The sequence below is a fragment of the Triticum aestivum genome, chromosome 7D, assembly GCF_018294505.1.
Source record: "Triticum aestivum cultivar Chinese Spring chromosome 7D, IWGSC CS RefSeq v2.1, whole genome shotgun sequence".
NCBI classification, from domain to species: Eukaryota; Viridiplantae; Streptophyta; class Magnoliopsida; order Poales; family Poaceae; genus Triticum; species Triticum aestivum.
The window spans coordinates 23,376,150-23,428,099 of record NC_057814.1 but is presented as its reverse complement, the minus strand read 5'-3'; the positions used below and the strand labels follow the sequence as shown (position 1 = coordinate 23,428,099).

The 51,950-nt window shown below is 46.9% G+C and overlaps 5 protein-coding genes, 1 long non-coding RNA gene and 1 pseudogene across 8 annotated transcripts; 5 read left to right on the top strand and 2 right to left on the bottom strand.

The window, feature by feature from the left end:
- Window positions 1–16,017: 16,017 nt before the first annotated feature.
- Window positions 16,018–19,147, bottom strand: LOC123167195 (ankyrin repeat-containing protein At5g02620-like). The gene is made up of 3 exons (XM_044585026.1): window positions 18,891–19,147; window positions 17,624–18,109; window positions 16,018–17,299 (listed from the first exon to the last, which is right to left on the bottom strand). Exons 1-3 carry the CDS (start codon window positions 19,081–19,083, stop codon window positions 16,038–16,040), a joined length of 1,941 nt encoding a protein of 646 aa, XP_044440961.1. The 5' UTR covers window positions 19,084–19,147; the 3' UTR covers window positions 16,018–16,037.
- Window positions 19,148–19,733: 586 nt separating this feature from the next.
- Window positions 19,734–20,461, top strand: LOC123170660 (uncharacterized; annotated as a pseudogene).
- A 2,205-nt stretch (window positions 20,462–22,666) lies between these two features.
- Window positions 22,667–25,044, top strand: LOC123167193 (uncharacterized). Of its 2 annotated transcripts, none has more exons than XR_006483839.1 (4): window positions 22,667–23,014; window positions 24,239–24,338; window positions 24,426–24,590; window positions 24,688–25,044. It is a non-coding gene; the product is annotated as an uncharacterized lncRNA (long non-coding RNA). The 2 variants fall into 2 exon arrangements; XR_006483838.1 differs by having other exon boundaries at window positions 24,423–24,590.
- Window positions 25,045–28,727: 3,683 nt separating this feature from the next.
- On the bottom strand, window positions 28,728–29,463 carry LOC123167192 (uncharacterized). The gene is made up of 2 exons (XM_044585025.1): window positions 29,032–29,463; window positions 28,728–28,955 (listed from the first exon to the last, which is right to left on the bottom strand). The coding sequence occupies exons 1-2, from the start codon at window positions 29,461–29,463 to the stop codon at window positions 28,728–28,730; spliced, it is 660 nt and encodes a 219-aa protein (XP_044440960.1).
- A 1,204-nt stretch (window positions 29,464–30,667) lies between these two features.
- LOC123167190 (uncharacterized) lies at window positions 30,668–33,850 on the top strand. The gene is made up of 4 exons (XM_044585022.1): window positions 30,668–30,817; window positions 31,805–31,949; window positions 32,034–32,360; window positions 32,982–33,850. The coding sequence occupies exons 2-4, from the start codon at window positions 31,806–31,808 to the stop codon at window positions 33,624–33,626; spliced, it is 1,116 nt and encodes a 371-aa protein (XP_044440957.1). The 5' UTR covers window positions 30,668–30,817; window position 31,805; the 3' UTR covers window positions 33,627–33,850.
- Window positions 33,851–34,591: 741 nt separating this feature from the next.
- Window positions 34,592–37,286, top strand: LOC123167191 (protein FAR1-RELATED SEQUENCE 6). 2 transcript variants are annotated; one of them, XM_044585023.1, is made up of 5 exons: window positions 34,592–34,747; window positions 35,013–35,088; window positions 35,690–36,061; window positions 36,165–36,452; window positions 36,544–37,286. In XM_044585023.1, the coding sequence occupies exons 3-5, from the start codon at window positions 35,978–35,980 to the stop codon at window positions 37,144–37,146; spliced, it is 975 nt and encodes a 324-aa protein (XP_044440958.1). In that variant the 5' UTR covers window positions 34,592–34,747; window positions 35,013–35,088; window positions 35,690–35,977; the 3' UTR covers window positions 37,147–37,286. The 2 variants fall into 2 exon arrangements, with proteins under 2 accessions (XP_044440958.1, XP_044440959.1); XM_044585024.1 differs by lacking the exons at window positions 34,592–34,747; window positions 35,013–35,088 and having other exon boundaries at window positions 35,101–36,061.
- A 1,548-nt stretch (window positions 37,287–38,834) lies between these two features.
- Window positions 38,835–39,949, top strand: LOC123167189 (60S ribosomal protein L22). Its single transcript, XM_044585021.1, has one exon. The coding sequence runs from the start codon at window positions 38,966–38,968 to the stop codon at window positions 39,728–39,730; it is 765 nt and encodes a 254-aa protein (XP_044440956.1). The 5' UTR covers window positions 38,835–38,965; the 3' UTR covers window positions 39,731–39,949.
- The last annotated feature ends 12,001 nt before the right edge of the window (window positions 39,950–51,950 follow it).

Below are 51,950 nucleotides of genomic sequence, written 5' to 3'. Positions count from 1 at the left end.
ATTAATTAGATGCTCTGGAGAGCTATATATATGTTGTTAGATGAGAACTATGTATGTACTTTGGTTTTAATGTGATGATGAACTTCTATTAATTTGGTCACTTAATTATCTATTCATGATGTTCTGTAATGGTTTTTGACACACTTAATTATATATAATGCACGCAGATGAACCGGCAATGGATGTACGGTGACAGACACACCTCCGAGTACATTAAGGGCGTGCATGATTTTCTCGAAGTGGCTGAGGCAAACAAGCAGAATGGTTTTATGTGTTGTCCATGCCCTATATGTGGGAATACGAAGTCTTACTCTGACCGGAAAATCCTTCACACCCACCCGCTTTACAAGGGTTTCATGCCACACTATAATGTTTGAACGAGGCACGGAGAAATAGGGGTTATGATGGAAGACGGCGAAGAAGAAGAGGACGATGACAACTATGTGCCCCCTGAATACGGTGATGCTGCAACGGGGGAAGCTGCTGAAGATCAAGAGGAACCAGACGATGTGCCCAATGATGCTGCAAGGGGGGAAGCTGCTGAAGATGAAGAGGAACCAGTGCCCGATGATGATGATCTCCGCCGGGTCATTGTCGATGCAAGGGCGCAATGCGAAAGTCAAAAGGAGAAGCTGAAGTTCGATCACATGTTAGAGGATCACAAAAAAGGGTTGTACCCCAATTACGAAGATGGCAACACAAAGCTCGGTACCGTACTGGAATTGCTGCAGTGGAAGGCAGAGAATGCTGTGCCTGACAAAGGATTTGAGAAGCTATTGAAAATATTGAAGAAGAAGCTTCCAAAGGATAACGAATTGCCCGACAGTACACACGCAGCAAAGAAGGTCGTATGCCCTCTAGGATTGAAGGTGCAGAAGATACATGCATGCCCTAATGACTGCATCCTCTACCGCGGTGCGTACAAGGATCTGAACGCATGCCCGGTATGCGGTGCATTGCGGTATAAGATCAGACGAGATGACCCTGGTGATGTTGACGGCCAGCCCCCCAGGAAGAGGGTTCCTGCGAAGGTGATGTGGTATGCTCCTATAATACCCCGGTTGAAACGTCTGTTCAGAAACGAAGAACATGCCAAGTTGATGCGATGGCACAGTGAGGACCGTAAGAAAGGCGGGAAGTTGAGAGCACCCGCTGACGGGTCGCAGTGGAGAAAAATCGAGAGAAAGTACTGGGCTGAGTTTGCAGCTGACCCAAGGAACGTATGGTTTGGTTTAAGCGCGGATGGCATTAATCCTTTCGGGGAGCAGAGCAGCAATCACAGCACCTGGCCCGTGACTCTATGTATGTATAACCTTCCTCCTTGGATGTGCATGAAGCGGAAGTTCATTATGATGCCAGTTCTCATCCAAGGCCCTAAGCAACCCGGCAACGACATTGATGTGTACCTAAGGCCATTAGTTGAAGAACTTTTACAGCTGTGGAATGGAAACGGTGTACGTACGTGGGATGAGCACAAACAGGAGGAATTTAACCTGCACGCGTTGCTGTTTGTAACCATCAACGATTGGCCTGCTCTCAGTAACCTTTCAGGACAGACAAACAAGGGATACCACGCATGCACGCACTGTTTAGATGACAATGAAAGTATATACCTGGACAAATGCAGGAAGAATGTGTACCTGGGCCATCGTCGATTTCTTCCGACCAACCATCAATGTCGAAAGAAAGGCAAGCATTTTAAAGGCGAGGCAGATCACCGGAAGAAGCCCGCCATGCGTACCGGTGATCACGTACTTGCTATGGTCAATGATTTACACGTAATCTTTGGAAAGGGTCCCGGCGGACTAGCTGTTCCGAATGACGCTGAGGGACACGCACCCATGTGGAAGAAGAAATCTATATTTTGGGACCTACCCTACTGGAAAGAGCTAGAGGTCCGCTCTTCAATCGACGTGATGCACGTGACGAAGAACCTTTGCGTGAACCTGCTAGGCTTCTTGGGCGTGTATGGGAAGACAAAAAATACACCTGAGGCACGGGAGGACCTGCAACGTTTGCACGAAAAAGACGGCATGCCTCCAAAGCAGTATGAAGGTCCTGCCAGCTACGCTCTTACGAAAGAAGAGAAAGAAATCTTCTTTGAATGCCTGCTTAGTATGAAGGTCCCGACTGGCTTCTCGTCGAATATAAAGGGAATAATAAATATGCCAGAGAAAAAGTTCCAAAACCTAAAGTCTCATGACTGCCACGTGATTATGACGCAACTGCTTCCGGTTGCTTTGAGGGGGCTTCTACCGGAAAACGTCCGATTAGCCATTGTGAAGCTATGTGCATTCCTCAATGCAATCTCTTAGAAGGTGATCGATCCAGAAATCATACCAAGGCTAAGGAGTGATGTGGCGCAATGTCTTGTCAGTTTCGAGCTGGTGTTCCCACCATCCTTCTTCAATATCATGACGCACGTCCTAGTTCATCTAGTCGACGAGATTGTCATTCTGGGGCCCGTATTTCTACACAATATGTTCCCCTTTGAGAGGTTCATGGGAGTCCTAAAGAAATATGTCCGTAACCGCGCTAGGCCAGAAGGAAGCATCTCCATGGGCCATCAAACAGAGGATGTCATTGGGTTTTGTGTTGACTTCATTCCTGGCCTTAAGAAGATAGGTCTCCCTAAATCGCGGTATGAGGGGAGACTGACTGGAAATGGCACGCTTGGAGGGGACTCAATAATATGCAGGGACGGATATTCTTGGTCTCAAGCACACTACACAATTCTACAGAACTCTACCTTGGTGACCCCGTATGTCGATGAACACAAGAACAGTCTGCGCTCCAAACACCCGGAGCAGTGTGACGACTGGATTACATGTGAACACATCAGGACTTTCAGCAGTTGGTTGGAAACACGTCTCAGAGGTGACACCACTGTTTGTGATGAGTTGTACTCGTTGTCCAGGGGACCATCTTCGACTGTATTGACTTACAAAGGATACGAGATAAATGGGAATACATTTTACACGATCGCCCAAGATCAAAAGAGCACCAACCAAAACAGCGGTGTCCGCTTTGATGCAGCAACCGAGAAGGGAAAGGACACATATTATGGTTACATAATGGACATATGGGAACTTGACTACGGACATGATTTTAAGGTCCCTTTGTTTAAGTGCAAATGGGTCAATCTGTCAGGAGGCGGGGTACAGGTAGACCCACAGTACGGAATGACAACAGTGGATCTGAACAATCTTGGGTACACTGACGAACCGTTCGTCCTAGCCAATGATGTGGCACAGGTTATTTATGTGAAGGACATGTCTACCAGACCGAGAAAAAGAAAAGATAAGGAAGCGAATACATCATACGATGAGCCAAAGCGGCACATAGTTCTTTCAGGAAAAAGGGACATTGTGGGAGTGGAGGGCAAGACAGACATGTCTGAAGATTATGAAAAGTTTCATGAAATTCCTCCCTTCAAAGTCAAGGCTGGCCCAAGCATCCTGATAAACGATGAAGATTATCCATGGTTACGGCGCAATAAGAAAATGACACAAGCGAAGAAAAAGTGAAGACTTTCTCCCGCAACTATTATGATGATACCATGCCAACTTTGTAACAGACGAGTATGATACCATTGTCCGTTTTGTACACGAAGTGCATCTAGTTTTTGCTGTAACCCTCTCAACTTTCTTGCACATGCTATGTGGATGAAATGATGATACCATGCCAACTTTCAACCTTTTCAGAGTTCATTTGAAATGCTTTTTAATTTTATGGTCTTATAGCTCAAAATAATTAGTAAATGCATGAAAAATAACAGGCCAAAAATTAAAAATTATGCCACCTACTGGGCCACCACGGCCTGAATACGATTAGAAACCCATCCATGGGCCAGGATTCAGGCCCGCAGAAGGCCCAGTAGGCCCACAGGCTTGTACAGAGAGGTTAGGCCCGTAAGCCTGCTTTAGAGAGGAGCTCGACAGCTCAGGCGCACCGCACCTTATAAACAGGTGCGGCTCTCTCTCAGCTAGCGAGGTGGGACTAAACTCCCACCACCACGCCGCTGTGCAAGGCCATTGGTCCCGGTTGTTGGCACGAACCGGGACCAATTCCACCCTTTGGTCCCGGTTGGTGCCACGAACCGGTACTAATGAGGCTGTGGCCCCACGAGCACCTTTAGTACCGGTTCGTGGCACGAACCGGTACTAGAGTTTCTTACTAAGCAGTTTTTTAGTCCCACCTCGCTAGCTGAGAGGCACTAGGAGCGGTGCGCCTCTTTTTTATTTTTAATAACTTATTACAACTCCGGACTTCTTGTGTTCCGACAAAATAAAATAAACTTTAATAAAATTTATGAAACTAAAATTAACAAAGTATTTTCTGTTCAAAACATTATAAGAAACCTCTAGTATTATTGAAACTAAAATCATATAAAATTGATGCAACTAAAATTATCGAAGTTTTTCTGTTCAAAATCATTAAAAGCAAAAAGAATTTTCATAAAGAACTTTTTTTGATAGAAACTTTAATAGCAAAAAGAATTATCATAAAGTAAAATAAATAAGTAATTAGAAACAAAATAAAATAAAATAAATAAGTTTTTTTGTTGTAAGTAGAAACAAAACAAAATAAATAAAGCAAAAAAGAAAACAAAAAAACTAAATACAGCAAAAAGAATTTTCATAAAGAACTTTTTTGATAGAAACTTTAATAGCAAAAAGAATTATCATAAATTAAAATAAATAAGTAATTAGAAACAAAACAAAATAAAATAAATAAGTTTTTTGTTGTAAGTAGAAGCAAAACAAAATAAATAAAGCAAAAAAGAAAACAAAAAAACTAAATATAGCAAAAAAATTGTTGGGGCGCTGCCCGCTGGGGCCTCCAACCCTCGGGTTTGCAAATACAGGCCCAGAAGGGCTAGAGGGCTCAACGGGCAGCGCGCCAAAGTTAGGCCCAGAAGCCTGCTATAGAGAGGAGTTCGAGACAGCAGCCGCAGCGGGGCTTATAAACCACTCCGAGCCCCTCTCAACTAGCGAGGTGGGACTAAACTTTTGGCCGCGACGCGGGCAGCAAGAGGCCTTTGGTCCCGGTTGGTGCCACCAACCGGGACTAAAGGGGGCATGCGTACCGGTTCGTGGCACCAATCGGGACCAATGCCCCCCCTTTAGTCCCGGTTGGTGCCACCAACCGGGACCAAAGGCCGCCGCTTCCCGCCCTTTGGGCTGCTGAAAAGAGGCCTTTGGTCCCGGTTGGTGGCACCAACCGGGACCAAAGGCCGCCGCTTCCCGCCCTTTGGGCTGCTGAAAAGAGGCCTTTGGTCCCGGTTGGTGGCACCAACCGGGACTAAAGGGGGCATTGGTCCCGGTTGGTGCCACGAACCGGGACCAATGTTCTCAGTATATAAGAAAACACTTAGCGTTTTTCAGATTCATCTCTGCATCAGTTCCCCCGCCCGACGACACCGCCAGGCTGCCCGAGCTCGCCCCGTCGACGCCGTCGCCGCCCTCTGCTGCCTCGTCGACGCGCAGCCGCCCCTTCCCCGAGCACGCCGCCAGCGGCCCGCCCCGACCACGCCGCGCGCCCCTGCCCCGACCACGTCGTCGCCGCCCCAGCTGCCCCGACCACGCCGCCGTCGCCTCTGCCCCTGCCCCGACCACGCCGCCGTCGCCTCTGCCCCTGCCCCGACGCGCCGCCGTCGCCTTGGTCAGGGCCGGCACTGCCCCCTTCCTCCCTGTCTTTTTTTTGCATTTTTATAAAAATGTATATATGTTCTCTGTGTATATATATGTTCATGTATATATGCAAAAGATAGATTTTTAGAAAAGTTAGGATTTTTTTTCTGTTCATAGATTTTTTTGGTGACATTAATTATTGTAGAATATGCAAATGTTTGTATATTCATATGAACAATGCATTAGGCAAAACCTTTACTTTTTTTCGAAATTTTCTATTTGAGCATTTTTTTATGAATGAGAGGAAAAAGGAAAATAAGAAGAGGAAGAAAGGAGAAGAAGAGGAGAGGAAGAAGAGGAGAAATAAATAAGAAGAGGAAAAAAGAAGAGAAAGAAGAGGAGAAGAAGAAAGGAATAGAAGAGAAGAAGAAAAAATAGAAAAAATTCTATTTTTTCTTCTTCTCTCCTCTATTCCTTTCTTCTTCTCCTCTTTTTGTTTCTTCTTCGTTTTCTTATGTTTTATCGGGTCTGTCGTCGTCGATATACCCCTCTCCCGATAACTTCAACACGAGGGGGGGGGGTCGATATACCCCCTCCCCGATAATATTATTTTCCCATGTACGTTCATTGTCGTTGTCAATATAACCCCCTCCCGATAACTTCAACACGTGGGGGGGGGGTCAGTATACCCCCTCCCCGATAACATTATTTTCCCATGTATGTATGTCGTCGTTGTCGATATATATAACTCCCTCCCAGATAACTTCGACATGATGGACGGTCGATATTTATACCCCTCTCGACCGTGATAACTTATACCACGGGAGCACCCCCGGCCCTCTCGCTCGACCAAAACTCTCGACGACACCCAAACCCTAGAAAAAACGATGTCGGTCTCCTACCCCCTCCCGCCGCGCCCCTACCCTTGAAGCGTTGCCGAGGCCACCCCAAACCCGGAATAAGCTAGGTCTACGTTTGCACTAATATATCCACCTGCTGTCATGTTTGTGTAATAATTACCATGTTGTAATATTTGCAGAAACAATGGAGCACGGATGAGACGAGCAAGCAGAAGAGGTGTTGGGGGACATAATCTTAGCCGGAGGTGATATCTTGTCGTATCTTAACGACAATGATGGTCTGGAAGAACAGGGTGAAGAAGCAGGCTACGGTGATCGAAGAGTGGAGGAGGAAAGACATGATTATGATGGCTCCGGTGACCCAATGCTGGTGCAAGAAGGAGCCCGTGGTGACGGCTCCGGTGACCGAACAGAGTCCGGCCAGGTAAATATATTAGTTAAGCCTGTGCTGACTAGCTAATTGATGCATTCATTGTTTTGGTATGTACACATATTAATTAACACTCGTCTTTCTTCTTTTTTCTAGCCCTCCGGATCGAGCACAACTTCGGTAAAGAGACGAGGCCCGAAGAGAAAGTTGCGCTCGGATGAAAGGTTTGAGATCACAGCAATCGCGCGCGACGGCCAACCGATTGAACCCATCCGGACAAAGGATGCATTTGCTGCTCAGTGCGGGGTTCTAGTTAGGGACAAGATCCCGATCAGCATCCAGTAATGGTATAAGCCTAAGAAGGAAGACCCTGAGGTGTCTTATGTCAATGATATGCAGAAAGATGATCTTTGGACTGAGCTGAAGGCAAATTTCACCCTACCGCCATAGGAGGATCCGGAGAAGCCAGTTAAACAGCAATTAATCAAGTCTCATGCTCTTAAGAAGATGGCAGACCTATTCAGGAGGTGGAAGAATGAGCTGAAAACGTTTGTCGACAAAGAAGAGACACCAGAATTCATCGGCCGGTATGAGAAGATCAGAGATCACTGGCCCGCATTTGTGGCCCACAAGACATCGGAAAAGAGTAAGAAGATGTCAGCGACAAACAAGAAGAATGCTGCGAAGAAGAAGCTTCACCATCGCACGGGGTCAGGTGGCTACCTCAAAGCCCGACCTAAGTGGGCCAAGGCTGAGAATGATCTGCTTGAAAAAGGGATCGAACCACAGACAATGAACTGGACGGACCGTTGCCGGACTTGGTTCTTCGGGGCTGGCGGAACCTTGGACCCTGTATCAGGGAGGTGCGTTTGGACGAACGAGCTTTTGAGAATACCAGTCAAGAAGATTCAGCAATATATCGATGCAGCGCAGGAAGGGACGTTCGTTCTAGACAGAGAGAACGACGAGCTCACAATGGCCCTCGGGAATCCTGAGCACCCTGGACGGACACGAGGCACGCCAGGCTCCGTCCCGTGGAAGGCTGGTTTTCCAGACGCGGGCGGTTACAAAAGCCAGGAGAGGAGGAAAAAAGTGGAGCACATCCAAATTCAGAAGCTGCACGAAAGGGTTCAAGCGCTAGAGGAACGAGACGGCAATCGACATGCCGAAACTACCCCCGAAGCTACACCGCCATCTCAGCGGAGAAGCTGCGTGGCTTCCACCGAGCTGCTTCAGCTGGAGCATGTCTTGACGGCTCCTGCTATCTACCCCGTGGATGCTATCACGGAGTCTCAACATTGCCACCTTATGGCGGAATGGCAGAACTTCAAAGTCAAGGCGGCTGTTGGCTCTATTTTACCTCCTGAACCCAGCGCAACCTACCACTGCCGGCCGATTCCAGAAGGATATGCTAGGGTGATGGTGGATGAAATAACGGAGGGATTTGAGGAGCTCCAGCTTGACCACCCTACCGGTGAAGGGGAGACTCGGCTGGGTTCTGCTCTGAAGACTCCATGCCTATGGCGGAAGGAGCTCATCAACCTTCCGAACTAGACGGCTCCGGTGAGTAAGGGCACTCCGCCTCCTCCTCCGCCTCCTCCTCCGGCGAGTGATCAGGGCACTCAGCCTCCTTCTCCGGCGCGTGGTGGCACTCCGCCTCCTCCTCCGCCGAGTGATCAGGGCACTCATCAGCCTCCTTCTCCGGCGCGTGGTGACACTCCGCCTCCTTCTCCGCCTCGTCAGCAAGGGCGGAAGAGACCCGCGGCCGCTCCGGCTGCTCCGGCGCGTCGTAGTCCTTCTCCTCCGCCTCGTAAGCAAGGAAAGAAGACAGCCGCAGCCGCTCCGTCTGCTCTGCCGGCGTCTAGCAGTACAGCTGCCAGAGGCGGGAGGCAATACAGATTCGGTCCTTCTCTAAAGACTCCAGAGAAGTTACCATACGAGAGGACCGAGGAGGAAACCAGGAAGATCGTGCAAGCCGAAGTGAAGAACTTCTTTGAAGGGGTGAAAGCAAAGAAACATCCACCTCCGGAGGAGAAGGTAGATCCGGTGAAAGCAAAGCGCACTCTGGCTGCCCTGACAAAACCACCAAAGTCTCCACCGAGAGGCAACTATGAGCGCATTCTTGCAAAGACATATGCCGAAGCGGAGCGGTCGGGAAGTACTGTCAGTGATCAAAGGTTAAAAGAACGACGAGCTGGGAAAAAAATTCCCAGCTCGGCGAACAAGCGAACCAATCGTGCCCCCCGCTCAAGGAGTCTAGCGACATCGTCGCTAATGATCCGAGGATGGTGGCCGGTTATAGCAATCTTGGATATTACCTGCCCGACGATGTACATTATGAAATCATGGAGGTCGACGAACACAAATACCATTACGGGAAGCCTCTCGTCAAAGATGAAAGATCTCTATCAACGATGATGCGAAGATTACATGATTGGTACATGAAAACCTGCAGAGAGCCTGATGGGATGAATACTTTGATGCTGAGAGTTAAACCGGAGCATGACCTCGTTGGAATTGATCTGCTGAATGTTCCATTTGAGGATTTCTTCCAGTTTTACAATCAAAAGGCCCTCGATAAAACAACGATCACTTGCTACTGTCTGTAAGTAGTACTACTTCTGTCATTAAGTCTCTCTATATAGGTCAGCTCTTTCATTGCATATATTATAATTATCCTCGCTATATTATGCAGATTGAAGATCGCCGAATTGAAGAAAAGACAAATCGGTGATATTGGGTTCATTAACACAAATCTCATATATGCATATACGGTTGAAAAACATGCCAAAGAAGCCGAGGCCAACTTGCTACGATCGTTGGTATTAAATCAAAACAAAGATATAATACTCTTTCCTTACAACTTCAAGTGAGTGTTACTGTCTTGTGCATATTCAGTTTCCCTTATTAGTCCAGGTTATGGTAATGTAATTGATGACTTATGCATGCATGCGCAGCTTCCACTATATTCTCCTAGAGATTAAGCTTGAGCAGGGAGTAGTAATCGTCTTAGACTCGAGACGAAAAGATCCCCAGGACTATGCGAACATGACTCAAATGCTCGAGAAGTAAGTTGAATCGATCATTATCCACCATATCAGCAACTTTGTTCATTTTCTGATATCAAGTAATTGTTTTCTTTGTCTGGCAGGGTTTGGAGAAAATTCACCACAAAAGCTCCGGGACTGCCGAAGAAGCTGCAATTTAAACACCCGAAAGTAAGTACTATAGTAGCATGTTCCGCGCATCTCCTAGTGATTCAAGCGCTAGTTTCATCAATACCATTTAGCATGCTTGCTTATCAGTTTGATTGACCTCTATTTCTTGTAAAGTGGTTGTGGCAGGAAGCCGGGAATAATTACTGTGGATACTACGTTTGTGAGTCCATCCGCTACACGGCCTGTGAGCGGGGCTACTCTGACGAACAATATGAAGTGCGTAAGCAATAATATTCACAATTTTATTTTATTACCATCATTTCTGTTGAGTTTCATTTATTCATATATATATGTATTGACCCCCTTCTTCAAATTAGATGTTTCGGAAGCGGGATGAACTCCTAGCACCAGATCGTATGCGAGCAATTCAAGAGGAATTGGCGGCATTCTTCCTTGACCACGTGATCGCTGAAAACGGAGAATACTATGTGGACCCTGTGTTCTTACAATTTAATTAGGAGATTGTATTGTAAGAGATAATTATTGTATATATGTAGCCGGTAGTGTCGGATAGATATACGAGAACTTGTTGTTCGACCAATCTCTCGTAGAAGGAGAGGTGGTCGATATCACTTCTCTCTGTATGCATATGTTCATGACGATCTTCTGTTTCCTTCATTTGATTACTAGCTAGCGTGTCTAGTCCTCTCCATACGTATATAGTACGTAGCGTCGACCAAGCACGGAGATAAGAGAGGACACTTCTCTCTATTAATTAGCTAGCTAACACAATATATGAAACACCTAAATTAACCCCCCAAAACCCCCCAACCCCCCCCCCCCCCCCTTCAAAAAAAACAAAAACCCCAGCCCCTGAAAAGCTGACGCGTGGATGCCTATTGGTCCCGGTTGGTGACACCAACCAGGACAAAAGGCCCTGCCTATTGGTACCGGTTGGTGGCACCAACCGGGACCAAAGGCCCCCCTGCCTGGGCTGGTAGCAGCGGCCACGTGGAGGACCTTCTGTCCCGGTTCGTGTAAGAACCGGGACTAAAGGGTTAGGGCTTTAGTAACGACCCTTTAGTCCCGGTTCGAAAACCGGGACAAAAGGCCCTTACAAACCGGGGTAAAAGCCCCATTTCCTACTAGTGGCCCTCCTCCGCCCGGGAACACCTGCAAGCGAGAGCATAAAGCTCTGCCACAGTGTGCACCCGATGAGCTGCCAGTGCTACGCGCACGGACGTTCAGGTAAAATCCCTTGATGATGGAGGCGAATGGGCAAGCCGCGAACCCCGTCCTGCATCTGGCGAATATGCCGGGCGTACTCCCAAAGTGGTTCGCATGGCTTCTGTTTGAGGTAGCACAGCGAAATGTAAGTGGGGCGAACCATCGCGAAATCTTCTTCCGGACGAAGGGCCCCCGTGACGGTTGTTGGGGGCACCATGGGTGGTGCCCCATCTTATCACCCCGAGGCCTGAATCGCCCACCCTTGGTCTGTCTGGGTGTGTGGTTCTCCCGGAGTGGCGGCAGGGTCCCTTCTACCGCTGGGCGTGGCGATGCCTCAACCGGTGCGTCAGGCGGTTGGCAGCAGGCTTCGGGAGCCGGAATCAGGCCATCCTTGTTGGAAGGCGAAGAGGTTGGTGAAGACAACGATGGCTTCGCAGAGGATGCGGCGGCCTTGCTGGTGTAGATCCACACGAGTGCCCCTACCCGGCGCGCCAAATGTTGTCGCCTGTGTGCAGAACACACGCGAGACACCTAGGACTAAAAACCTTGCCGATTCGTAGATGGGGAACAAGGTGAGGATCTATTTCAAAAGAATGCACGAGATGACACAACAATTTACCAAGGTTCAGGCCGCATGGTTGCGTAATACCCTACTCCAGCTTTGTGTGTGGTTTATCTGGTGGTCAGAGAGCTACAAGTCTTCTCCGAGAATGGAGAAAGTAGTCTTGATCCTAGGGGCGTTCTACCAAGTGTCCAACCCTATCCTAGAGTAAATCATGTCTAATCTATGTGGGGAAGTTCTCCTCCCGTTTAATCTATACGGGAAAGTCCCCCTAGTTTAATCTATGTGGGAAAGTCCCCCTTTTCTTAGTAGCCAGGTCCTCCTTTTATAGTCCAAGGGGTAACACAATGGCTTCTCTACCAAGGGAAGTACTTGTCCTAACTAGGTAGGTATGTGCATTGAATGCTTGATGAAGTGGCAACGTATCCTCGCCCCCGGAATGAATGCCTGTCTTGCCACCACCTCCCATGGTGCCACTTGTGCTGGGCATGACACGCCCCTGTACATGTGTGCACCATGCGGTGTTTATCATTCTTGATGTCGAGTAGGGTGCATCACACTCAGCTATTTCTTTGTAAGAACTATTGTTTGAACTTGCATCTATGCTTGAAAGGACAGCCATCCCTAATGAATGTTTTGGTGTTAATGGCCATAGTCATTAGTTGACTAACCTTGTTTCAAGCATCTTTTAGTATATAAATCTCTGGAGTTAAACATTTGGTTGGTCGGCAAACCCCTAAGCAAAGAGGATAAAGAAGACATCACGTCCTTATTCACCGACGATTTCTTATTTTCGAGTCATATGTATGTGATGCTATCAAGGGAGGATCCGCGATGGATCTCGTGTAGAGTTGAACATAAAGTCAAATACCATCCACAACTCATGTGAGAAAGATTACCCATGGCCTATCTGTTTTTGCTCCTGATCCAGGGTTGGACAATGGGTCGGAATGTCCGACCCAGTATCCAACTTGTCGGAGGATCTATCAGATATACGGAAGTAGTATCCGACCTTTGTCCGGTAGCCACTGGTCAGCCTCAGAGGTTGCCTCGAAATCTATGTCACATCATCCGACTTGGTCGGAGCATCTAACTTACTAGGAGGGCAATAACGGGAAGATATCTAGTTTGACTATAAAAGCCCCCTTCTTCCTCCTTTGGAAGGGGATGAACTCAACACTGCTCACACCATTGATCCAAAAGCTTACAACTTCGATTTCTCTCTCTCTACCCACTGAAGCCACTCCATATTTTTAGAGAGAGAGAGAGAGAGAGAGAGAGAGAGAGAGAGTAAGAGGAGCACCCAATCTACACTTGCATGAAGGCACAATGGTGTTTTCCCGTGCCAGTTAACGCCATCGAATGGAAAATTGGATGGAAATGTCTTATGAAAACAAAATTTAGATAGAGAACCAAATAGAGACGCAATTATTTTTCAGGATCAAATATGTTAGAAGGGATATCATAATAGTCAACAAGATACGGGAGTACATTTTTCAAATAGGGCCAAACAAGGAAATCTCCCTTATACTATAAAATACATAGGTCATATGAATATTCAAAATATTCTTCTTACATAAAATGCTTCGTCTCCCATCTTGCCGCACGGTCACCGAAGTGCTAAGACCGTGGTAACACCCACAAGCACTACAACATAATTTGCAACCCTGAAGAGAATCAGGTTGCGCACGAAAGCGCCAACGAGTGGATATTGCTGCACGACGACACTGCGACGCCCTCTAGAGCCACATTGCCACAGGTACTTGGACAGCGTGCGGGGCGACACCCGAGGGCTGACAAAGTGCGAGACCCGACGCCCTCTATTTTTTGGATGAATTTTGTCAAATTCGTTGCACATAGTTGACCGTTTGGACGCTAGCTGCGGTGTTGACGAGCGCTTCGGTGCCACTCAGCCCCTGCTCATCCTCCAACCCATGCAATTGACGTTCTCAGGTAGCAGACGAAGCTGGAGAAAGCGGCGCGGCGGCTCGGCACGGTTGGGAGCTTGTGCTGTGCGCTACTATTAAACAAGAGAACATTTTCTTTCCTAAACATATCTCGTTTAATGTACACACAACAATTTGAAGCAATTAGAGCAATGATCAGATCCATCGATTTAAATCTAACCGTCAATATAGCAACTAATCTCACCGAATGTATGTTTAGCAGTTTTTAGGAGCGGACGAAAACTCTGCCGTCCGCCGAATCACGTCTCCTATAAAAAAAAGGAGAGCGAGCGTTTCGTCCTGCCCCGCCTCCATCGTTCCCCACTCGATCCCCTGCCTCCCTCCGTCCTCTCTGCTCCTCGCCGCCGCCAGAGAACGCCGCCCGAGTCTCTCTCCTCCCTCAAGCAGCGGCGGCGCGATACGGAGCGGGCTCGGCCTTGTTCGGCGGCGGGGTTCCTCTCCTTCGTCTAGCAGCGGCCGCGGCGCGAACGGCCTGTGTCGTCTGCGTCGGAGTCCCTCTCCTCCCTCAAGCGGAGGCGGCCGCGTGGGACAGAGCGGGCTCGGCCACGCCGAGCACATGCTCACTTTTACGTGGTAATCGTATGCCGAAAAAATAGATTCAGGCATCACTGTGGGCAACTTATCTATATACGCCTCAGGTTCTATCCTCGAACAATCAACTATGTTCGTGTTATCTGGTAGGTCGGTGGAGTTGATTCTGTCACGGCAGATTGGAGAGGATTGAGATCTTGATCTCATGCAGGGAGGTGAGGCCACACTCTTAGAAGTTAGAACAATAGATGTGTACATAGATAAGTTGCCCACAGTGATCCATATTTATTTCGTGAGTTGATTGAATGGATCTTACATAAAATAGGTCGTCATATGAATATTCAAAAAAAAAATTCTTACCTAAAATGCTTTGTCTCCCTTCTTGCCACACGGTCACCTAAGTGCTAAGACCGTGGTAACGTCCACAAGCACTGCAACATAATTTGCAACCCTGAACAGAATCAGGTTGCGCACGAAAGCACCGACGAGTGGATATTGCTGTTCGACGACACTGCGACGCCCTCTAGAGCCACATTGCCACAGGTACTTGGACAACGTGCGGGACGACACCCGAGGGCTGACCAGGTGCGACACCATGGCTAACAACGCGAAAAGGGCATTGCGTATGGCGTTGTAGGCAATGCTGCGGACTACCTTCGTGCTCGTGATGGCGGCCAGAGCCGCGTAGAATGCCAGGACCATGCTTACCATGGACAGCCACATGTCTTCGCCTGCAAAGCTACAATCCATGACGTGATGGTGGGTTCGGGAATGACCTCTGTCCTGCGCGCCCGTTGTCTTGGTTTTCTTTCACTGATCGGGCAACCTTTGGGGGTTGTTTTGGGAACTGGACTGCTGGTTTGCTCCCTTAGCACCAAAATGGAAAATCCTCTTCATCCACACCGGTTGGCAGGGCGCGTGCCGTCTTTCGTCACTGCACGTGTCACCCACATGGTGGGCACAAGGTCGCGCGACCAAGTCTGAACTACCCTTGACTTGCCCGCTGCAGGGAGGTGCCTCGGGAGGCCGTTGTGTCTTGGCCATTCGCCAGCTCTCTGGAGAGGGGGCCTCGGGAGGCGAGGACCTGACAAGGGGTTTGGCTCGTGGCGCCCGCCCACTCGTCTTCTCCCACTGAGCGGACATCACCGGAAGGCCTGAAATAAATCCAGTAAAATGCGAGCTCCAATGTCAAATCTGAGACTTGAACTCTGGTGGGTAGGGGATACCACTGTCCTTCTAACCATCGAACCACAGGTTGGTCTTCATGTTCACATGCCTTCGGTTTTACTATATTTATGCAAGTTCCGTCAAACTGAATCTTTTGACATATGCGTAGTAAAATTTTGCCACACTTGCAGACAGATAGATAGACAGAGATCAAATCCTAAATCAGCTCAATTAAAATCTTAGATTCATCTTGGAGGAAGTAGAAGGGATGGTCGCAGGTCAAGCAGTTTTGGCTTTTCTGAACATGAGGGCACAATGGTCTTTTCCAGTGCCGGTTAATGCCGTCAAATGAAAAAATGGATGGAAATGTCATATAAAGAACAAAATTTAGATAGATGACCAAATAGAGAAGAAACTGATTTTTAGGAGGAAATACGAGAGTAGATTCTTTTCAAATAGGGCCAAACAAGGAAATCTCTGTTATATAAAGTACATATGCCATATGAATATTCAAAATATTCTTGTTACATAAAATGCTTTCATCGTCTCCCTTGCCGCACGGTCACACAAGCCCTGAGACCGTGCTAAGGCCCACAACCACTACAACATAATTTGCGACCATGAAGAGAATGAGGTTCCGCACGAACGCACCGACGAGTGGATACTGCTGCATGACGACGCTGCGCCGTCCTCCATCGCCACATCGCCACAGGTACTTGGACAGCGTGCGGAACGGCACCTGAGGGCTGACCAAGTGCGAGACCACTGCTAGCAGCACGAAAAGCGCATTTTCTGTGATCCAGTAGGCGATGCTGCGGACCGCCACTGTGCTCGTGACGGCGGCCAGGGCCGCGTAGAACGCCAGGACCATGCTCACCAGGGACAGCCACAGGCAGTGCAGCGCCGCCGCGAAGTTCTTCCACGACCCGGCGGAGTGCGACGCCTTGCCGTAGAGGAGCAGGACCACCGCGAGCACGGAGGTCACCAGGGCGAAGCTGTCGAGGATGAGGAAGCACTTGAAGATGGGCTCGTGCTGGAGGACCGCCATGCCTTTGATCACCTCCTTCCCCACGGGATCGGCGCCGCCGCTCTGCTCGTACGACCCGGGCAGGTTGTTGGCGGCGGTGAAGGCGACGCTGGCGACAAGGACGGCGATCACCGCGAGGCTGTCGGACGTCTTCTCTATCGCCTTGGTTATCTCGTGGCCGTCCCACTGCTGCACGCGGTCCCATCTCTCGGGACGGGACCGCGCTCCGAACGCGGCCAGCGTCGCCACCAGGCTGACCATGGAAAAGAAGCTGGTCGATCTCACGGCGAGGTCCAGCGGCGTCTGGCCGTCGTTGTTCATGACGTCGTCCCGCACTTTGCCCTTCCCCATCAGGGCCTCCGCCACGGCCGGCGCGCCCGCGGCCACCGCCAGGTGGAGGGGCGTGTTGCCGTCCCCGTCCTGCGCGTTCAGGAGGCCGCGCAGCGTCCGTTTCTTGATGGCCAGCCGCACCACCTTGAGGTGGCCTCCCCTGGCCGCGGCGTGCAGGAAGGTCCCGCCGTGGTCGTCCCGGAGCTCGGCGGCGTCGGGGCAGGCCTTGATCAGCGCCTCGGCGACGAGGTCGTGGCCCATCCCCGCCGCGACATGGAGAGCGGAGAGGCCGCCGGAATCCCGCATGCGCACCACACACGGCGGCACGGCGCGTAGGATGGCGCCTACGACGGAGAGGTTGTCGCCGGTGGATGAGGCGAAATGAAGCGGAGTGCTGCCGGTGCCGTCGGCTTGGCTAGCCAGGGATGGGCCACATGGCGTCCACTCCAGTAGTAGCCTCACCATTTCTGACAATGTTCAGATCAATGGTATAAGAGCAAGTATAATACAATAAGCTTACGTAAGCGGGCTATAAAATTTAAAATATTATATTTCTGCTGACATGCATGGAAGGGAAGCACTATGTGAGAGTAGAACGTGGGTCATGCATTAATAAAGTAGCACACCTTTACATCTAACTATTGTACGTGTCGGCTATAACCTTGGCTATAAATGACATGGCAATATCATATAGCCATCAGCTGGCTATACTATTAACCATGCTTTAACAAATCTGCATGCACTTTCAGAGCCCACGGATCAAGAAGGAGCTCCCTAGCTAGCTAGCTCACCTGAGCCCTGGAAGACGGCGGCGTGCAAAGCATTCTGTGAGCTCAGGCCGGCAGCCGACGCGTTGCCGCACCTGGTCGTTATCGATCTGACGGTTGGCAAAGATCCGCTCATCACCGCCAAGTACAGCGCCGACACGCCGGTGTTGTTAACCTCAGAGGCTAGCCCCGGCGCCACGGAAACGATAGCCTCAACTGATGCGCCATGGCCGAGCCTCGCCGCCAGATGAAGGGCCGTGTTCCCTGCCTCGTTCTTGCACCACAAGGTGCTATCATCTCCGCCCTCGCACGAGAGCTGGACGAGGAGGGACACGGCCTTGCCATGCCCTGCCCTCGCCGCGCAGTGCAGAGGTGTGTCCAGAGTCGAGTTCCGGGAAGAGAGCAAGCTCCTGTCCCCGAAGCTCATGAGACAGTGGATGAGCTTGTCGTGCCCGTGCTCTGCGGCCAAATGAAGAACGTTGTTCCCCTCTGCGCTGACTTGCTGTATGCCTGAAACAATTCAAACATAATATGGGTTCATGCTCTACCATGTTTTCCTAATTAGTGTGGTTAGATCTTAGTCGACTGGGACTTAATCAAGTCTATGTCATGTGTCATAACATGTAAGAAAGAGATGACAAAAACGAGAAAAAATTACACGGATCTCGACATAAGATCTCACAAATATGAATATACTTAGACCGAGACTTAGCAATCCCGTTGAATAAAATGCTGGTATGCATGTTCGGCTACCATTCAAACATCTGGGCTCCCTCCCTAAAAAACGCTTGTTCCTTGTTTGAATGAAACTTCACATGAGATTAGTAAATCTCAGTTAGGTACGAAAACATATAAGAGCATCTCCAGCCGCGCCCCCAAGAGCCCTCTCAGGGTCACTTTTTGTGTGCCGGCAATGTAAAAAGGGCAAAAAACGGCCTAGTCGTGCCCCCAAGCGCCCCCAAGACCTTAAAATAGCGCCGGCAAATCCAGGCGAAACCCAGGGCGTTGGGGGGCTGTTGGGGGCGCCGGCGAAAGCAACAACCAATCATATTCCCTCACGCGTCCTTTTTCTTGGCCCACTCAATCAAACGTACTCGCGTTTCATCCGGTGAAAATGTTTTGCCCCCGAGGACGTGCTATTTTTGGCGCGGCGATTGTCCTGGGGGCCTCCAACGGCTGGAGATGCTGTAAGTGACAATTATGTGTACACAAAGATGACCGGAGATCCAGCTAGTAGCAGACTATATGCGCAAAAAAAAAAGTAGCAGACTAGAAGTTAGGCAGACATTACCGGCAACCTGATTAGCGGCGGCGGCACCGTGCTGTTGCCGAAGCAGCGCCATGGCTTCCTTCTTTCTCCCCCGGCACAGGGCAAGGTACAGCTCGGGGCTCATCGTGCCGCCGTCGCCCGGCTGCGGCGCCGTCGCGGCAGCCGGCGAGCCAGGGCCCGCACTGAGCTGGATGGAGTGATGCCCGAGGTCCATCGACTGATGACTATTCCGGTCTGATCACGCGGTCCGCGCGACGCGAATATATGGCGATGGGCTGTGAAAGTGTCTGGCAACGGGCTCGTGGTTCACAGAGGAGCTGCCATGGAGGAGCTGCCATGGATGCATGGCAAGTCCTCGCCAAGTCATCATTTCCACAGTCAGCTGTGCGTCGCGTTTGCGGCCGCAGTGACAGCGGCCGGTCAGGTCCTGCGCGTCCTGAGGACAGCAATGAAACTTAATGTCGGCCAAGTACAAACCACACACACGGCTCTAGTATCTATTTGCACCGTAGGTTCTAGCAACGCGGCGCGTAGAAATTTGACCACGAACGAGTGGGATACTGGAGTCGTCGCGTACGTCCTTATGTCGACGAATTGAGTGCCTTTTTTGAGGGGTAAAGCAACCCTCTATTCATGGAAAGCCACAGTCTGTGGGATAACATTGGTTCATGGGGTTGCATAAGCCACACGTAGTGACCCCAAAAGCATCTCCAACAACCGCGTCAAAAGACATCGTGCGCGGTAAAAAGCTCATTTAGCACGCGCGGGAAGTTTTCGCGCGCTTCTGCGGCGGCGGGAAACAAGCACGCGCGGTAAACATTTGCGCGCGCGCGGGAGAAAGCTGTCGGTCGCGCGGTAGATTTGATGCACCGCTTCCGGTGTGCTTATAAATTGCGGCGCTCGCCACGTGGTGCTCCACACTGCCACGTGCGCATTTCCCACGCCTCCTCGCCGCTTTCACTGCTTTCTCGCCGCTTCCTCTGCTTCCTCGCTGCTTCAGCGCCCCGCCACCACCGCGCCACCATGTCGCCTCGCCGGTCATTTTCGGGCTGCCGCGGCGTCCGCGAGCGCCCCTCCGGCGCGTACTACGCTGAGATCCGGTCCGGCGACGTCTGCCGCGGCCTCGGCACGTTCGAGACCCCGCACAAGGCCGCCCGCGCGTACGACAAGGCGGCGTGGCGCCTAGAGAGGCCTCAGTCGCAGATGAACTTCCGCGACGTCCACACGCGCGAGCAGGCGTAGGCCGTCGCCCCTCCTCCTCGTCTTATCACGGACCTGGACCGTGCGGAGCACCGTCGGCGGCAGCGCCGCCTCCTCGTCGCCGAGGAGGACAAGCGAGCCATGGCGGAGTATCGCCGGCGCCACCCGGAGGACGTCGCCAACGAGCGCGCCTTCTGGGCGGAGAGGACGGCAAGGCGCCGCCGGAGCGGGCGGACCGGCGTCGGCGGAAGGCACTGGCCATATCGCAGTGCGATATCGTTGAAGCAGGTGGGAAGTCGATCTTCACGTCAGACGATGAACGTTGGGACGACATATGGATCTCTACCTCAGACAACACCACCGAGGGTGATGATGAGGACGACTCGGAGTAGTTCTAGCTGCACCGTAGTTTATCTAGTTGCACCGTAGTTTAATTTTATGTAGTTGTGTTGTAGTTCTGTTTATCTATCTATGCTATTAACTATGTAAAATATCTGTGTATCATTTTTTATCTATGCTATGATGAACTATGTATGGTTAATAAATCTATGCACCGTAGTGTTTGTGCGAGAGCGCGCGCTGCATTTTAGCGCGCCTGCTGGAGCTACGCGCGCGTGCAGCATTTTACCGCGGCTGCTGGAGCCAGCGCTGCCCGTCGCGCCAAACCAGGCGATGGGCACGCTGCAAACTGGTTTTTAGCGCGCCGCGTGTTGGGCGGCTGTTGAAGATGCTCTTAACAAAAGAGAAAATCTAGCTAACTAGCTTCCTCATTAACTAATCGGCCTTCAAAAGAAAATTCATTACATGTAAAACTAGTTGCTCTGGATTTGATTTCGTCGATGATTGCACCATACCGGCCTCGGCTGCCATTCATTAGATCACTGACCACCTGTCTAGCCTCTGAGGCTATAATAAAAGTTTGGAGTCCCAGGTCTTCGGCCAACACTGGAGCTTCGCGGCAAGCAATTGGCTCAAGGATGGTGGGGTCGTGCATTCCGAATATGACTGAGAAGAGCTACCCTAATAATTCCTGTGATGGTCATGACAAACAGTTGCTGCGGTCCCTCTTGATCTTGATACGCCAACATCACATTTTTAGCATATCCCATCGGTGGCGCCCTAGGATGAGTTCTTGGTCCGGATGGTGCAGTCATAGCCCTGGTACCAGTTGCTAGTTGTTTTAATATGTCCAGCTCGATGATGAACCGGATGATAAAAGCATGCGTTGTGCGAGGACTTTTGAAATATCCCTTCATGGGTTGCTTTCCTACCAAGTCACCCACGGCGTGGTGGTGATCAGCTTCACAAACGCCTCATGTGATAACGTGCTCTGTATGCCCCCGCTCCCGTGCCGCTCCCTCGCGCTGCTCTTGGCGGCGGTTCTGGTGGCTGGAGCGGCGACTCCAGATCCGGTCGCGTCGGCGCTCTGGGCGGCGCATCGGTGGGCTGGCGGTGGTCTTCGCCGGTTGCGCGGGCGGCGACGAGGTTGCTGGTGTACTAGGCCTCCTGCGGCGGCGGTGAGAGAGGTGCTGCCCTCGCTCTTCCGGCTGGGGCGGCCTGATGGTGCAGGATGGCAGGCGCGCCCAGGTTCCGGCAGCGCTATGGCTGCTGGCCTGGTGGTCGCGCTGGACGGCCTCAGCGGGTGCGGGCGCGGACGGGAGGCTCTCCCCTCGGTGCTCTGCAGTGATTTGTGGGCGGTGGTTTGTGGCCGGCCGGTACGGGTAGTTGGTGGTCGTGCTTCACCGGGAGAAATCCTTTCTCCGGCCTTTGCCGGATGCAGCGTCGGCGGCGCTTGTGGGCGTCACACACTACCTTGAAGCGTCGTTATTGTGTGGTGCTCCTCCGCTCTCCCCATGGCCATGGCTCCGGAGCAAAACCTCAGATCCGCGGGATCGGGCGTCCTCACGTCTTCTTCCTCCTTGGGGACATCGTCTCGGAGCCAGTTGCAATCTCGAGATCGGTGGATGGCGGCATCTTTGTCGCATGGTTTCACCGAGGCGGCCGTTTCAGGGGCGCGGATATTTGTTTGGCAACGATGCTGGTGTTGAGAGGAGCCCGAGTCGCGGCTCGGGCTTCGTTAGTAGGATCTTCCCGACGTGTCTGAGGTGCTCTTCCGTGGTTGCCTCGTTTGTCTGAAGTTGGAGCTGCGGTGGAGCGGGTCCAGATGGTGACGATGACAGGCTCTCGGTGGTCAGTTGCGGAGGGCACGCTCGGCACAAGTCCTGCATATTTTCCTTGCAATGCTTGTCATTAAAGTTGGAGCTCTCGTTGTTCGACGTCATGGCAATGTGGGAGAGTGAAAAGACGACATTTTGAGTCGAGCTGTCCCGATGATTGACGGCACGAAACAGAGGGCCGACAGGGACGACGACGGGGATATCTCTACTCCTAATGGAGCAGTTGGTAGTCTCGCTTCCAGGTATTTTTTTAGTCCCACCTCCCATGGTTTTTTTTTGTGTGTACCTCCTCCCACCTCTGACTTACCCATCACAAACCGAAAAAACCTCGTCCTGAGGCCCCAACCCGCACCCATCCACGTACCAAAAAAATAGACCTACGAAGGTTAACCAACGAAAAAAGACCTACAAAGGACAAAAAAAACCTATCGCCCTCGAGCGAGGTCTCCCTTCGTCGCCGCCCTCCATCCGCGCTGAACACGTCCACGATCCGCCGCAGAACACCTCGAGGCTCCGGCGCTGATCCTGAACGAGGTCGCCGCCGCCCTTCATCCCTTTGCCGACGCGCTTCACTCGCCGCGCTTCACTCGCCGCCCTTCATCCCTTCGCCGCCGCGCTTCACTCGCCATCCAGGATCCGCCGCAAAGCACGTCCAGGATCCGGCGCTGATCCTGGACGAGGATGCGCGTACGAAATATTGCTTCGCCGCCGGCCTCCATCGAACACGTCCAGTATCCGGCCCGAACACGTCCTGGATCCGAGAAATAGGTATACAAACCATCTCATACATCTCACATGTCATACATCAATCGCATCTCATGTCATACATCTCACATCTCATACATCTCATACAGCCATGGCATGATCGTTTTACTGCTGATGCGATTGATGCCTATTCTCTGTAATCAGGATATCCAGATTCCTATTGTCTCTAATCACCACTTGAAGACATCCAAAATCTTGTGCTCCTGCCAGCTTATCAAAAATCACTGCAAGACTGCCATATTGTTTTCTGTTCTACACAGTTTAGGGTTGTTTTTCATGTTAAAAATAGACTCAAGTACACATGTTTACAGTTGGCAACTGGCAATTTTTTGTTACCAAGGAGTATCCTGCACTTGTATATAAATTCCTGTTTTGCAGCACACTGGGGCACAAGTCAATTTGTTCAACAAAAAATGGCACAGAAGAAAACACAAACCATACATTTACCTTGTCATTGTTGGATTGCACGGTGCTAATCGTGTGAGATTAGCATGCCTGGGAATAAACCTTTGGCTGCTTCCACCTGTGCTCCGTAGTTTTGAATGATGTTAAAACTTTAACTGAACTGAAAGTCCACAGGATATAGTAGAGGAACAGCAGATAGAACAATAACACTTGCAGCTCAGTAATTTCTGTAACTAAGAAAGTACAGAGATGTCGAAGATGCAGAAGCAAAAAAAAGTACAGAGATGTAGATGAAAGTACCATTGCAGTATAGATGTAGAAGAAACTACCATTGCAGTATAGATGTAGAACAGCAGAATGTTGGTCATTTTCAGAGTATAGTCCAAGGCACTTATGCACATCTATGAGGTACCTGCAAGTACCATAGTTGGTTATCATTTTGCATCTGGTTACAATAAAATGCTATCTAGATCACATACATGAATCCGACTCTGTTCTAATTAGTGAGGTTGTCACATACATGCTCACACTCATATCCTTAATGAGTATACAAGTGTACCCAGAATACAAATCCACCTAAATTTCATGATTAGCCACAACAGTTCAGTCATGCATGAGAAAATGTCCAATATGTTAAAATAGCATCACTAGAAGTACGGTCGAAACATAATGCACATGTAATTAGCATCAGACTTTATTTCTAATCAGTGAGGTTGTTTCGATATCAGACTTTATGCATGATATCAAAATAACAAGCATAATGTTCAGCCATAAAGTATGATTTGACTGATCTATTCTTTCTCATTGTTTGGGCGCCTACAGACCATGACACTTGAAGATATGGACGCTGCAAATCTGCGCCGACCTCCTCTACGTGATATCTCTAATGTTGACCATCATTCTCATATGTCTCCAGTGCCAGGTAATTCCCAAATATCATGAATGCTTTATCGCATTGGGTCATATGGTTTAACTGGTTGAGCACTGAAATTTACTACTACAAAAGTAGTGAGCTCGGAAAACTTAACTCCGTTTGGATCCCGATGGGAACGGATAAATCTTGCTAAACAACTACGAGCGCGCAAGAGAACTGGGCAGATGGACGCGAGAAATGACCAAAGTCGGCATCTTCATGACATCACTAATATTGATCAACTCTCCAAAGGGAGTCCAGGTATAACTCAGTAACAACAGTGAAATGGTTTTTTAACATACAATTTGTTATCCACAATGGCTGACGATACGATCTGGATTTCTACTTATTTGAACAGGGATTGTTCAACAAGATCATGGCCCACATAGATCAACTGGCCTATTCATACATGAAGCAACAATCCCTTCTACCACCAACATGACACCCTTAAATGATGCCAGCATTTGTACCCTGATAAATCTCACAGATTCTTCGAGGGGTAAATCAGGTTCAGCATTATTAATCATTTTTCCCTAACATACTTTAGTAAATTTATGGTGCATGATCTGCTTCTGGATTTAAGTAATTTAATTATTTTGGACATTTGCATTTGTAAACAATTATATTCTCTACATTGCCTGATGATATGATTTGCATTTGCATTTGTAATTTGTCGTCCTATATATTGTAAACCTCCTCTGCCATCCCTTCTCCCCCTCCCCCCCCCCCCCCCCCCCCCCCCCCCCCTCGTCCATCACAGATAACTAAGGAACATCAACATGTGAACGAGCATCAAGGATAGTCAAGAAGTAAAGCAAGTGGATCTAGGTATGAACATCTGTGTATATTTCCCTTATCTATAAATGTGCAATAATTATTAGATAGGAACAACCAAATTCATGAAATAGAATGCGATCATGCAAACACTCTAGCTAAATTAATTTTATACTCATCTACTATTTCACATAAATCAATTGTGTCTGCCCAGCAGATTATTTGGCATTAGATGACTCTAAGGACTTGTAAGCACAATGCAAAATTCAGTCATGAATGCATCAGTTCACCACACACATGTACATATGTACTGAAAACTGAAACTAGGCAAGTAGTGGACAAAAAGTATTGAGGGCAAGCAGTAGACAATCAGTTTTTAGGGCAAGCAATTAACAATATGACCGTGTCTCAAGCCTCAACACAAATGGTAGATTACAGCTCATAATCAGCTTCTGGCTCATGCAACAGCAGTTCAATTTTACAGAGAAATACCATGTACGACTTAGATTTCTTCATTCTGGTTTTTTCAGTACCAAAACACAGGCGAGGAGCTATGGTAAAACTTCAGTACACAATATCTTCAGTATTAGCATGTGAACCACATTATCGGTCTTAGAAAAAACTCATTATCAAACTCATATTTTTTTTGTAACTCATCTACTGTTGATGTTGACACCATGGACTCTAAACAGGTTAAACATTCTGAAGCAAAGATGGTAAGGAATGCATATATATTTACCATAAGTGTGCCACAATTGTGCCTATCCTTTCATCTTTACCATGTTAGGTAGGTACAGGGATGGCACATCACTCTGAACTCTGAACTGGTTGATTTTTCTGAAGCCAGTATCAGCAAGAGTGCATTATGCATAGTTGACCCCAAGTATGCTCTGAAACCTCATTATCAAACTCGTCTGCTGCAGACGTCGATGCCAAAAACAACATCTGTTTCATTAGATTTTCTGTGTGTGTGGTGGTGGTAACGATCAGTCGTGGCGTTGTCACAGTCAATTGTGGTGCTATGTTCTGCCGATTTGTTTGTTTGTTAGTTAGTCTGCTACAACTTTCAATCACTGCTTCAACTTACTAGATTACTGTCAGTGACGACGGCTGCAGTTAAGTACCCACCGTATAGTATGTACAAGATTACTAATAGCACACAACCGCTGCACTTAAGTACCTAGCGTATTACTGTCAGTACACGAATGCTGCACTTCAGCTTGCCATTTAGATAAAGCCGTCCCGTGCTCCCCTGGCTACGTGCCTGCACCTTCTTCACTAAAAATTCAGACGGGTAAGCTCTGTCATGAGGAGAAGACAGCAGGGGAGAGGGCAACGACAACGACAACGGGCAGGTAGGCTAGGGGATCGGGGGATCGATGGTCTCACCAGAGATGGGAGGCGCGGCGGCATGTTCACCAGAGATGGTCTTTTTTTACTGAGTCCATGATTCTAGAGTCAACACGAGGTCAAATGTTCTGCGAGAAGGAAACTACTCAGACATTGGCAACATTGTTTGATAGCTAGCCTGGGATAGACAACAACATCTCATCGTGTAACATGGTAAGTAAGGTGTTTTGTCTAATGTTGTTTCTAATAGCTACCACTTATAGATTTATCTTCCGAATGCATCCATTGACCGATACATCTTGTACGTCATCCACAAATAGGCATATTGTGTATGTATTATGGACCCTATTCATACATCACAGTCGTCAGAAGATAAAAATCTGAGGCATGTGGTGAAATTAAAATGTTCAGCGAGGGAATTCAAAGAAGCGCCCGAAATAAAGCAATCCGGTTGGTACTCTGATATATCTATAAATGGCAACATTTATTTCCGACTGGTATTTCAACGAGCACAGATGGGTAATAAATTCATAATACAATCATTTACTTTTGTTATTACTATATTTTATATGTTATTAATTTAGAAAATTGCAGGGATGTGTCTGGCTATTTTGTTTTTCATTTTATGCTCTGGTGGAACGGTAAAGAGTTGGTCAAGCCGGTTTGCGCGGTGAATATTGTCAGTTCTACGTTTTAAGACCTTCGATGTGAAATATTCATGATAACTATAAATAATTCTTGTGTAGTATGGGTATGAGTTGAGAAAGCACTTTTTATTATACTTGCTAAAACATCATGCAGATGAAGTTGAAGAAAACTTTCCTGATATTGTGCGAGAATTTCTTAAGCGCGTCAAGTAGATCTTAATAATTTGTAAAATATTTTTAGTTAGATCATCGCTCAATTTGTTACACGAACATGTCGTCAATTTCTTTTTTGTTATCAATTTACATTGCAAGTGAAGTGGACTTCAATTATTAATGTGTTATATTGTCTCTACGTGTGAAATTTAACATGCATTATCTTTATATTACTCCTGTAAAATATTTCAAGAGCCCGTGGCAACGCACGGGCATTCTACTAGTATGATGTGGCCACCGAGCAAGCAAGCTTTTGGAGCGGCGAGGCCCATACTCGTACCATGCCATCATCATCGTGGGCAACACAAGAGACAAGTCGCCGTTGTTCAGAAGAAAAAAAAGACAAGTGGCCATGGTGGCATACGTTTATCCTTCCCTTTTTTTCCCGAAGGACATCATGAATAATATTTTTTAAAAAAATTAGCTTTATTGTTTATATTAACTTAAAAACCATAGTTAGCTCTTTTTTTGAGGGGAAAAAACCATAGTTAGCTAGCACTTGAGAAGAAGCTAGCCCACAGACAAACACACGTACAGCTGGGTCGTTGCGAACAGGCCCATCCGGAGAAGAACCTAGCCTCTCCGGCAGCCCAGGCCCGGCCCAGTTCCCCAGGAGAGGCGGAGGCCCAGCCCGACCCACGCGTCCTCCCGGAAGTCCGCGGTCGCCTTGTCGCGTGCCGGCCGCGCTTCCTCTCCTCTCCCCATCGAAAAAAGTATAGATAACCCCCACAACTATTCCATTTGGATCACATAACCCCCTCATCTTTAAAACAGGGTTCTTAATCCCCTAAACTATCCCAAACCGGACAAATCACCCCCTAACCTTCACTTTAGCGGTATGGGACGGTGGTTTTGCATACGTGGCGTCTGGCTTGGGCCCGCCGGCTGGCCACGTCGGACAGGGGCTGCTGGGTGCGGTCTAAAACGACCCCCCCAGCCGGTTGGACCCAAATCAGCCGCCGCCGCCGCTTTTGTAGCTTTTGTACTGGAACGCAATGCTGTGTGAGCTTTGTACTGATTTTCAGATTTAAGATATGAGCATTGAACTGCAAAGAAATGTCATGTTTGTTCATTGTAATGTTCATTTCACAGCAAATTCAGAAGTTAACAACAATGTTACTGTATTTTATCGCAACTGTACAAATTAATGAGATCAAATTCAGAAATTTACAGCAATGAGTTAAACCTGACATATGACACTTTCGGTAAGCTTCATGTCACATAATAATCTTTACTCATAAGTTTCACATAATAATCTTTACTCATAAGTAATCAGACAAATGCTTAAGGTCTTTGACATACTAAACCAGATAAATGCTTAAGGTCTTTGACATACTAAACATCCACAAAAGGCTGGAGACACTCAATTTTCAGATGAACAAAATGCGCGCACACTGAGAAGCAAGCTGGACATTCAATGTTCCCCAGTTAGAAACCATTGAAACCTGTTCTGACTTGGCACTTGCTGTGAGCCTGAAGTTACTTGAACTCTTGGAGCAGGCTGTGAGCTTGAACCTGCCCTGTTGTGATTCCTTCTCTGGGTTCCCCTTCCAACAGGTTGAGAAGCAGTTTTGGGCATTGAAGTTGGCCTTGCTGGACTATGCGCTGCTTGCTTCTTTGTCCTCTTTCCTGGGTGTGGCACCTGACAAACATAATTATTAGTACTATTTTTAGAAGTGAACAAATATTACTGTTAAAGTTCAGACATAACTAATTACCTGTGTGTTGTTTACTAAATCTTTTTGCTGTTTTTTCCTTGCTCTTTTTGCTGCTCTTGTGTAGCTAGCATTTTGTTTCTGACCTTTATTTGGATTTTTCTCACAGGTTCTTTTGTTATGAGAAAAGCTCCCACACATAGAACATGCAATTTTAATGCCTTTCTTTGAAAGCTTGTTCCCCTGAGGTTTCTCACCTTCTTCTCTTCTTCTTTTTGTCTTCTTTCTTCCTGGCATTACCCTATGAGGAGGTGGATGAGGTTTTGGCATGTCAGCAACTGGCCAACTCTCTTTTCCCTCCACTGGTTGCAAGACATGGTTATATATCTTGTCGTACTCAGAGATCTTGTAGCATGGGGCAATGTAATCATCTATCAGTCCAGAGATTGTGTAAATTGCACTGATTGCATGGTGTACCTTCTCCATCTGAATCATCTAGCCAAGAGTTTTCAGGCACTGCCTTCATCATATGACATATCGTCATCACTTTCAAAGTATGGTGTACCTTCTCCATCTGAATCATCTAGCCAAGAGTTTTCAGGCACAATAAAATCATCAGACACATTGCATGTTTTGCCCTCATCTTCTCTCAACATGTTCTTTCTCACTTTCTCCTTCAATTCTTTTGCATATTTTCTCATCTCCAAGACCTCATCATCAGATGCTGAGCTGTTGCTTTCTGAAGGGGGGATAGCATAGTCACTATCAGATAAATCACTGCCACTATTTACTTCCTCCTCAACTACACTTGATTTTCCTCTACTAACTGTTAATTTAGATGTCCTTCTAGGCTGGTAATACATGTTGGAAAATTTCCAAGGTTCTGGTTCTTCCATGTGCCCCTCTGCACCTACATATTGGTGCTGCTCCTCTGCACCTACATATTGTTGCTGCTCCTCTGCATTTGCATGAACCTGCTGCTCCTCTGAATGTTGTTGCTGCTCTTCTCTAACTGAATTGTGCTGCTGCTCTTGTGCATACTCATCCTCCCAGTAACTGCTGCTCTTGCTGCTCTTCTCCATGCCTCAGATCTGTCCACAAAATTAAAAGAATCTGAATTAAAAAACACTCCTTCAATTTTAGTTCTAGTCGAATCAACCCTAAATCAAATAATTTGAGTGTACCATAATCAATTAATCGTACATATCATGGTGGCAGTAAACCAAATCAATAATTCCATACATGACAGACGTAAGATAATCTGGAACCAAAATCCATGAAATCCCCCAAACCCTGGAAACCCCAACCTAAAACAGAGAAAATACAAAGGTATTGCAATACATGTTTGGGCATCCATCTTCGGTGACTGACCTGCTCGCCGCGCCGCCGTCCGATACTCACTTCATGCCGCCGACCATCATCCCTAAACCTCGTCGCCGCCGTCTCTCAGAGAAGGAGATCGTGTTGGAGATGAAGAGAAGGGAGGCGAACAGGCTGGGTTTGGGTCGAACCGGCTCGGGGGCGTCGTTTTAGACCACACCCAGCAACCCCTGTTCCACGTGGCCAGCCTGTGGGCCCAAGCCAGATGCCACGTATGCAAAACCACCGTCCCATACCGCTAAAGTGAAGGTTAGGGGGTGATTTGTCCGGTTTAGGATAGTTTAGGGGATTAAGAACCCTGTTTTAAAGATGAGGGGGTTATGTGATCCAAATGGAATAGTTGTGGGGGTTATCTATACTTTTTTCCTCCCCATCACCGCGCTGTGCCCACCACACGACTCCTCTCCCCCCACCACCGCACGGACGGAGCCAAGCACGCAGGCGAGCAGCTCTCCAGCGACTCGGCGAGGTAAACCTTCCCACCGCTGCCTCCTCCCTTCCGGTAGCCCTCTCCGCGAGCAGCTCCGGTGCCGTACGCCGGGTTAGCCTCGTCGCCCGACGCGTTAGGATTTGGGCGGGATCTGGCGGCGATCCGTCCGTCGGCGCGGCCGACGGGGATCGCGGGCGCAGGGCGCTCAGTCCCGCCTGCACGGGGCAGGCGCGGATCTGGGCTCCCGTGCCCTCGGATCCAATTCGGTCAGGCGCCCGCGGTCCAGGCGGATTCGGGAAGAATCCGCTTCCCCCCGACCAGTTGCTGGCAGGGGTGGGGTGGGATGGGTATCCAGGAAGGCATGTGGTTGTCCGATTCCGGTGGTTGCGCAGATCTCTCGCCGGTCGGGCGTGGCTGCTCAGTGTTTTGATCTGGGATCTCGGGGTGCTGCACGATTTTGTCATGCCTGGTCTGGGGACTCCTCCATCTCGGCCGCGAGCAATGGACATTCTGATATATTTTAGTGCTGTAGGTGTATTTCGAGAAGAATATGACAAATGTAATTGGCTTATGATCTTGTATGCAACTCTCATGGAGGATTGAGTAGCCACTGAAATACTAGCAAACTCTATGCGTGGTAAGAAACTGATAATAACCAGCCGTTGCTGTCTGGCATGAAACGTACCTAAAGCGCACAACAGCGATAGCGCCCAGCCTTGTATGTTAACGTCTACTCTGGTCCTTGGACTGAACCATTGATAATAGATCGTCCTGCCCCTCACATTCACGCGGTATCTTTGGGTAGGTGCTGAGTTTTTTCAGTTACCCTGGTGATAGATAATATGTGCCCTGATTCTTATAATTATTTAGTGAAGACACGCGTGTGAGTTTCCTGCACATCAGTTATGCTTCTCTGGAACTACATTTAGTACATTATGATGCATCCATTCGGTTTCCTGAACCTCATCCTGGATCGATCGCATTTCTGTTCTGTAGCTAATGTTTATTTTATATGGCTTCTCCCAGGATGGAAATGCTCTTCAGCAGCCTGTTCTGTGACTCAGCATCATCGGAGAACTTTTCTGGTCATCCCGGTGTTGAGAGATGCCCGTTCCTGAGGAACATCAATGGAGCTACAACCTTTTCATTTTCTTCTGCTTTGCCTGTAGCTGTAAGATCTGCCTCTTATGTTGTTTTGTGATTACGGTGACCAAAGGTAGTGCAATTTTCCTTGACAACATGTGTTGTTCTGCAGGCCCGAGGGGGCAAAGGTCCGATCTTTGAGGATGGACCAGGCTTTGAGTCGGCATTCAAGCTTTTCCATGGACAGGATGGGATAGTTCCCCTTTCAGGAAGATCATATGTGCCTGATGAGAACCGCAGTGAGAGCACTGATGTCAAGCCTGAACCTGCTCTGCCCTTTAATCCATTGGCTGCTAGAGCCGCTACCATAAGTCTATCAGCATTTGGACCATTTGGGTTTAACTTCTTTAATGGCAAGGGCAAAAAGCAGAACAAGAAGCCCAACAATCTAGACCAGTCACACAAGAAGCCCAACAAGCCAGATCAGAATTCCATGAAAGTAATGCCCCCGTTCCCTTCTCATTCTCCCTCTTGATTTGCAATTACTGAGTGGGTTTCTTGCTGTCTAACTGGCCTGCAAATAAGAAACCATGAGCCACATGACACACAGCTTTTTACTGTAACTGTAAGAGAAATGTAAAATGTTATTAGTTGATTTAGAAATAGCAAGGAGCTTTTAATACAGCATAAAAGCTGAGTCGTGATTGGTTAAGTCTTCGCTACACTTACCACATGCAAATAGTATTAACATTGTATAAACAAAGGAAAAACTACCTCTCATTTTGTCTCCTCTGTACCGCAAGACTTGCTATGTAATGTTAGTTAAGCTCTGCATATGTTATCCCTTGTGCTCCATTACTTCGACTTCCATCTAACCGTGATTCCGTGCTAACTGTGACTTACAATGCATCATTTTCTCCCAAGTTACAAGTTCATGATTATTTTTTTGTAAAACTTTGTCTTTTTTCTTTTCTTTGAAGTGAATAATTGTGATTCCATTACCATGTTTAGCTTCTTTTGATAGTCAAGTGCTAGTGTTGATCAGAAAGGCACTTATGTGTAACCAATATTTTCATATATCCAACTAGTTTGCTCATGTTCTCCTCTGTATTCTTATCAGCAAAAAGGAGGCAACCCACCATCCCACGAGGCAATGAGCGATGAATGGCTAGAAAATGGGCAGTGCCCACTTGCCCGTTCTTACCGGGCAATGAGTGGCGTTCTGCCCCTTGTCGCCAAGGCTCTACAGCCACCAGCTGGTATGAAGCTGAAGTGCCCGCCTGCGATTGTTGCTGCACGAGCAGCCCTTGCACGCACAACCCTCGTGAAGTCCCTCCGTCCCCAGCCCCTGCCTGCAAAGATGGTAGCCATCGCAATGCTCGGAATGGCAGCGAACGTCCCTCTAGGGGTGTGGCGCGAGCACACCAAGAAATTCTCCCCCCAGTGGTTCGCAGCAGTCCATGCTGCCGTTCCGTTCATTGCGATGCTGAGGAAGTCCGTCAACATGCCCAGGACCGCGATGGTGTTCACCATAGCAGCCTCCATCCTCGGGCAGACCATCGGGTCTAGGGCCGAGCGCATCCGCCTGAAGACTCTGGCTGCAAAGGGCACTGCCGGCCCCGCCACCGCAGTCACTGTCATGTATCCAGACAAGGGCGGCAGCTGCAGCGATGCCGAGGGCAAGGCGTGGGATCCTCTTGCACTGAAGATGCCTGGCTCTGCTAACGCCGGCGCTCCTGCACCAACCCCTAGCATGTGCTTCTAACCGCGGAATTTAGCGGCCAGGTACCGATTTCTATTTATCGTGTATGTAATTGCCTTGCCTGTTCCCAGAAAGCAGAGCTGTTTGTGATATTTTCTGAGGATGAGGCAAGTGGAATAAGGTGCTATATTACCATGTCCTGCTGTGAACCTGTCATTGTGTGTCGTCAGTCCATGCATCTGTAATCTGATGCTGATATATATGATATATGTACCCAGAAACAATTATATTGTGGTTGTCCTTAAAGCGATTTGTTATGCTGTGTCTGAAACTTTGGTTGTTACAGAATAGAGCTTCCTCCCTATATATATATATACAAGATGTATTTTAACAGTGCAAATTCAAGCCTTGACTGTACACTTCTTCTACAACATTTTTTCTTGCTAATGGTTACAAAGGCACAATCGTGAGAAAGTAATTCGCTATCACAAGAAAGTAGTTTTGAATACAAGGCCTTTGATATAAGTTATGTACAGGCAGTGTGTGCATTTTTGGTCAGAGATTGGATGCCGACAGTCCAGTAGTATCCCATATTATACTACTGAACTATTAGAGCATCTCCAATAAATGGTGTAAAATTCATCATCAAATTGTGGTGCTTTGAGTAAAAATTTACATGGCCAAATTTTGGTTTTTTACCTCATCAAAAACCTCCAACTCCAACAGATGATGTAAATAGGTGTTGCAAAATATAGAGCAGCGTTACTGAGATGGGCGGCATCTGAACATGTTATCTTGGTGGTACGTCCAGCTATAGGGATTTGCGCTAGTGTGTCCGTGGCAGGAAATACGTGTGGAAGAAATTGATGTCGACTGGCGGTATACGGGGATAAACAGTGATGTACGCCAGCGTCCAGGGCTCGGTTTTTTTTAAATACACGTTACCCTGACGAGCCGAGCCGTGGATCGGATCCGTCATGAGAACCTGACCCAAGGATCAGAAACGTAATCGCGCCGTCTGCCGCTGCGTAGCCGAGCCGAATTTAGCAGAATATCTTTTTTCCTTGCCTTATCCAGCGGACTGCTGCTGTTCCACACTCCATAGCCACTCCTTGTACAGCTCCGTGGAAGAGGTCCAAAATAGACAAAATTTCAGCAAGCTCGATGCATGTCAACAGGCAAAGGTGATTCTAGTTGCTTCTATCTACTCTGTACTAGCTAACCAGCTCACTTATCCATGTATTGACATATGCACGTACTGAAATTGGAAGTATACGAGCTGTCCAGCTTCATCTATACACCTTCTCTGCTTTTTAATCACATAAGTGTAGGTGAAATCACGAATTGGCGAACAATCCTTTCAAATTTAGTGCCCAAGACCATATTTAACTGGAAAGCTAAACCGTGAAAAACTTACCAGCAACTAATCAGTATCTTTCTTGACGGCAGAACAGTTCCACATCTAACATCAAAAGGAATAGTAAGGTGAATTACTACATCTCAAAGGGAAGTATTACATCCGAAGGTAATTGTTTTGTAGAGCAATCCTCAGAAGCAAAGTTTATATAGAGCTATTCAAAAGTGTTTCTCTTGTAGTCTTGTGCATGACTTGATTGGCTACCCAAGTCCTGAAAAAAGAAAGGAATGATTTTGTATGAGAAATAAACTTGAATTTGAGAGTATGACTTGTAAGTGAAACAATACCTTAGCGGGCAGCTGGTCATTTTGATTTGTTGGCCATCCTGAGCCCGGCAACACAACAGAAGTACAGAACTCTACATTGTTAATCCAAAAGTTAATGCAAGTGAATGACCCGCACATGCTCGTCTTAATTTTAAACAATTAATCTCTATCATTAGAGTTGGCAAAAGGATAATATGTCCAACGAGAAATCTCATGCAGTAAAATTTAAAATAAACTTAGGTGCTATTCTGTTAGTGGTGAACTTTGATTCTAAGTAAGATTGAGCTGATGTCTCGTTATTAAATCAACTCATGATGCTGATGTATAATATCTCCCTCTTTTATTAAATTTTCCATGACTAATCTGCCATATACTGATGAATAAGCAGCAAATAAATGCAGATGATTCAGAGTTTCCAACCTTAAGCATATTTGTTTATCTAGACAGAAACAGGGTAATGATATAGCTGGCACTGAAGGAAATAAAATTACAGTGGAATGCTGAAGGATTAATTTGCATGTCCATGTTCTTAAGAAAGCAAAAGAGAATCTTGGCTCACTATACACCAACAAGAGCGAGTTCAGGGCTGAATTCCATAAAGTGGTGAATCACATGACAAGTGTTGAAGAATTTGAGGCTGCCTGGGTATACTTGTTGAAAAATACAATTTGAAGTCCCACAATTACAAGACAAGCCAGTTCGAGATACGTCGCAAATGGGCATCAAGCCCAATGCATGTGTTCGTCCGTCAGTACACGAGGCTACAATTCGACCGGGGATCAGATGAAAGCTACCAAGAAAACAGGACAAGGATTGTAAGCCGAATTTATGTACATTGTCTTTCATATTTGTTGCTCTGGTTTTTGTATATATCAGCCAACAGAATTAACAAATTATCTCTTTTTTGGTGCTACTCAGAGTAGTGCTATGATGAGGACAAACGTTGCTATCGAAAGGCACGCGAGTAAGGTTTACACGAGAAAGATGTTCGAACAATTTGGTGAGAATCTGTTTGAAGGTGGATCATACCAAGTCGAGGAGATTGAAAAGAAAAAGAAAAATATCGCAAGGCACAACGACGCCTTAAAACGAGAGAAGTGGAGTAAGGTCGAATACGAGGTGACCATATCAGATGAAGTTGACTGGTTTGAATGTGAATGTGGGCAGTTTGCCCACATGGGAATGCTTCGCTGCCATGCTTTGAAGGTTACTTTCTGACATGACATTATGCAGGGGTTGTTCTATCTATTGTTTGCTATCACCCGTGGTGCTTAGCGATTTTTGCTCGTGTGCGCAGGTGGTGAACCACGTTGGTGTACCGGAGATACCCAAGCGGCACATCCTAAAAAGGTGGGCGAAAGATGATAGAGACATCTTGCCACAACACATAGCTCACTTTCAAAAGGATCAGGCTGCGAATCAATGTTTTACCTGTCGGAGCTCAACCCTGTACCTGCACGCCATGGAACTGGTGAGGATTGGAGACTCATCAATCTCTGCCTACGAGCTCGTATTTGGGAGGATCAAGGACTTAATCGTAGAGGTATCTCCGCTGGCGGAAAAGACGGATGGTCTAGGAATTGAGGATAGGATAGCTGCTGAATCAAGTCGAAAGAACAATGGCTCAGTAGGGGCAATCATAAACATTGATGCACAGATGGGTGACAATGAGAACAGCATGACTGCGTCTGGCAATTGGGATGCCCTCGCTGGTTTGTCTGCTCCAAGCAAGAAGCATGGTGTTGGCCGGCCGTGCTCGAGCAGAGAGAAAGTGTCATACGAAGGCTTGAGTAAGCGCACAAGGTTGTGCAGTATATGCAAGTTCCCAGGGCATAAGAGGACAATCTGCCTGTGCCAAAACAACCTCGCAAGACTGTTACGTGCAAGAACTGTTGTGTGATGGGACAACGTCGCACCTCCTGCATGAGGCCGCTTGTGCCCAACGCTTAGGACTTTTTTCATACCATGTGTAAAACTATAATAATCGAGGATTTTCTAGAGCGTTACTTGTGTCTGAACTTCCCCGCTTGTTCCTCCTGATTGTAAACAGTTGTTTTCAGATAAAGCCGTGGTGTCTGTCCTGATAAATCTGAATTTGCCAATCACTAATAACATCACAGCTAGCATAGTGTCAAAAACGTTCTTATATTCTGGGACAGAGGAAGTAGTTGACAGCTGATCAATAGTGCTTCAGTAATGTTGTTTGCCCACCTGGTTGTGCATAAAAATCACACTGCTGCTACTTATTCCGCTGGCATTTTCGAAAAAGGGTGTCTGGTAGAAAAGTTAATGCGCCCGTGAGAATAACGGGACGGGTAGGCTCAGAAAAATATCTGATCCATCCGCGTTTATCCCGTTCCGCTACGGCGTGGTCGTTGAGCTGCGCTTTAAAGCGCGGGACCCATCACCGAATACCATGAAAAAACAAGAGACGCATACGCTCAGGAATACAGATATACACGTGCATCCCAAGGACACCATCGGCTGAGATTCCGGCCTCAGCTGTTCCCTCGATCAGAAACGGATTTTCGTTGCAAAATACATCATGTTTGTCTTATGTGTGTCCTGTTTTACATCATCTCTTGGAGCACTTGGTGATGTAATTTTTGCTCTAGCCGCGTGGTCACCTGGTGATATAAAATTTGCTTGGGAGCATCAAGTGATGCAAATTTGCATCACTTGGAAGCCTATTTTACATCATGCTCTATTTGCGGGTAATTTTTTTTACATCTACATCATCTATTGGAACAGCGTTTTTGTCATCGTGTGATGTAAAAAGTGGTCCAGGACTATTTTACATCATCTATGCTCTTCAAAATGAAAATAATTAAAGGATAAAACTACGAAAATACAAAGGTGGACATGGTTCCACGTGCACCCATCACCCATTCCAAAATACTAGATTTTTTTAAAAATAGTAAAGAATTCAAACAATTTTAATATTCTATTTTTTCAAACTTTGTCGAATATTCTACTCACATGTGAAATTTCAAAAAAAAAAGACACATGTGGTATTCTTATTGAAGAAAACAAAATCGAATCTCAAAATCACGGATGTCATTTCTTCGTGAAACTCGACACGCAACATTCTTTTGATTTTATTATTTATTTACAATGGGGGCGTGTGGAACCAGGTTTCAAAAAACCATTGTCCCTAAAACTAACCCAAAGGTAATACTAATATTTTGTCTACCAAGTTTAAATGAATACACGACTTGTGTATAAACCAAACGAAGATATTACTTTGGGCCCACTGCACAGAGAGAGGTGAGGAAGCCTCCCAAGCAGGGCCCAGGCGCATAGAGAGGAGTGGGAACGAGAACGGCCTGCCAAGTGGGACCCAGTCGCAGAGAGAGGAGCGGGAACGGGAGCAGCCTGCCAAGTGGGACCGGAACGCATAGACAGAACGGGGCCCTCCCGCCTCCCGCCATCTCCATTCCCACGCCGCGGCGCCTTCCCGCGCAGACCCTGTTCCCCTCCCCGCGCCAAGTTTCTTTTACCGCCATTTTCTTGGCGCCAATGCCATCCCCTCTGCTCAATTTCCCGCCACGCGCGCCTCCCTCCCACCTATAAACCCCCTCGCCGGCCCCTCTCTCTCTCATCCATCCCCATCCCCACCGCCGCAATTCTCCCTACTCACCTTCATCCAGATCCACAGAGCGAGAGACAAGGGCCGCCGGATCAAGAGATCAAGAAGTTTCCGTCGGATCTCATTCACCATGGTGGTCGCGCTCGGTCCGGGCAGGTTCTACGGCGGCGGCCTGCCTCGCCCCCGCGTCTTCCCGGGCGACCGTGTCGACCCGCCGGCGCCCGTCACCGACGCGCTGCTCTGCTGGGCGCGGGACGCGCACTGGTCCATGGGCGGGCTCGGCGCCAAGCGCCTCCGCCTGCAGGGCCGCATCGAGGGCAACCTCATCAAGCTCCGCCGCACCGCGCGCCGCGACGCCAGGGTCTCCGCCAAGTCCGCCAAGGCCTCCAAGTCCAAGGTCCGCGCCGCGGGGCACGGGCCCGCGCCTGCCACCCTCGACGACGCGCTCGGCTCCGACGACGACGACTCCGAGGACGAGGCGGAGGTCGCGGCCCAGGAGAAGGCGATGCGGCGCGAGGTGGTGGATGATGATGAGGACTCCGAGTCCGGCGAGTCCGAGGGCGAGGGGGTGCCGCTCGTGACCATCGCCGCCGCCGCCAAGAGGAAGCGCGCCAGGAAGCTCTCCGACGAGTTCGACCGCATCGCCGCCGCGCAGCTCGAGGGCGGCGCGAAGAAGAAGCCCATGGCCGCGGCTCCGGCCAAGGCGTCGCTCAGGAAGAAGGCTGCTGCTTCTGCTGCGGCGGTTCCTGCTCCGGCCGCTGAGGCACCTGCCAAGAAGTCGCTGAAGAGGAAGGCGGTGGCGCCTGCGGCTGGTGCGGAGCCGAGGACGTCACCGAAGAGGAAGGCTCCGGAGGTGCCGGCGGCAAGGAGGACGTCGCCGAGGTCGAAGCACTGATGGATAGGTGCTCGTTTCCATTTGCAATCCCTGTTCTTGGTTCGTCAGATTGGTGGGTTTAGCGATTGAGGTGTGATCTTGAAGAGGCAGTATACTGTGTGTTTGTCGAAATGCTTGAATGGAATCTAGTGTCGTGCTTCTTTCTGTATATGAATCAAATCCCTCAAATGTCTTTGGTAAACTCTGAATTATCTTGAAATAATAGTTCCTGCACTGAGATATGAAAGTCTTCCTAAAATAACAATTGATGTATTGAGGCGTGGTCTGGAGATGCGATTACTGAGATTTGAAAATCAAGTGTCCATTTTTCTTTCTATATCTGATGAATCAAATTCCTTAAGAATTGTCTGATCAACTCTGAAAATACTATGTCCCCGTACTGTGTTCTTCAGTAAAATACTGAAATAATTTAGTAGTTCCAGTACTATGATCTGAAAATCTTTGATGCTGTTTCTTACATTTTCTTTATCAGTTGTTGATGTGAATTGCAAAATGAATTCAAGTGCAATTCCCTATCTGTTCTTGTTGCTACTGAGATGTGGAAACATTCCGTTTCTTGCTTATGTTTGATGCTTCTTCTATTAACATTATGTTTGCCGAGGTCGACGTGTGATCTTTGTTGAAATGCTGGAATGAAAAATTATGTCATGTTTCTTTCCATATCTAAATCAAATCCCTACAAAAAGCTGATCGAACCTAAAATTTTCTCAAATAATAGTTGCTGTGTGTTCATCGAAATGTTGGAAAAAATACAATGTCCATGTTTCTTTCTATATCTTAATCAAACCCCTGAAGTATTGTCTGGTCAACCCTGAAAAATAATACTCCGTATAATACTTCCTGTACTAAGATCTGAAAGTGTTCAATGTTGTTTCTTACATTTTGTTTATCAGGAACTGAACCCCTAGCTTGCCTATCGGGTCTCTCTCGCCACCCATCATCACCTCCTCGTCGTTGTCGGAGGCCTTCGGCAAAGCCCCGTCAGCGGTGGCCAGGACGCACACCAACCTCCTCTCTCAGCCATCCCCACCGCTGCCTCTGCTTCCCGGTGAAAGAGGATCTCAACGCTCATCGATCGCCACCACATCGCGCCTCCATGCGGCCTCCACTACCCTCGAGCGCATCCGCCTCCGCCTTTTGTGGATCCAGACGGTGCTCCACGCCTCGTTCTATGCCCTCCCTCCACTCCATCGCCCCTCCTCTGCCTTACCTATATAAGGTTTTTTTTTTGCTTCCGTTGCATGAGCTGGATTTTGATCGAAAAAACCTGGTTTTATGAGTTGTGGTATATATGTATTATTGTTGTTGTGCGCGAAGTATTTGTAATTTGTGATGTGATAATGACGCTTCACCATATAGCGTGCACATTTTCACGTGTATGTTTTGTGAAGGTGGAGTCTTGGTATCAATATTATGCGAAGGTTGCTAGATCAGCATAGTGTCGGTTTTGGGGGACGCGAATTTTTGGGACATGCGGCCACGCGATGCCGTAATCAAGTGCGTCCGCGTGCGCATCGCGATTGCTACTTAATATAGGCACATTCGCTATACCTGACATGTTAATCACCAGTGCCCGTGAATACTTCGCGTGATACGTCCCGCTAGTGGGCCAGAACTCAGAGTGCATTTATGTTCGTATGAATACAGGCTTGTCTGCCCATGTCACAGTTTGGGCAATGGCATAACTGCTTTTGTGATTGGCAGACATCATTAAGCACACGGACTCGCTGGTGACGTGTACTGTACTCAAGCTGTGGCCTTGGGAAAAGCGGAGACTTGCATAGTAGCATCTCACACACTATATCTGATCCTATGTCTTTTGTTTATTTGGGTATTATCGAACGCGCTGACATTTGTTCATCCTATTCATACATTAGCATGTCGACTTTTTTGAGGGAGAGTTCAGGTTTGGGGTGCTCACTGCATAAGGCCATGTCCATTAGCTATGCCCCGTGTCTGTTAGCTGGGTGGTATTTTCTCATCTCTCTCTCTTTCTCTCTCAGGTTAGCATTTTAATCTCAAATCGATCCCGTCTGGTTGATTCTTAGGTATGGCACTAGGCGGTCACATCTGTTTCGTCTGTTTGACCTTAGCATGAGCGATGGTTTGGGGAAAGTCCTGGGCATGGCTCTTTGACATCATCTCCATGTCCATTAATCCCTGTTGGGTGGCTGCATGGCTGTCAGGGGGCATTTATGCTTCATTGGCTGCCATTAAACGACTGACGGTAGCGCGTTAATATTTTATATCTGGTGGCTTAAAAGGGTCACTCCTTGCTGACTTGCATGGTTAGCCGCCCAACGGAAATTAAACTGTCTTACTGCTCTTTAAGTATAACATATCAATCTACTTTATTAGTATATGAGCACGCACAGCCCACTAGCAGTTACATGGAGCGACATGGTGCAGAAAATAAATACTTGTACTACATGTCACATGTCAGACCATCTAATGGGTTTATAGTGCTAAAAAAATGATGACGACGACGATCTTTTTGCTGTGTGGTTGAGTTTCAGTTGTTGTGGACGAAGAACATGGCCACAAGAGTGGCACGGGATGAAAAAGTTCGTAAGCCGCAAGAAGGGTCTACTCCTTGCTGATTCCTACACCCAGATCCTGCATCCTCCATGCCGCACACAAAAAAATTGGCCTGAGAACGATAGATGGATGGAAAGGTCGATGGCGAACTTACACCCCGTGTTGCACTCGGAGAGGAGCCACCAGCTGGGTTGCGGTGAAATGAGATGCAGGTGGTGTAGAGCTGCGTTGGGACATAGATGAACACATACTTCTCAACTGCCGTTAGTCTATGAGGTGAGGGCAAGAGAAGATGAGTTGAGCAGCCAAAACAGGTGGGGAGAAGAACACATGCTTCTGAGCCGCGGCAAGACTGAGAGAAATGGAGAAGGAGCAATGAGAAGGAGGGTTGGGCAGCAATGACAAGCTAGCCCGAAGTTTAAAAAGACAGTGGGGAGCGTGGTGCAGCAAGCTGTTGGAACTGGGATGTAAATGTAATGAATGCGCCCCTCACTTCAATGCCTGAGCCTGCCTTGCAGGCCATCTCCTGCAGATGTCAGTTGCAAATACGTGGGCTATACCAAATGGCATACGGGGAATAGAAAATGTTATACCGGTCATAAGTATTCGAGTTGCACGAATCACATGGAAACATGCGGTGTGGATAACGACCGCGCGTGGCCGCATGTCCACTCGCGATTTACCGCGGTCTTGGGGCGCTACACATGATACATGTTATTCTTGTAGTGTTTGTTGCTTTTGATTGTTGGTCATGATCAATCATCACACCATATGATAAAATGTGCATGGCACTCCATGTACTTGCATTTATAGAATTGCTCTATTGCTTCACTTATACTTCTTAGAGCATTGCGGTAGTCCTGTCTGAAATGATTAGAACTCTTTTGCTTTACTTTTTTTTAGATTTGAATAGTAATTGATAGTTGAGAATGGTTAATATGTTAGTGATAAAAATAATACGTATGCTTTGATGGTATAACTAAAATTGCATGAACTAATCTATAGTAATGTTAGAAAAGATTAGAAATCTCTCGGTCTATTTGTCTTTCTTTGGCCTAGTTTGATGGATGATCTTCATGATAAAGTTGTGTATGTTTGTTGGGTTCAATCTTGTGAGTAATCTACCCCAATGATAGAAAGTGAAAAGGGCTTGTGTTGTGATGTTGCCACTACAACAAAAAGATGATTGAGTGGTTTTCTTTTGAATGCAGGGTGAAGACAATATATCGTCAACATCATGTCATTATGCTTAATACACTACTCTGTTCTTTACTTAATACTTTGAGATGCATGCTAGATATCAGTACTGGAGTGGAGTATTAGTTGTAGATGCAGTTGAATTAATGGTCTATGGATGACCCGGCATGATACCTATATGCAATAATGCCATGTATAGTCATAATCATAAAAACTGTAATTTAATCGATACACAAGTGTAATTTGTTCACCACACCTTGCTATTTTTTTTCCAGAGAAACCACTAGTGAACGCATGGATCCCAGTCCATTCTTTTCCCATTACACTCAACCTCAATAACTTTGTTGTAATTTTTTCATTCCGTTATTTTATTTCCCTTGCAATCATATTTTTTCAAACACGAGTTGCATTAATCCTTGTAACTGGCAAGGCTACTAAGACTAACAATCTTACTAGTTTCATTGGGGGCCAAGGCAAGTTTTGTATTTGTGTGTGCAAATACTTATCATTTGATGTAGTTCAAAGCTCCTATTGGTTCGATAAACCTTAATGCCATCTACTTTGAGGGAAAATTGCCGATTGCTGCAAACCCTCGCACTTGGGGGCTCAACACCTTCCCTGGGAGGAAGCATTCAATAGTATGTCACACTTGGGAAAATCTGACAAAATTGCTTTCGTCCACAAGTTTGGGGCCTTGCCATCCAACCGGTTGTAAGCTTCTAAGGTTTGATCCCTGAGCTTGTCCCTGTTCAAGTTCCAACTATCCAGATTTGTTAACCTAGCAATGGCCCACAAAAGATTCTTCATTGTCTCACCTCTATACTTTTGATGGAAGTTTTGATATAGATGTTTAACACAGAGACTGTGTTCTGCATCTGGCCAAACCTTCTTGACAACTTTGTGATACTAACTTTACCATGAAGATTGGGTTGCTGCTATCCATCTCTAGATTAAATGCCCTAAATATACACCGCAACTTCTCAAACTCCTCTCTGGAAAGGTTTAGGTCATCATCATTCAAGGGATCATCTTTCTCAAAGATATCTTCTTGTTATTCATTGTTGTCATCTAGTACTACATCCACATGATGACCCATAAGTATAGGGGATCAATCTTAGTACTTTCGATAAGTAAGAGTGTCGAACCCAACGAGGAGCAGAAGGAAATGACAAGTGGTTTTCAGCAAGGTATTTTCTGCAAGCACTGAAATAGTCGGTAACAGGTTGTTTGATAGGAAGATAATTTGTAACAAACAAGTAACGGTAACGTTAAATAAAGTGCAGCAAGGTAGCCCAATCCTTTTGTGGCAAAGTACAGGCCAAAACGTCTCTTATAATAAGCAAAGTGTTCTTGAGGGCACACGGGAATTTCATCTAGTCACTTTCATCATGTTGGTTTGATTTGCATTCGCTACTTTGATAATTTGATATGTGGGTGGACCGGTGCTTGGGTGTTGTTCTTACTTGAGCAAACCTCCCACTTATGATTAACCCCCTCGCAAGCATCGGCAACTACGAGAAAAGTATTAAGATAAAATCTAACCATAACATTAAACATTTGGATCCAAATCTTGGTCCCTTACGAAGTAGCGCATAAAATAGGGTTTAAGCTTCTGTCACTCTAGGAACCCATCATCTAATAACTACTCCACAATGCATTCCCTTAGGAGTTAGGCCCAAAGATGGTGAAGTGCCATGTAGTCGACGTTCACATGACACCACTAAGGGAATCACAACATACATATCATCAAAATATCGAACACATATCAAGTTCACATGATTACTTGCGACATGACTTCTCCCGTGACCTCAAGAACAAAAGTAACTACTCACAAATGATATTCATGCTCAAGATCAGTGATGTGACGGTGGCCCGATCTTTCGATGAGAATGGGGATAATTATCGATTTGATGGATTTTGACCTTGACGATCCGGCTATACCGTACCCGACGATACGCCTCGACAATCGCTAAACCAATCTCCGATGGTTATTGACCTTGCCGTGGGCACGATCAACCTGAACAACGAGGTTCGAGTTCCCGCAAGCAACCGAAGAACCGGCAAGAACAAAGGTGAATTGCAATCTGAATTGCGGATGATAAATTGAGCACACAAACTAGATGAAAAGTTGGGGTTCCACTGTGGATCTGACAAGGCGGTAGTCCTACACGTCTCGTAGATGCGAATTGTAGCGATGGCTAGACAATACAATAAAACCCAAAAACTAAACCCTGGATTATGACGACTATTTATTAACGCAGGCAGATGTGTAGGCGTGTGAGCTGTCCCGGAGTCCATCTCCTCACGTCCGTGAAACTGGACCAGGCTGCACCGTGTGCCTTGTCTTGGGCTGCATGAAGTCTTTGGACACGCGTGCGTGCATGGCTTAGCAGGCCGGCCTTCCTTGTGACGTACATGCATGCGTAGAGCTCCCTCAGGTTGGTGCATGTAAACATGGATACGTGCATGGCCTTGTACGGTGGAAAATCATGGAGCCCTTCTTCCTTAAGTTGATGATATTAGCTCCCAAAGCAGTACATGTACGTCTATATGTGTGCATGTATAAATCTTTGTTTGCCGTCTCGCACTTTAACTCTCGGCTTGTGTAAATCTTCTGAATATCTGTAAGTAATAAAAAGAGGTGTTGTATCTTTGTTTTCGACCATAAAACAATTCATGAAATTATTGTTAATAGAAAGCACCTTTATAATATATATTGTTTTTGACCATAATTCTGCATTATTTTTGGTCGTATCCACAGATGCCATGTCCACATCAATCAGAGGGGTATTAAATAGATCCGAACATATAATCTTTCACCAAATAAACCATATAGTAATCAACTACAAGATGTAATCAACACTACTAGTCACCCACAGGTACTAATATATGAGGTTCCGGTACAAAGATTGAACACAAGAGATGAACTAGGGTTTGAGAGGAGATGGTGTTGTTGAAGATGTTGATGGAGATTGCCCTCCCAAAGGTGAGAGGGTTGTTGGTGATGACGATGGCTTCGATTTCCCCTTCGGGAGGGAAGTTCCCTCGGCGGAATCGCTTCGCCGGAGGGCAAAAGTGCTCCTGCCCAAGTTCCGCCTCGAGACAGCGGCGCTCCGTTCCGAAAGTCTTCTTCTTATTTTTTCTAGGTCAAAATGACCTATATACCAGAAGATGGGCACCAGAGGTCGGCTGGGCTGAGCACAACCCACCAGGGCACGCCTGGGGGGCCAGGCGCGCCCTGGTGTCTTGTGCTCACCAGGTGGCCCCCCTTCGGTAGTTATTTGCTCCAGTATTTTTCATATATTCCAAAATAATTCTCCGTAAATTTTCAGCTCAGTTGGAGATGTGCAGAATAGGTGCCCTAACGTAGATTTTTTAGGTCCAGAATTCCAGCTGCCGGTATTCTCCCTCTTTGTGTAATCCTTGCATATTATAAGAGAAAAGGCATTAGAATTACTCCATAAAGCATTATTGTGCATAAAATACATTATAAATAATAGTATGAAAACATGCTGGAAAATGGACGCATCACCACATTATGAGCAAATAGGTCACCATCCCCACCTTCACAATCATAGTCACTCTCATTGAAATGAGAATCAGTTAGACTGTCATCTTGTCCTTCCCCTGTTCCCCCGCCTCTCATCCTTCCCCTGTTTCCACCAGTTCCTTTGCATCCTCTGGTTCCTCTGTCTCACTTGCATTCGCACCATTGCCATCGGAAGTTCCCTCTCCAGACTTAAAAGACCTTGCCATTTTTCTAAGTGTCACAACCTTTGCCATTGGTGGGCATCCATTAAGTATGACATCATCATACAATGTTCTGATCTTGGTTTTCTCATCCACTAGGACCTCCAATGTCTTGACTTCTCTGCTTGCACTCACCATTACAGCCATTTCTTCAACATTGTCCACACACACAAGACCATTCACTATGTCCTTCCGCGATAGGCACCAATACACCTTGATTAAGGGATCTGCAGGGTATAACAGTCCAACCTAGACAAGTAGTACTTGACCGTCCCCACTAACCATGTCTTTGCATGACAGTAGTCAACACACATCATGTGTGCAACCAATGTATGGTTTTTTGTGCCTTGTCCTATGAAAATTTCATTATGCTCAAACTCAGTTCAAAAAATATATGACTTTCTTCTCCATTAGTGAGTGCCCAAATTGGGAGGATGCACTTCTTAGTTCACTGAACAATTACTTCTAAGTGCAACATGTACTATAGATCACTACAACAAAGCCCAATTTACCCTTGAACATATGAACTTACAATGTGCTGAACATATGAACATGCACCACAACATCTACTGTAAACCACTACAACATACGAAAATGCACTGGACATATTTCAAACATATGAACTATAAATTATTATAATTGACAATGTGCTGAATAGATATATAAATAAAAATCCAATTCAGATATGAACTACACAGATATGAACTGCACTCTTCATAACTGACAATGCACTGCAAGAGCACTAAACTAAACCATGAACCGAACATCACCTGGAATGCACCTTTTCTCATATTGCAACAACTAAAATCCACTATTTTCTCATACTATAGCAGGAAAAATCAAAATGCACTAAGTACCAATATGCATATAATTGAATAAATTTCATTCCATTATCTGAACTTACAAATAAACACAACAACACACAAATGTTCCCCAAAATCAGCATCACACTATTTTAAACTAGATGATACCCCCGAGCGTTGCTGCGGGAATTTATAGTAATATAAATTATTAAAACTAAATTAGAAATATATGAGAATAATGCTCCCCTAATACACAAACACATTCTCGTCCTATGAACGGTAGCAAAACTAGCAACAAATGAGGGTGCCTGCACATTAGAGTAAGTATGTAAATGAGTGTTGTATTTAAACACGCATAACATCAACTTAGAAATAATTAAAATGTATGTTTATTTGAAAGAAATATGGATTAAAAACTCTCATTGTCATATTTATGGGTGCCTTGATCCAATACTTTGCACATTGCATAATATAAAGTCACTTGGCAAAAAACCATTGTTTGTAACCCGTTATAGAAATGATCATGACAAAGTCTTCCAGCTCCATTTTTTCCCTAAATACCTTCATGAAGTAAACATAGTAGTATAATTCATAGCTTTAGTCTGCGACTTCCCTAAAATAGGCTACCAATCCTATATTTTTTAAGAAGACACACCAAGATTTCGTAGCAGAACACTTCAAATAGGAACATCCCTCAAAAGAGTAAAGATTATTAAATCCGGTAACCAATTAATGGCTTTGACAAATGCCTTCGATGCAGCCTGCATAGCAAGCCAAAGAAACAGTAGAATGGGACATGAACATTTGATTGTCACCAAGAAGATGGGTGAACATATACAATTAATATATTATCTAATCACAAAAATGAGATCAAGCCAATGTTATCTACTCTGAATTGGTTTAGCTGGTTAAGATTTCAAACATATACAATTAATATCTTATCTAATCACAAGCATGTTTTCAAGTGAACATATACAGTTTTGCAGCGACTACCTACACACATGTAGCCTTGCAAGAATACACATCCCGTCCTGGAGGTTTTCATTGTGGAAAACACTTGATGTAGACATAAATAAGCAATGCTAGTGGCCCTGAAAAGGCAGAAGACACACTCACACATTCCTATTAGCAATATCGAATGTGATGAAACAAATTGACAAACCAAATACGTTTAAAGTCGATGCCAGTAGAAAGAAACTGTTAAGAGAATGAATAGCAAGAAATTTAAACCACCAGAGTGCAAATGAGATATGCAAATGAAAAAATCTTATAAATTTGACGTACCTTCCTTAACTATACTGTTGTCAGAGACATCTGAAATGTAAATCCTGTGGCTAGTAAACTGATTTCATGAATGTGTAGTGCTCACCAAGGGCAACTTGAGGAGAAGATGTAGCATATCCAAGCCATGTGAGAAGGGATTGACAGATCAGCACGATTCAAATGCATGTGTACCTCTGCGTACAACAAAAGTCTTCATTAACTAAGACATGTGAGAAGGGATTGACAGAAAGGACGTAACTGATGCAATCTTGACTAATGCAAATTCAGGAGAACAACACGCTACTGCCCAGAGTAAAATACAGAAAGCCAAATGCAAGCCATGTTTAAGAAAAGCCCAGCAAATTTTTATAGCAAAAAATCAGAACAGTCCAGACAGAAACAATATGGTTTCTGAGCATTGAAGTCAGACCTACACTGTGTTGCTGCGGTGGGGTTGTGAAATCTGACGTCCAATCTAAGATGTAAGAAAAACTGGACTGCAGATCCTTCTCACCTGCTTCTATTTAAAAAATTATTGCACGGAACGGAAGCCTTGGCACAGCAAAATCTCGGTCTTCACGCTGCAGAGATAGAGGCTGGTCCATAGAGGGGAGGGGAGGTGACGGAGGGTTGAAGGTGTGTCCCGACTCCTCGACCGGTGTGTGCGTTCGAGGCCGCCGACGGGAGGAGGAACCGGAGGGGAGGCACGGTGTGCGTAGAGGATAGATCGGCTGCGCGGGGCAGGCCATGGCGCTGGCGAGGAGGCGGGGGTGCCCTGACGGCGACGGGGATGGCCGCGTCCACCGCGTCCGGTGCGTCTGGTGCCGCCGCTGCGAGGACAGCCGGGAGCGGAGGAACGGCAGGAGGGAGGAGCTCTGAACGCCGGCGTGGGTACGCTGGTGGCCAGACTCTAACGCAGGATATGAAGAGATCCATGGAATTGGGGAATCGGTGGGGAGAGTAATTAGGTGCCGTATCGCTTCGACTTTCTCAACTTTTGTAAATATAAAAGGCCCACAACTGAATAGTTTTCTCTCGTGAAAAATTGAGAAATAGGCTAGTGGGAATGCTGACATGGCATAATGATGACATGGAGGGCTGCATGTTGAAAGAATTAGGTGTAGTGGGGATCAACTATTTAGGTATTATAGATGAGCTTGCTTTCCCTCACAAATCCCCTCAAAACACCCCCTACATTAATGCCTTTGAAACTACCCTCTTATAAATGCTCCCCCAAATCTCCTCAAAACTTCACATAACCACAACCTCAATCCTCCAAGTCGATATATACTAGCAGGTCCTCCTAACTAGTGCTACCGATACACACACAAACTAGCTAAATGTCGGTCAAAATTTTAAAGAACTGGAGATGATCATTGGCGGCTCAAAAACCTAACCAAGAGGGCGCGGTGGTACACGACAAACCAAATGCGACCATGGAATACCTACGTAGCATATTCAGGCGGGAACTCCGCTGGTTCCCGAATACGTGGCTCCATGCTGCCCTCAATCACCGGCGTCGAGCTCCACGATGGTGTCGCACCTGGGTCGCCTTGGAGAAGTCAAGGCAGGGGAGGGGACGAAGATGCAGGGGGTTTGGTAGGGGTCTGTAGGCCCTCGAGATAGTTTTTCCAATTTCCCGCGCGGCCAAGGACCTAAAGTATAATATTCCTGCAACTCGGTGGTTATGCATAATTACAGTCGTGGCATGTACCCGTTGACGTGGCAATTGTTTTGTACGAATATGCTACAGTGGTACTCCCTCCGTTCCTAAATATTTGTCTTTCTAGAGATTTCAACAAGTGACTACATACGGAGCAAAATGAGTGAATCTACACTATAAAATATGTCTATATACATCCGTATGTGATAGTACATTTGAAATCTCTAAAAAGACAAATATATAGGAACGGAGGGAGTACAATTTAGGGGCCAATATAGTGAGAAGTGCACGGACGGACCCATAGGCATATGAGCCCACATTTTAAAGCATATTTCTAAATGTCAAATTTTTTTGAAAAAAGTCTCACACGCACATCTTCATATTCTATGTGCACGTGAAAAAACAACTTTTTTTGGCCTTTGCAAAAAAGACAAAAAAATTTGTGTCATACAACTCATTTTAGAAGCACTGGAATTGTTATTTTGGCGAAGGCATAACAAAAATAGTTTTTTCTCACAAAACTTTGTGCCGCGCACACATATTGTGAAGATGCATGCCTGAAATTTTCTTTAGTATATTTTTGACATTTAAAACGTGTCTAGAACGAATTTTTTGAAAAATGGGTTCATATGCCCGTGCGTGTAAGACGTGTCCTCTCTCACTTTAGTTGGGTTTTTAAGTTCTTGTATATGACTCTGCTCCCGCCAGGATAAGTTTATGTACTAATTGTGGTATTTTTTAGTTATAAATAAAAAATAAAGGTATTTTTTTTTGTCTAAAACAATTTTTTTGAATAGACGTCTTGGGTAAAAAGAAAGATATGACAGCGGGCCCACTTGCAGAAGAGAGCTGGATAGGTGAGACCAAGCGGGGCCCAGGCGCATAGACAGGAGTGGGAACGGAAACGGCCTGCCAAGTGGTACCCAGACGCATACACAGAAGGGCTCCCGCCATTTCCATTTCGCGCCAAGCTTTTTTACCGCCATTTTCTTGGCGCCAACCCCAC

Coding starts and splice junctions, on each gene's coding strand:
- LOC123167195 (XM_044585026.1), bottom strand. CDS start 19,083: ATGGACCTCGGGCATCACTCCATCCAGCTCAGTGCGGGCCCTGGCTCG. Junction 18,110..18,890: donor CGCCGCTAATCAGGTTGCCG/GTAATGTCTGCC, acceptor GAATTGTTTCAG/GCATACAGCAAGTCAGCGCA. Junction 17,300..17,623: donor CGCCGTCTTCCAGGGCTCAG/GTGAGCTAGCTA, acceptor GAACATTGTCAG/AAATGGTGAGGCTACTACTG.
- LOC123167192 (XM_044585025.1), bottom strand. CDS start 29,463: ATGATTCAGATGGAGAAGGTACACCATGCAATCAGTGCAATTTACACA. Junction 28,956..29,031: donor ATTTAGTAAACAACACACAG/GTAATTAGTTAT, acceptor TATGTTTGTCAG/GTGCCACACCCAGGAAAGAG.
- LOC123167190 (XM_044585022.1), top strand. CDS start 31,806: ATGGAAATGCTCTTCAGCAGCCTGTTCTGTGACTCAGCATCATCGGAG. Junction 31,950..32,033: donor CTTCTGCTTTGCCTGTAGCT/GTAAGATCTGCC, acceptor GTTGTTCTGCAG/GCCCGAGGGGGCAAAGGTCC. Junction 32,361..32,981: donor CAGATCAGAATTCCATGAAA/GTAATGCCCCCG, acceptor TATTCTTATCAG/CAAAAAGGAGGCAACCCACC.
- LOC123167191 (XM_044585023.1), top strand. CDS start 35,978: ATGCATGTGTTCGTCCGTCAGTACACGAGGCTACAATTCGACCGGGGA. Junction 36,062..36,164: donor AAGAAAACAGGACAAGGATT/GTAAGCCGAATT, acceptor GGTGCTACTCAG/AGTAGTGCTATGATGAGGAC. Junction 36,453..36,543: donor TTCGCTGCCATGCTTTGAAG/GTTACTTTCTGA, acceptor TCGTGTGCGCAG/GTGGTGAACCACGTTGGTGT.
- LOC123167189 (XM_044585021.1), top strand. CDS start 38,966: ATGGTGGTCGCGCTCGGTCCGGGCAGGTTCTACGGCGGCGGCCTGCCT.